The sequence below is a fragment of the Apium graveolens genome, chromosome 9 (genome assembly GCF_009905375.1).
Source record: "Apium graveolens cultivar Ventura chromosome 9, ASM990537v1, whole genome shotgun sequence".
Taxonomy (NCBI): Eukaryota; Viridiplantae; Streptophyta; class Magnoliopsida; order Apiales; family Apiaceae; genus Apium; species Apium graveolens.
The window spans coordinates 230,013,875-230,085,963 of NC_133655.1; the positions used below are offsets into that span (position 1 = coordinate 230,013,875).

At 39.0% G+C, this 72,089-nt stretch overlaps 3 protein-coding genes and 1 pseudogene across 3 annotated transcripts; 2 read left to right on the forward strand and 2 right to left on the reverse strand.

The window, feature by feature from the left end:
• Positions 1-16,987: 16,987 nt before the first annotated feature.
• Positions 16,988-22,302, forward strand: LOC141684347 (uncharacterized). Its single transcript, XM_074489270.1, has 6 exons — positions 16,988-17,301; positions 18,244-18,480; positions 19,011-19,122; positions 19,207-19,381; positions 20,011-20,248; positions 21,838-22,302. The coding sequence occupies exons 1-6, from the start codon at positions 17,127-17,129 to the stop codon at positions 22,131-22,133; spliced, it is 1,233 nt and encodes a 410-aa protein (XP_074345371.1). The 5' UTR covers positions 16,988-17,126; the 3' UTR covers positions 22,134-22,302.
• Positions 22,303-22,890: 588 nt separating this feature from the next.
• LOC141684563 (uncharacterized protein At5g19025-like) lies at positions 22,891-24,044 on the forward strand (annotated as a pseudogene).
• Positions 24,045-36,348: 12,304 nt separating this feature from the next.
• On the reverse strand, positions 36,349-36,981 carry LOC141686014 (uncharacterized). The gene has a single exon (XM_074491080.1). The coding sequence runs from the start codon at positions 36,979-36,981 to the stop codon at positions 36,349-36,351; it is 633 nt and encodes a 210-aa protein (XP_074347181.1).
• Positions 36,982-37,283: 302 nt separating this feature from the next.
• LOC141686015 (uncharacterized) lies at positions 37,284-39,536 on the reverse strand. The gene has a single exon (XM_074491081.1). It carries the CDS (start codon positions 39,534-39,536, stop codon positions 37,284-37,286), a length of 2,253 nt encoding a protein of 750 aa, XP_074347182.1.
• Between the last annotated feature and the right edge of the window lie 32,553 nt (positions 39,537-72,089).

Below are 72,089 nucleotides of genomic sequence, written 5' to 3' on the forward strand. Positions count from 1 at the left end.
TTTATTATATCGCACCAAATCCCAACTAGTTCAGCTTACAATTGATCATGATATCGTTCTTACAATCTTGCATAACTCATCTACAATATAAAGCTCCAGTTAGCTCGATCCAACTTAACTTGGAATCCTAGCTCGCACATTGGACTGGGAATCCTCGTTATCAACAAATTTCCTTTTCAACTGTTGAAAACATAAAAGGTTTTGCAAGAGTGAGCTAACTAGCTCAGCAAGTCATAATATCAACAATTGAGGTTAAACAATATTCGATTGAAATGATTCAGAAGAATCAAGTTTCTGAATAAGCAATGATTAGAATTGGATATTCACTTTTCATTTTAAAATCAAGGTTAGGCTGCTGATCAGTCACGCACTAACCCCGAGTAAGGCTCCCAGCTTTGCTCTATATACTGGATCCAAGGCACGCATTGGCCTATTATGACCATGAATCTGGTCCACATTTATAAAACCATCCAATTCTAAAACAATTCAATATGATAACTAATGTAATTCAATAAGCTGAAATATAAATAACATTTATCTTGAAGCATAGGGTGATTCACAATACCATGAAGGTATAACAAGGAATTCAAAAGGATTGGCTTTCAATCAAGGAAAGAATCAGAAAGTAGAAGACCAAGGGTTCAAGGCTTACAAGAATTGGTCTTTTGTTAAACAAGGAATAAGGGTTGGTATGTCAAGCACTTCAATATCAGAAATCAATATGTGGTAAATATGTATTTGTGGAGTAGTATCGTATGTGTTTGGCTCGTATCTGAGAATTATACAATCAATGGTTTATGAAGAATAAGGCTTATGTTTCAAGACCAATAAGAGTCAGGGTTCAAGGTTGAATAGTTTAAAGTGCTTGCAATATAAAACAAGAGTTATTTTGAATAATAGCAACATGTTATGAGAAAGTTTGAAAATATTTGCAATATATCTTGAAGAAAGGCTCAGAAGTACTTGCATTATCACCGACGATTTCCAACTTTACTTGCACCTATCTAATAGTTTTACTTTTCCACATCACTTTCCTTCTTTTTCTATGCCTTGCTTTTATTCATCGATCACTTGTTTTCTTTTTCTACACTTTAGTTCTATTTATTGATCACTGGCTTTCTCTTCTATTCCTCACTTACTCTGCCAGGCACCACAAGTATCTATCAATAATCAATCTCATATCATTCTAATCATCACGTAGATGTCATAAGCTTTTATCTACCCTTCGTTTTACCCAAATCTGACGCATTGATTAAAAGTTATAGCAAAAACAGTCAAACAATGCACGTACAGTCACATTATGCATCAATCAAATCACATCTAACACGTAGCATGTAAGATATTCAATTAAAATAATTATTCAAAGAAGATTTGGGATTCAAATAATTTTTCAGGTATTTAATATGAATTTTTGAACATTTTTTAGAATTAAAACGGGTCTCCGAATCATTTTATAATTAAATAACAGAGTTCGAACACTTGAATCTGTCTTTAAAATAATTTTATAATGATTATCGAGCTTTGAAAATAATTTTAAATAATATTTTAAAGCTCGAAACTATTTTTTAGGATTTTTAAATCAATTTTAAATAATTAAATCTAATTATTAAATCAATTAAAATTAATTAATAATTAATTAAATTAATTAATCATTTAATTAAAAATTAATCAATTAATTAAAATAATTAACAACTAATTAAAATTATTTAATAAAATACCTTTGATTTATTTTTGAATAAATAAATAATTAAAACAATTTTCTGAATTTAAAATAATTAAATAAATGTTTTTCTGATTTTTAAAATAATAAAAATATCATTTTAAAATAAAATTAAACAGAAATCCAAAATCTGCCGGTTTTTAAAATCCCAGGGACTAAAATGAAAATATGCTGAAAACCCGGTGGCCTAATTGCATTTTGGCGACGGCAACGTGCCCAGAACTCGACGAAAATGTGCAGATTTCTTCTACAGGACGAGATAATCACGATGCTGCAAACCAAACTATCAAAAACCTTATCGTTTGGCCGGAATATCAACGGGAAAAACCGTCACCAGCGAAACGTTCCAAACTCCGATCATCCCTTTACAGTAATCGTTTGTTCTTCATATATATATATATATCAGTAGATTCGTCTTTTCACGATCTACTTATTGATACAATCAATTACATCTAATAACCTCAGGCAAAGAATTACCCAAATTTCAATTAAGAACATTCATATCAAGAACCCTAATTTTTATTTTCAAGAATCAAACCACCTTTTCTACATGTTATTGAACTCAGTTTTTGACATATAATATACCAAATTGATCAGAAAAATATTATCTACACGATGGAATCATCAAATCATATCAACAAAATCAAAAACAAATTTTCATAATTTAATCTATGATTAATTCGAAATAAAATAATTAAATAAGGAAACTACCTTGTTTCCTACATAAAAACGGATGATTGATTATGAAAGGATTTTTCGAGAGTTTCGATTTGATATATGGCACGCCCGAATCGGAGTTCGATAACGCCCTCTTTCGCAGGTTTGATTATCAAGAACGCGACATGAATTCGACGTTTTCTCTGTATTTTACGGAATTTCTACTGACTGAATATGATTATACGAATAAAATAAAATAAGGAAAGGGCTATTTATATTTATGGAATATTAGATCGTGTTGGATCCATAAATTAGTTACTTAGCCATTAAGTAACTGCAAAAACGAGTATTTGATAGATAAATTAGTTACTTAGTCGCTAAGTAACTGCAAAAATGATCCGATTTGATTCCCATATGGGATAATTATCCAAACCGGACTCTTTATGAAATACTTTATACGAAAATAATGTAATAATATCCTGTCCTTCGAGAATACGGGTTTTGCTGATTCACCGAAATGATTATCGTATCAAAAATCTTGTGCCGGGCCGCGCACGGGTCAAACCGTAACCCGGATTGAAAAAGTCAAAACACAGAAAATGTCCAGAATTACCCGATTAGGTTAGGAAGGAGTTTTCGGAAGAGTTTCGGATTGTAAAAACGTAAAAACGGTTGAAGTCGGACGATTCCCGGCTTTATAAAATAGTTTTGTAATTATTCAGAAAATAAATAATAAATTCATAAATTAATATAATATCATATAACAATCCAAAAATTACCAGAAAAATACCTTAATTATCTATATTTTATTCTGGACATATTAAAATTAACATACCCATATCTTATTACATATAAACATCCACATATCAGCACCAATCATCAGATAATTCACCAAAAATCACATAATAATTATTTATTGATAAAAATAATTACACGCGATATCCCCGCGATATCCCGGATATTACAGATTTTCATATCAGAGGCGAATCGGGGTACATTCCCACGCATTATCTTTCTTTTCAGGTCAATCCAAAGAGTGTTCTCAGTCAGCCAAGGTCGTTCTTCCTGTACGCGGAATTCTCGGCGTAACACCCTCATTATATAAAACTTTGCTTTCAGTAATTTAGTTGTCTCCCAAATTCTTCCACCTTGTAACTTTTTCTGCCAACCTTGTTCCCATTTCCTCCTTATCATGCAAGCCAATAACTTCTTAGTTACTCTTCAGTCTTCACAACAACTTAAGCGAAGCCCATCATACATTATACTTGTTACCTGTAGCAACCCTGTTATTTTTTATACTTATTTCTATATTCACAAATGGCGACAACCAGCCATATCAAATCACAAGTAGCTTATGTGCCCTCGCTAAGCAATAAGCGCCTAATCGCCTACTTTCTAAACATCAAACTTATTCAATTTATCTATGGTCACCACTTGAATGGTGACCGAACAAGGAAGGAAATAATACAGTAAAGAAATGGAAATAAAAAAAAAGTTTTAAATCATAATGTCTGTCTTCTCATTACTCAGTTATGGGATATATAGCTAGATAGTTAGTTAGTGGCACTATAGTACCTGACACCTGTCTAGAGATGCACAAAAGGCTCACCGAGCCGGGCTTTGACCGGGCCTTAAAAAGCCCGGGCCTTAAAAAGCCCGGGTTTTGACCGGGTCGGACTTTTCGGGCTTTGACTTTGACTAGGACGGGCCGGGCTTTCCGGAAATGTCAAAGCCCGTTTGGGCCCTCGAGGCGGGTCTAACCGGACTTTTTTTCGGCCGGATCGGATCGGACCGAGTTTTTTTCTAATTTAAATCGGATCGAGTATTATTAGAGATTCCAAAGAATACATATTTAGCAACTAGATCATCGTAAAAATGTATTAGTTTACATGAAATATTTTATGAAAACATTACTTCGTTGAAAACATTTAAGTTCAGCAAAAAATAAACATGTTTATATAATATATTTTATCATTGTTATGATAACAATGATATCCAAATATTCATAACAATGATATCCATATATATATAGTGTACTTATTATATCTTTTTTCATTATTTATGCAACGAAGTATATAAATAATATTATTAATCAGAAATATGTAAATATATATGTGTTTAAAGTATTATTTATATTTATAATAAATGTGAATTTATAAATATATAAGAAAATATATTAGAATAATCAGAATATAACCAGGCTTTTTCGGGCTTTTAACCGGGTCGTGCCGGGCCGGGCCGAAGCCCGGGCTTTTAACCGGGCCGGGCTTTGCCTAAAAATATAGGGCCCGTCGAGGCCCGGAGCCCGGGCCACGACCGGGCCGGGCTTCACCGGGCTTTGACCGGATCGGGCCGGGTCAGATTTTCGGATTCGGGCTTTTTGTGCATCTCTACATCTGTCCGGTGGTCCTAACATAACAAATATTATTTAATTTAATAGATAATACTGCCAACCAGATAATTCTAATAAGCAGATAATTCATGACACTAACCTTACCGACCATACTTTTATGTGCTTCTAGTTCGTTTTTTCAAAAGACCGAGGAAGGGAACCCTCAAACTCGTAAAGAGAACATGAGTATCACCAGATTATAATGTTGTGATCGTATAGGCAACCAGCAAGCAAGTTTTTGATAATAATAATTGTGAAAATCTCATTTTGGGTCTATTGATGATATGAATAGTGCAGTTTGAGAACCAAGTCACCAACGAAATCGTATACATAACATGTCATAAATTATCTTGGCTTTAGGGTCCGCATGACAAGACCTTGACATCGTACAATGATAGGACTAGCCCAACTTGGATGAGCAGGCCCAAGAGTTGAGGAACATTGAAAATTTCACACTTATAATACATGACTTGATAAAAGGTTCCGTATCCAGTTGCTAAGCGCCTAAGCCCAATGCATGAACTACATTTCGTAAGCCCATTAGATCCCAAAGAGACGTCCTTACAAGATAAAGTCTATAAGATGCGAATCACTATTTTAAATTAATGCAAGTATTTTAAATTAGTTTTGGGCTTCGAGATTTCGGAAGTATTTAACTTCATGCTACTAGTATTTTATTTAGATACAAAATGTGAAGATGTTGATGGGTTGACTAAAAAAACTAGGCATTAGTGTCTTTTTCCCAGCGTTTGCTGCAGCTGGCTTTAGGGACGAATCAATGATTTACGCATATTCTCTTAAAGATACTGCCATACTGGTAACTGGGTACATTGAACTGGGACTAATGATTTTTTAACATTATTAACTTATATGTTCAATTCACACGCGATTGATTTTTTTTAGGAAATACGGATGTTTATATCATTAAGTCATTCAGAATATAATTTTTAACATTGATCGGAACAGACCTCCAATTAAACGTACGATCAAGATACATATATGACACTCGAGCAAGTTTGTAAGCCGACATATTCACAGACCGCTTAATAAAATACAACTTAAAGTTGTTATGTTGATAAACTATTCCTCTGCAAGCTTCAAATTTTTAATACAGGAATGTTAGGGCTCATTTGTTAAATCTGAACAATATATTTTGAACGATTACAATTTCTGAATGAATTGATAATCTGAACTAAATCAGTAATACCTGTTTGATATATTGTATTAAATTTTCTGAATGAAAAAAATTCCAATTTTTTTACATTAAATTTTATCATTTGTTTTTGTAGTGTTTCACCAAATTTAATTTAATTAATTACCCGAGTATAAATTATTATTATATTTTATAATTATTTAAAGTATATACACATTACACGGTTATAATAAAATAAACGGAATTTACCAAAAATACTACTTTTTGTAAAATTATTTGCAATTTTACAAATTTCTGAAAAAATTTGTAAAAATATTTTTTTACTCTAAAAATATTTGGAAAAATATGATGTTTTAAGGATAGCTTATACAATATTTATTTGATTCTCAATCATAAAAGAGTGGAAGTTGTGAAATTATAGAAGGTAAATTCATCTAGGGCTGGCATACTACTGATCATGGATGGTTCAGCTAAATGTTTTATACTCACTCGTCCAGAAGAATTTGGACTCGTCCAGGTGAATAAATATCCCAACAAACAATCTGAATAGCAAAGTAAGGAATCGTTCAGTCCAGCCAGCTTCGTTCACTTGTAAACAAATGGGCCCTTAGTTGGAACTTACAACAAAATTACAAGTTTTAGCAGGTATTCCGTAAAATCTCGATAAATTAATATTTTTGTAAAGCTAAAATTTTCTCGCTTTCAGAATTAGAAAAATATATATTATTAGTGTTGATAAATGAACAACCAACAAAAGTATAATTTCTTGATCGTAAAGTTTATTCCTGAAATTTAAATGTAGCAAGTATTTACTTATGTAAAATGAAATCTAAGGAGGTATTTGGATGAGGTAACTAATAAATATAAAGGGAAACAATTCGATTCATCCCCTTTATTGTTATTTGTTTTAAAAAATGAAAAATGTTAGAGACTTCAAATTTTTATCCCACAATTTTTTTCAAATATGATGTGTCACATAAATAGTTGGCAACCTTCCTAATAATAATATGGGACCCCGCGTGAATTCATGAGCGTCCACGAACCAAAATCAACCATGTCATTTGGTAAAATTTTTGGGAAAGATATCTGAGATACTTAGCACTACCCTAAAAATATGATCATTCCCATTACCCCTTTTCATTTTCAGGTTTAACCACTTATCCTCAATCCTTATTCCCCACCTTCTACTATGTATTTTCATTCCCTTCCCATATTTTATTCATTTCAACTATAACTTATATCTAAAATCATAAACAAAATTAAATTAACATGTAAATAAATGCAGATATTTTTGTTTTTTTTAAAGAAAAAATTATAATTCTATAAACGTAAGATAAAAGATAATCACATAATTTTTTTTCAATTCATTTCCGGATTTGAACCAAACAAGTAAAAGTATTCGGGAACATTCCTTTCCTTTCTAGGCGTTTCTCTTTCTAAATTTCATTTTGTTTCTCTGTTACGAACCAAACGCCCCTAATTTTCTTATTTTTAATATAAAAGTCAAAAAAGTCTAAGTAAATTGGTTTTAACTATCAAATAATAAATTTACTTTTAATAACACTGTATAAATTATTTCAAAAATATTTAAATGAATGAGTCAATAAATTTTTAATCACCTTCCGGGGACTTCATGCCCTATTTTATCACTGTAGGTTCAACTATACATGACTATCAAACTGCCGGTAATAATAATTTACCCCCACAGTGATATTTAGTTAGCCTATTGGCCATAGTGATGACATAGTTATGTTATTTTTAGTGGAGTAGTGTTATATTATATTATATTATATTATATTATATTAATACACACAAGGTGTTTGGTTTTTTTTCACATTAAAAAAACACTCATTTTTTGGGTTTTTTGTTTTCACTTGTTCGTCCGATGACTATTGGTGAGTGTATATTCATTATCCTTTCAAGAGGTTTGATAATTGTTTCGATGGTGATGTTAAAGGTTGGGGAATTACGCATACTTATTTTATCACTCACCTCTGTAAACATCTCCTTCAGTCTGATTTACAAAATGCTTCTATTAAAACACTGATTAGTAAATATCTTGGCATCTTTAGAGCGGTTGATGTTGCTTTTCGTCAAGTTGAGCAATGAATTTGTGGTGAGTGCATGACTATACATTTACCGCAAGCATTTTAAACATGCTAATGGACAATCCTTTTCACCTCTTGCGTATGTCTTGGACGATTCAATCTTTTATTATATTCGAGATATTTTTCCGCCTAGATACATTGTCAGTAGTGTTTTGGATCTTTCAAAATTAAAATTTGTTGCATATCCTCGTGTTTTAGATGTCACCATACTTGACAAATATTTTCAGTGCTCATTTTGTATAGTGAAGAGTATTTCCTCCACTTGTAGGTTTATTTTTTCAAGAGCTCTAAAGAATGTTTTGGCTACATTGTAAACGACCCTTCTCTTGTGATTCTTGGATAAGTCTTCTAATTCTACTGGCATGTACCCTTAAAGTCTACATTCCAGGTGAACGTCAAGAAAAAAGATCTGAAATTAGAAGGGCCTTGTAGCAGAAGTGCATCTTTACCGTGCTGGCAACTTGGAGTGAGCTTGGAGGTCCTGCAAAGTTACTTGACACTTTATTTGAAGATACATCATGTCCTCCTAGCTTCAGACTAAATGAGTCTCCTAAAAAAGAAAATGTAAAACAGTTTTTGAGAAATATTTATGATTGTCATTATTCGGCAGCGGTTAAGGTTTTGACATCATCTGGAGTGGCACATGATACCCCTCAAACTAGACTTTTACTTCAAGAGAAACATCAATATGCATCTGCTCTGACATTGCCTACCTTTCAAGTTACCGAAGTTCCTCTTTTTGTTAACAATGAAATTGTTCTTCGTGGTATTCAATCTTTTCCAAAGGGACTTCTTGCGGACGAGATGGTTTGAGGGCTCAACATCTACTTGATTATTTTTCTTTGGTTTCGAGTTTTTCATGGTTAAAGAGTTTATTGCAATGTTAACTGTTGACGGAGGAATTTGGTATCAACATAGTTTGAGGTTCGTCGCCGGAATCAAGATCTACGATGGTGGTTCTTCGCCTGAAAAGTGAGCGGAGTGTGGTGGTTGTGATAAATTGGGGGCTGAGATTGCTTAGGGTTGGTGGTGGCTCCTTATGGCTCTCGCTTCCGACCCCTCACAATTTGCCTACGTATCCCTATTTATAGGGAATCAAGCCCACGTAGTTCTTGGGGAATAAGAAATCTAATGGGCTTAGACTTCTTATTCCCAGGCCCGGTCCAGAATCCATCTTCCGCTAGCTTTAGGAATGTCCAACTATGAGGCCCAACCGCGAAGGCCCAAGGCTCGTTTGTAATCGCAGGACTTCACGGATAATGCATCTCCCTGCGCAAGGATAACATTCCGCTACAGCTATCTCCCTTGAATTACGAACGCAGGTATAGCCACGGTTCACCCCAAATGCCAGACGCGTCCCTGTCCCCCGAATGAGGATAACCCACCAGATAGCAGGACAGGTGATCCCAAGCTCTTGGGTGCAAAGTGCAGGATGACTCCAAAGTTCTCCAATGAGGACACCCATTGAATACAAGAACAGAGTTCCCAAAGCACACACCAAAGTTAACCCCGCATCCCCAACGAGGACACCCGTTGAATACAGGAGGAGGCCTTCAATCATCAGGCATACCCCTGGAGGCCTTCAAGCTTTTCACGGACATCCCCCTCCTTGACCGTCTCAAGGAGGGAATTATTCAAAGAGTACCTGCAACAAATATATTAGTGAAAATAATTCTCCATTGCTCCTTCCACGCTTGTCTTGCTTTAAACTTACTCATGATCATGCATTCTTCACACATAGGACGCGTCCTGAACGATTGGGCGCGTCCTGACGCTACGAACTCCACATATTGCTATATCTTCCAAGTATCTCTATTTGCTTTGTCTTGAATGAGAACAAGCTCAACCATCCCAAAGTGTGCATCTCCAGGAGGCAGGACGCGTCCTCCCCTTGTAAAATACACATATTTTCCTTGCTTGGCAACCTTATTACCTGTACAGCTCATCCCATTATTTTTACTTATCAGGGCGCGTCCTGCACCTTGGGCGCGTACTGCGCCTTGGGCGCGTCCACCTCCTTTCAATATCTTCCTGCTCATCTCTTTACATGACAACCCAAAATACAGCCTACACAATCATGGACGCATCCTACATATACAGGGCGCGTCTTCGCTTCATACAATGTAGACCAAAACCTAATTATTCATCTTCTTGCCCCAATTCAATTCCAATTGACCCGTATTTGACCCGAGATGATCCAATACCAAATTTTGGCTATAACAACTACCCCCCGAATTCCATATAAAGTTGGAAACAAAATTGGAATTCTAATATCTACATCCAAGCAAAAATTTGTATCATCCTCCACTCGTATGAGTATGCGTCTTCTACATCTTCCTCTATGAGGGCGCATTCTCAATTAAGGCCGCGTCTTCGGAATCTTATCCTCCTTATTGACCATGACGGCGCGCTCTCACTCTTTGCCGCGTTCACAATTGTCATTCACATTTCTTCCCGCCTTCACCTATGAATACCCCTTCTCTTCCTGATAACTTTAACCTTGGTTTGTCTAGAGAGGTTTACCACTTATGTACCATATCTCTAAGCTTACATGAGCTAACTCGGTATAAGAAACAAGAGAATTTGTACAAAAGTGTGCATCTCACATACCTTGGAAAAGCACAATCCATTAACAAAGGTTTGAGGGTTCTCTAACTTTTTCATCCCAATATTGGTCTCCCATGAGCGCGCCTTAAACTGAAAGGGTCATCATATGAGGGCGCACTCTAAGGAAAGCGCGACCAGAATAAAACACTAGCTCTCTGATCTTCAAGTAATAAATAATCTTTGACGCAAGGAGGACATGCCTTGTTGGTGATAGTGATCCTTCCACCGATGACACAATACCATTCTATATTTAATTTCCTGCTTCTTTCCAAATCATGACTCCAAACCGCTGATCTCATCTTTTCCACAAATAGCGTGATTCATTTATTCAAATCAAAGTCAAAACTTTTACAATCTTCTTCAATCATCTATTTTTAGAGGGCGCGCCCTTTAAAGAGGCGACGTCTTCCTCAAATAATTAACATCATTAGAGGGTGCGTCCTCTTTACGAGGAGCGTCTTGCTCGATGAGAGGAGCGTCCACGTCGACAAGAGTATCATTCTTGGAGGGCGCGTCCTCTATGAGAGGAGCGTCCACCTCCACAAGGGGAATCACCCTTGGAAGGCGCGTCTTCTCTAAGAGGAGCGTCTACTTCGACAAGCTAACATCCTTGGAGGGCGCGTCCTCTCTAAGAGGAGCGACTTATCTCGACAAGGTCTTCATCCTTGGAGGGCGCGTCCTCTGTCAGAGACGCATCCTCCTCGACAAGGGTATTCATCCTTGGAGGGCGCGTCCTCTGTCAGAGACGCATCCACCTCGACAAGGGAAATCATCCTTGGAGGGCGCGTCCTCTGTCGGAGACGCATCCACCTCGACAAGGGAAATCATCCTTGGAGGGCGCGTCCTCTGTCGGAGACGCATCCACCTCGACAAGGGAAATCATTCTTTAAGGGAGCTACCTCTGTAAGAGGTGCGTCTATCTCGACAAGCTAACATCCTTGGAGGGCGCGTCCTCTCTAAGAGGAGCGGCTTATCTCGACAAGGTCTTCATCCTTGGAGGGTGTGTCCTCTCTAAGAGGAGTGGCTTATCTCGACAAGGTCTTCATCCTTGGAGGGCGCGTCCTCTCTAAGAGGAGCGTCTTATCTCGACAAGGGTATTCATCCTTGGAGGGCGCGTCTTCTGTCAGAGACGCATCCACCTCGACAAGGGAAATCATCCTTGGAGGGCGCGTCCTCTGTCGGAGACGCATCCACCTCGACAAGGGAAATCATTCTTTAAGGGAGCTACCTCTGTAAGAGGCGCGTCTACCTCGACAAGCTAACGTCCTTGGAGGGTGCGTCCTCTGTAAGAGGAGCATCTACCTCGACAAGGGTCTTCTACAAAATCTTCATGTAACAAAACTAAATCAAAGATCAATATTTTTAGAAGGCTTTTATCTTCAACAAAGCTCAAGCGATGCAGAAACTATCTCTTGTTGAAACATCTCCCAACGAGCATCTCACGAAGTGGCATCTGATAAAGGGTATCTCACTCTCAGAGACATTTTCTTAAAGTTGAGCGTTTCCTTAAACATGAGTATTTTTCCGACCTTAAGCATCTCTCTTATTTTTAGGAAAAGCCATGTACCTTACTCATGTGGCAATATGTAACACCACAGAACTAATGAGAGGTAACCTACCCCCCGAGCGTGCACCTTGTCAAAAGTACTTTGTAGCCTCATCTTCCTCATCTGAACTAATGCAACTCCCACATTCCCTTTTTGCTAAAGACAACCAGATGACCTTGGTAGTCATATCGAAAGAAGAAGCCTTAACATATGAGCCAAATATGCTTAGGGTGCGTCCTGAAAACTCACTCAGATTATTGAGGATGTGAGGGCGCGTCGCTGAAACTAAACTCTCGACATACTAGGAAGATCATTGTACTTCATTTGCTTCTGTATAAATCATGTATGTAATATCGAGGAAGATCACATGGGTATTTCAATAAAGGCGCGCCTTGAGAGAGATAGCCTTGGAGAGTTTACTTATAACTGTTGAGGATATAACATTATATCCTTAGATGAAGGAGCTCATTCATGTCCTGGGGCCTCACCTTGACAATTAAGGGGCGCGTCCTAGGATTCATGGTACCTCTACTCAGATAGATTCTTTTCTCTTGAAGTTCCAATATTAAGATTCTCCTTGTGGTCAATAAAGTTCACCTCACCATCAATATTTTTTTTTGAGGGCGCGCCTTAAGGAAAGGGCGCGTCTTGAAAGATGAGGAATTAGTTCCAGTCGAGCCATTCTTCAAGTAGTGACTATAACTCATCTGATTATCATGACATCTTCATTGAAAACTTCCATAGACTTTTTCTTCTGAGGGCGCGCCCTGGGAGGGCAATTCTCCACTGAATATTTCACATGCAGAGGGCGCGCCTTAATATATTGTGACGCAGCACTTGGTAACTCATGAGATTTTTTCCTGATAAGATTTCTTACCTACAATAAACACAATTAATATGGAACTTGGAATGTTACCTGGAGGACGCGTCCTAGAGGGACGGACGTGTCCAGTCGGTGAATTTTCCTGGAATTTGCTGAAAATCATATGGGCCCCAAATATTTTAATCAAGGCGCGTCCTAAGAGTTTGTGGGGGATTTTCTCCATGCCAAATCTCTTTCCCAATCCTCTTCCTGCACAAGTCCCAAAAATAAGTAATGGAAAATACAACGAAACTAGTTGAGTGTTACCTTGATGGATCTTGTTAAAGGCGATGACTAGCTCATGATAGTAATGCCTTCTTCTTGGAGTGTTCTCCTCCCGATCGTCCTCAGATTTGCGCCTGATTAAGTCTTCTGAACTGAATAGTGTTCTCAAATCTTCTAAATCAAATAGAATTATTCAGTCTTCTCGTTGGAGTAGGATTCTCCAATCTTCTAAATGGAATAGGATTCTCCAATCTTCTAATTAGAACATGATTCTCCCATCTTCTAGATAGAATAGAATTCTTCAATCTTCTAAATAGAATAGGATTCTTCAATCTTCTATACCAAATAGGTTTCTCCCAATCTTCTTAATGGAATGGGTTTCTTGCAATCTTCTAAGACAAATAGGATTTTTTGGTAAAAATTCGTAGCTGCTGTTTTCCTCTGTTTCCGGGCTGCTCAACTTGGATTGTCCTATCCATATCATCTCTGAATTAAAGAGAATTCAATAAGCTTCGCGTAGGCTGTAAGATCGTTCAAATCTGACTTACGGAACTCGAGATACGGCCCAAACAATGTAAGCAAATCGCTTAACCCACCAAATCCGAATTTTTCATCCAACTTTGCTCCTTTGTGGCCATGGTTATAAACTTCAACCCTCATGGCTGGAAATCATCATCCATGGATCTCCCTCGTGGCCGTGGATATTACATTCAAATCTCCTTCGACCCCCCTGGCCAAAAATATTTATTTTATGGATCTCCTTCGTGGCCGTTGTACGCAACTCCTCCGTGGCTATCCTTCAATTCTTGCGTCAAAGAACCTTCATCGTGACGAGACATCTCTTCCTCCTGAGATTATGATCTTGATGAGCACCCCTCCTTCTAGCGCCAATTTGTTGACGGAGGAATTTGGTATCAACATAGTTTGAGGTTCGTCGCCGGAATCAAGATCTACGATGGTGGTTCTTCGCCTGAAAAGTGAGCGGAGTGTGGTGGTTGTGATAAATTGGGGGCTGAGATTGCTTAGGGTTGGTGGTGGCTCCTTATGGCTCTCGCTTCCGACCCCTCACAATTTGCCTACGTATCCCTATTTATAGGGAATCAAGCCCACGTAGTTCTTGGGGAATAAGAAATCTAATGGGCTTAGACTTCTTATTCCCAGGCCCGGTCCAGAATCCATCTTCCGCTAGCTTTAGGAATGTCCAACTATGAGGCCCAACCGCGAAGGCCCAAGGCTCGTTTGTAATCGCAGGACTTCACGGATAATGCATCTCCCTGCGCAAGGATAACATTCCGCTACAGCTATCTCCCTTGAATTACGAACGCAGGTATAGCCACGGTTCACCCCAAATGCCAGACGCGTCCCTGTCCCCCGAATGAGGATAACCCACCAGATAGCAGGACAGGTGATCCCAAGCTCTTGGGTGCAAAGTGCAGGATGACTCCAAAGTTCTCCAATGAGGACACCCATTGAATACAAGAACAGAGTTCCCAAAGCACACACCAAAGTTAACCCCGCATCCCCAATGAGGACACCCGTTGAATACAGGAGGAGGCCTTCAATCATCAGGCATACCCCTGGAGGCCTTCAAGCTTTTCACGGACATCCCCCTCCTTGACCGTCTCAAGGAGGGAATTATTCAAAGAGTACCTGCAACAAATATATTAGTGAAAATAATTCTCCATTGCTCCTTCCACGCTTGTCTTGCTTTAAACTTACTCATGATCATGCATTCTTCACACATAGGACGCGTCCTGAACGATTGGGCGCGTCCTGACGCTACGAACTCCACATATTGCTATATCTTCCAAGTATCTCTATTTGCTTTGTCTTGAATGAGAACAAGCTCAACCATCCCAAAGTGTGCATCTCCAGGAGGCAGGACGCGTCCTCCCCTTGTAAAATACACATATTTTCCTTGCTTGGCAACCTTATTACCTGTACAGCTCATCCCATTATTTTTACTTATCAGGGCGCGTCCTGCACCTTGGGCGCGTACTGCGCCTTGGGCGCGTCCACCTCCTTTCAATATCTTCCTGCTCATCTCTTTACATGACAACCCAAAATACAGCCTACACAATCATGGACGCATCCTACATATACAGGGCGCGTCTTCGCTTCATACAATGTAGACCAAAACCTAATTATTCATCTTCTTGCCCCAATTCAATTCCAATTGACCCGTATTTGACCCGAGATGATCCAATACCAAATTTTGGCTATAACATTAACGTCGGTTGTAAACTTGTGATTAAATGATAAAGTGTCTTATATCTTTAACGGAGTTTGTTACGAGCGCACCTTTGACGCCGCTTCTTAAGCCTAATGGTGGAGTCAGACCATTTTCAGTAGGTACCATTTTGAGACGTTTAGTTTTCAAAGTGGTTATGAAGAAGGTGGGTAAGGAGATGATTGTTTATTTGGGGGATTTTCAATTTAGGGTAGGATTTTCTGGAGAAGACGAGATTATCTTACACGAAGTTAGCCGATTTATTAAGGTACATGGTTCAAATCATAATCTATCTATAATTTTGATAAACTTCATGAATGCTTTTAATATGATCGATTGAGAAAAAACTGCTTGAAATAGTCAGACCTACGTGTCCGTCTATATCTTTTTGGGTGAGATTTTTTTATTGGCAACCAGTTAGTTTATTTATGGGATCCGAATTTATATGGCCAGCTCGTGGTATAGAGTAATGGTATTTATTGAGACTTCTATTCTTTGAACTGACGTTACATCCGTTAATTCTTAGAATACGTGAGGTATGCACTTTTTCTTTTCAAGTGTGGTATTTGGATGATAGTACTATGATTTGGGATTCAGTTGTGGTCTTTGAGGCCTTGACTATTATTCAATTAGAGGGGCCATGATTGAGTTTGAAGCTTAATATATGGAGCCATAAGTTTTTTGGTCTGTTTCTAACTCATGTATCTCTCGAAATGGACTTTTTCCTCCTACAAGCATGGACAAAGAGAGTTGTGGAGGAATTTGCTAAAAGGGAAAGTGGTAAAATGTGTAGAGTTTATGTGTACTTTGGAGAAACTTAATTTTTCTTATAGACAAACAACAATTTTTCGGTGCTTGGGAGCCGCACATACTGAGAATTACCTATTAGCCCCTCCCATAGAGGGATTAACACATCATATGACGTCAATGGAGTATCAAATGATATTGTGATACAGGCTCATGATCCCTTTATTTTTTAGTGGAGTTCAATGTCCCTTGTGCAAGTGTCGGATGGACATATTTGAAGAGCACGTTGTTCAATGTAAAAAATAATCAGGGTTCAAATATTAACATGACTTGATAAGAGATGTGCCGAAAAGCTGAGATTCCAGCTAAAGAAAGCACATGTTAACTTTCTTACTCCTCCCGATAAAATCATGTCATCTCTTAGACCAACTGATATATTAGTTAACAATTGAAATGGAATGTTGATCTAACATGAATTTCTCTTTTGACTAATTGATTAGACAATTACAAAAGTAGTTAGGCAAAGGGTGCAAAAACATAATTAAAAAATATAAATAAATTAATAAGAACAATGCTCCCCAAATATTTTTCTTAATTTTTTTTCAAATAACATGACATAACACGACAAATTTTAATTTAGGGCAAATATTTAGATGTATGATCCCATATTATTATTAATTAAATAAAATTTGGGATCTCAATTAATAATAGCATTTGAATAATAGCATTTGCAGACGTAGTCATGTGTGTCTCTGTCGTAGGAAACAGAACCACGTAATTTGGATCAAACGGCGCCACAACAAAACCAACCCTGCACCAGAGCTCATTTCATTACACTCATATCAATTCAGCTATTCATACAGGGCTAACAAGGAAAGATGTCGTGCTTGGCTGGGTGTTGCGCATCCCTGACTTGCGGACTCTGCACATCCGTAGCTTCTGGGATCACAAAACGTTCTGCTAGACTTGGCTATTGTGGTCTCTTTGGCGCCTCGCTTGTTCTTTCTTGGGTTCTTAGAGAAATCGGTGCTCCTCTTTTGAAGCAATTCCCATGTTAGTTTCTTCTTTTCTTCACACCCCTTTTCATTTTTTCTTCTATTTGTTGTTTAGTTCATCTGTTTTTAAATAAAATCATAATAATTAAATTTTTTCCTGATTTGGGCTTTTTTTTAAGTGATTTGAATACTGGGGAATTGGGGGAGGGGGTTTCTTTCTTGTTTGGTGTTATATAAGTGTGTGTGTTTTGGAAATTTCTCAATTCTCATTATATTTTGATGTTTAGGTATTTTTATATGCTGTTGTGTTAGTTTGTTGCTAGTGATACCAAATTGATATATGTTTGTCTGCAAGAGTGCAAGGACTATACGATTCCATGGTCACTTATATTAATATTTTAGGAGGATCATTTTTAAGCTCATGTTTTTCCATTAAATTTTCACTACTATTACTAGATAATGGGTATTACAATACAGTGAATATTATGTTTTTAAAGTAAATAAGTTGACAGTTCCGGGTTTATGTTCTTGTGAAAGTTGAAATCAACACGGTATTCATTCATAACATGTTTTTATTTTTCTGTTTATGCTACTTGCTTGCCCTTTAATTTAAAGTCATTAAGTTAATTTAATCATACATCTGTCAACTCAACTCAGCTCAAATGCTTGGAAGAAATTTTTAGTTAAATTGAGCTGGAATAGACTTTTCTGCTATAGGTCAAAAAGAAAAGAGAAAGATGACATGCTTAAGCTGTACGTATAAAATAGTAAAGGAAAAAAAAACCTCTTTAATTATTTTAATAGTATAGTAAATGATGTTTCCAATCGATCTCAGGATGAAAACAGAGAAGTTGATATAGCATGAGGTCTCTGTAGAGATAAACTTTCAGTTGCCTGATTTACGATAGTCATTTGCTTGTTCAAATTGAGGACGGATATATTTGGGTGGACCTTATCATTTATCATTATTTGGTGACTGGACCTTTTCATGCATAAACAGGGATAAACGATTCTGATAGTTACTCAGACGAATGGTTTCGTACAGAAGCAGTTCTTCGTGTTAGCTTGGGGAACTTTTTGTTTTTTGCAATACTTTCTCTAATAATGATCGGAGTTAAAGATCAAAATGATAAGCGTGATGCCTTACAGCATGGTGGATGGATGGCCAAAATTATCATTTGGGCACTGTTCATTATCCTGATGTTTTTCTTTCCCAACGCTGTGACATTTTCCTACGGTTAGTTTTTGTAATCATACATCGACATTGTTGCGTGTGAGAACTGCGAACTATAAGCACTTTGTATCGCTATTCATTGTTTAAGCCCAAATGCATAACTACAGAATTAAAAAAAACTAAATGTGTATTAAAATTCAAAAAAATTTGGTGTTTAGTTTCATGAAAAGAAGTTATATGTGCATCTAAGTCTTCCAAGATGTCTCCAAGGCAAAAGGTATTTTACAATGAGAATAAAGTTGCATGTTGCTCTTATCAAACGTGGCACCTTCAAAGTCATTCATGGGGATCCAATTAGGGAATATTACTAAATGAGTGTCAATTTCACATATATTCTTAGTTTCATTTGGTTACATGGACTTTTGAAATGAGGCAAAAAGTCAGTTTGAGTTTGGCTGTTGGATTCTTAAAAACCCAAGTGATGAAAATTTTCTAAAGATTGGACTCAAGTAGATTGCCTTATTTTGAGAGGCATTTCTAATAGATTAGTTATATACTCACCTATTAACTGTCAAGTACTTCTCAATTTGCAGGAATTCTATCAAAATTTGGGGCAGGTTTTTTTTTATTAGTTCAAGTGATTATATTGTTAGACGCCACTCACACATGGAACGATTCATGGGTTGCCAAAGATGAACAGAAGTGGTTGGTTCAAGATGCTATCTCTCATACTTTTCCTGACCCAAGTCTTTTTCAAGATATAATAATTTTCATAATGTAACATTGCAGGTATATTGCTTTACTTGTCATATCAGTGGTTTGCTATCTTGCTGCATTTGTCTTCCCAGGACTTTTATTCATTTGGTTCAATCCTTCTGGTCAAGACTGTGGGCTTAATGTCTTTTTTCTAGTTATGACCATAATTCTCGCGTTTTCATTTTCTGTTATTGCCTTGCATCCAAAGGTAAATGAGCACTTTTTTTAAGACTGCTTCGTTTTATCCCAGAAAGTTTTGTTTATTATTGGTTTGACAGATTTATTGAATGTAGGTTTATTTATTAAATCTTGTCATAGTTTAGGAATTTAATGCATGTTCATGCAAAATCTTGCTGATAATTGAAGTTTTCATTTGATACCCCTTGAATGTTTTAGGCATAAGTTATAGTTAATAAAAGAATCCTAAAAAAATGTGAGTTAACATAGTCAAAGCAAGAGGACACCCTATGTATAGAAAATCAGAGCTTTGTATATTATCCACAAGAGCTATAGTTTTTCTAGACTCACAGGTGTGGAATGTGCACTTCGAAGTCAGTTCTACCATTGTTGACTCGGAGAATTTTGTTGGTCTATAAGAACAAGTACCTTAAATCTTACAAGTAAACTAAACACCATTGTCCTGTTTTTTTGGTTAAAAGGCAAATAATTTCATATGCTGAACTATTTTTCTTGGGATGATGAATAAAGTTAAACGTGACATTAGTATTTAAGTTTTGGTATCTGGTTAGCAGAAGAACCTTTGCTCTCTCCCTAGCTTTTCAACTGGACGAATTTTACCTCTTAATTTGTTTTTATATGTTCTGTGATTGTTAACAGGTAAATGGAAGTCTCTTGCCTGCTTCTGTGATATCTGTTTATTGTGCTTTTGTGTGTTACACTGGTTTATCTTCTGAACCTCGAGACTATGAATGCAATGGCCTTAACAAATCAAAAGCGGTTACAACTGGAACCCTTGTTGTCGGCATGCTCACAACTGTTCTTTCAGTTCTATATTCTGCTCTTCGTGCCGGATCTTCGACAACTTTCTTATCCCCACCATCTTCTCCAAAGTCAGGTACGTGCAATCTGCAACAGAGTAAATTATTTAGTAACTTAACTTGGGATATATTAATAGGCTAAATGACCTTTTGGACCTTGAAGTAATGACCCGTGTACCTATAAACCCCAAATGAACCTGGTCGTACCTTATAACCCCCAAGGTACGGGGATTGTACCTCTTGACCCTAAGTTCGCTACAGAGTATATTTCGGTACAAATCGGGAGGGGTAAATAAGACATTTCACTTTGGTTTTTAAATAATATCTTGTCATTTTCTGAGACGAAAAGGTATGATTTTGATACGTCAAGGATTTAAGGGTTTAAGGGTATGTCGTTGCATATGTCAAGGGTTTAAGGGTCCATCGTTGCATACTTTCAGGGCGATAAGGTCATTAAAAAAAGCAAAATGTCACATTTGCCCATCCCGATTTGTACTGGTATGTACGTTGGGTACACGGGTCATTACTTTAAGGGTCAAAAGGTCATATAACCTATATATTAAGTTAAGAAGAATTTACCAAGTCACATTCTTATTTCAATGACAATATTTGCGGGTCAGGTCAAATTAAGACTAAGGGTTTTTCTAATGTGCGCCCATGGGTACAATATAACAACTACTTCTATTCAAGTCCAATAAGAATTTAGTCATATACTGCTAGTTTTCTTTTGAATTGTGTGACATGCAATAAATACTATTTCATGACCTGTTAACGAGCGTTGACATGAATGCGTGTACAGTGCAAGAAAAAGGTTAAATATCACTACCTTAGTTAACCATTAATTTAAAATAAGAGGCAGGTAGATGATTGCATTAATTACCTTGCACAGAAAATCTTAGGTGTTTCAGGTCCCATTAAAGGCTAAAGCCCTTGGTGCATCTATTGGCGCTCAAGCTCTTTTGGAACTTATTAGATGTTATTGCCTCTAGGCTTTCACTTTAGATGCAACTGTTATAGTAATGTTAGGTTTTAGGCAGTTTGCAGACATCCTGCTGATTGCGTTCTCCTTCATTGATAGATGATTAAAAACTTTTCATTTAACTGGAAGACTGCAGTTTAATAATGTCTCATTCTGTTGAAAAGTAGAATGAATTATTATATACATTAACAAAGTATATCCATTTTTAAGTTCATAGCATTCGACATATGTTGCTATAATTTTTACATGGATAAAACTGATTCAGCTCTCTCACAGTAATTCACAGATTTCATCATCTTCTTACAATTGTCCCTCGCTTTTCCGCTATCTGCTCTTTCTCTCAGCCTCCATTTTCACTTTACCTCTTAAGTGTCCTTTTAGAATCTCAATTCTGTATTATCATACTCCACTACTTCCAAATTCTAACTAGAGACAACCTAAATGTGTTTCAGCACAAAACAACAGGATTGTATTTTCTTTCCAAAAGAGTGCAGCAACTAGGTCTTTATTCTGTCATTGGTATTGGTAAAGGTTCTCTTTCAGCTTTGCATGTTTACCAAGAACGAATTTATAACACTGGCTTTGTAGAATGTCACAGCTCATGGTCACGAAATTCATTTGGCGAAGTTGGAGTCAGTAAATGATAAAGGTCATTGACATGTTCTAATGTTTCATTGCATTTTTCAGGTGAAAGAAAACCGTTTCTAGAAGCAGATGAGTTGGAATCAGGAAACAAAAAGAACGAAATAGAAGCGCGACCAGTCACTTATTCATACATGTTCTTCCATATGATATTTGCTCTGGCTAGTATGTACTCTGCCATGCTACTCTCTGGATGGACTGACAATGCCGAGAATTCAGACCTGATAGATGTTGGATGGACATCCGTTTGGGTTCGTATCTGCACCGAGTGGGTTACAGCTGGTTTATACATATGGTCCCTTGTAGCTCCTTTACTCTTCCCGGACCGTGAATTCTACTAGTATGTTTGTACGTAATATAAAAGAAAGTAATGTTGCTTAAAGATTAAACTTCTGCAGTAACTAGTAACTTATCTATTACTATGGAGGTGTATATAATGTATGTGTAAATTATATATGAATCTTTTGTAGTATTTTCTGGACTGGATTGGAAGGACTTATCTTTTGTTAGAAGTGAAATAGTAGCTGCTGGGTGTAATATAGTTAAATAAATGTGTGCCCTCACTGAAACTGGTGATTAATGGAAGGATAAGGATCACTCAATCTCAGACTAACTAACATAATGATGGATTAATTAGGCAACAAATAAGGTATCAGCATGATTCTTTCTCCAATTTCACAAGCACAGCATAATGTATAATGCGATTCTTATCTTTATAACTCAGTTTCCTAATTACTTGAATATTGAGTAAAAAGCAGTTCTAGAGCATCAAACTAAAGAATTTACATTAAAAACCAACATATACACTTGAACTGCACTTAAAATTAAATTAGTTGATATGTTTTGTATAAAAATTATAAATTATAACGGAGTTATATGTTCTTAAAGTTAATTATAGGAAATTTAGTTAAAATTCACATGCGTGATATATATTATTTGAAATTTTGATTTATCTATTAGTATTCTTAAATTTTGACTTTTGAGACATTAAATACTCAAATTACATACTTTGATGAGTGCTTAATGTTTTTCATGTTTATTATAGTAAACTTTACTTTCTTATCGAGCTTATAAACCTGCTAAATAAAAATATAAAATCTGGATATCTAAATGATCTTTCGTATTAACGAAAAAACCTATATTGAAACGAAAGTTTAACGGCAACAATAATAACATTTACAAGAAAAAAACAATTGCTAACATACGCCTCACCGACCACAAAAGCTCAGCTAACATACGCACACCCTTCCCTCCTCAACTCAACAAAACCACCTGGAAAATCACAAAACCCCCGGAAATCAAACTCCCTCTAACATGCGCCATCACCTCACAAGTCACAACAATGTCTTCAAAAACCCCCAATCCAAAAAAAACCCGGTCCAATCCAAACCCAAACCCTAACCCTAATTGCCAACACTCAACTTCCACCACACTCGACCTCTTAATCCTCCTCCTCGTCCTCTTCTCCGGCACTTTCTTAATCTCTTCTTACTTCTCCTACACTCTCCACTCTCTCTCTCTACTCCTCCCTTCTCTCTCTCTCCCATCTCTCTCCCTCTCTCCCTCTCTCTCCTCTTCCTCTTTCTCTCTACTACCTGCTTCTTCGTGTTTCGTAAACGTCGAAAATGTGGGAATGTGGGGTGTAAGGGGTTGAGGAATGCGTTGGAGATTGATTTGAGATTACAGAGTGAGGAGTGTTTGAGAGAAGGCGGGAAGGGTGTCAAGGAAGTTGATGATTTGCCGTGGAAAGGAGGGGGTGAAGGTAAGGAGTTTGAGTGTTTGAGGAATGAGTTGAGGAAAATGGCTCCGGTTAATGGACGGGCTGTGTTGGTGTTTCAGAACAAGTGTGGGTGCGCCGTTGCTAAGATGGAGGGGTGGACGCAAGAATCAGAAGTGAGCTGGTTTTACAAATTTTAGGTTTTTTTGATTTCTCCGTGATTTGTTAGTATTCAGCAGTTCTCTTGAGTTATGTGATTCGTAGTTAGTAATTTATTTCTTAGCGAGTTGGTTTGACGAATTTGTGGTTTTTTTGAATTGTTTGTGATTTTCTAGTAACGAGAATTTTATTAGAGTTATGCGATTCGTAGTTGTTAGTAATTGGTTAGTAAGTGAGTTGGTTTTATGAAATTTTTCGGTTGAATGAAGATTTAGTTATTTTTGGATTGCGTTGAATTGAATTGAGAGTTTTAGTGGATTTTTGATTAGATTGAATTTGTTTGTTGTTGTTATATATTGAATTTTGAGGTGCTTAATTTATTGCTAATGTACATTTCTTATAATCTTGTTTTTTTGTAAGATATGCGGTGCACTTTGTGGTTTGTTTTATCATCATGTTCGCGAAACACTGATGCAAATTCGATTTCAGATCAAATTAAACTTTCTGTTCTGGTTTGTGGCCTGTGGGTTTATGTTTTGAGGTTTAGGGGTCGATACTAAGCTTCCTAGGCATGCCAATGTTTGTGCACATAATACATTGCTAAACACTAAAATTTATAAGTTTGGAATGTTTTGATTGGTGTCATTATTGTAATTACTGGGGTCCACCATTATTAAGAAGTGTTGGTCAATCAAAACAAGTCAAAATTATAGAAATTTGTGCTTATGCTCATGGGCACACAGAAAAACCGCTATAATTTTAAGGTCTGGGATTGTGTAAAACTTAAAAGCATGTTACAGTGAAGTATTTGTGTTTGACATGGTTAACATGGGTGTGGGTCGTAGTTGGACACACCATATAGGCATTCAGTGTTAAAATTCAAGTGATTATATCAAAGATGTCAAAGCCAAGACTTGTCATTCACAATATTAGAAAAGCATGAAAGAGACTCATTTTGGATTTTCAATGGAAACATGTTAGTTGATGTCATCTTGACTCTTACAACAAGAAGGTCAATTTTGTCTCTTATCTCACAAAAATCATCTTTAAAAATCACATGACGTCCCTTTCTTAAAAGTTACCCAACACTTAAAAGATTATGCTTAAGATCGGGAACATAATAAACACTAGAAATATTGTTTGTTCCTTACTTTGTTTGGATTGGAACATCTCCACACCCTTTGACGACGAGCCTATTGTTGTTACCCGTCTTGACTTCTGGTTGGACACTTTCATCAAAATTCACAAAATAATTTTTATTTTCGTTCATGTGGTTGCTACAACCACTATCGATATACCAAACATCATCAAGTGCCTCTTCTTGAACATTGCTAACAAGAAGCATATTTTCATCTTTCTCCTCAACATCCTCATGTAGAAAATTGGAATATTTTTCATCATTAATTATTTTATAACAATCTTGTTTAATATGCCCAATTTTATGACAATAATGACATTGAAAATTAAAAGAATTATCTCTTCCTCTTCCATTGAAACCTCCACGAGCCCTTCCTCTTCCTCTTTAATATGAGTTATAATTTTCACTTTGCACCTTTCCTCTTCCTTGTCCTCGACCACGAAATGATTCTCTTCCACCTCTTCCTCTGAACCACCACGACTAGTGTCTTGAACTTGAAAAACTTGCTCGGAAGGAGATGAGTCAAATTGCCTGATGCGGAGTTCGTGAGATTATAGTGAGCCCAACAATTCTTCAAGAGAGAAAATATTCAAATCTTTTGACTCTTCTATGACCACAACAACATGCTCATATTTTCAAGTCATATTACGAAGAATTTTTTCCAAGCCTCTTTTATCCGAAATATCTTCTCTATTAACACGAAGTTGATTAACAATTAAAATTGTTCAATTATAAAATTCCTCCACCGTTTCATTTTCTTTCATCTTTAGTAAATCAAACTCAACTCTTAGAGCTTGAAGTCTCACCATTTTTACTTTTTCCTCACCTTTGTAAGCCTTACCGATGATGCCCCATACCTCATTTGATGTTAATGCCGTTGAAATTCTGTCAAAAATTACTTCATCCACCGCTTGATAAATAAAGTAGAGGGCATTCTTGTCCTTTCGGTTCTCCTTTAAAGTGTTCAATTGGTGCGGGGAGAGATTGGCTTCATTCTCTGATTCTTCATAACCATTTTAAACTATCTCCCAAAGATCTTAAGATCCATATAACACCTTCATTTTGATGCTCCATTAATTGTAATTCTTTCCTGTCAAACGTGGAAGTTGAGGTTGCTACATAGTGTTGTTGGAAGACATCACTTAACCTTACTCTTGATACCACTTTGCAGGAACTTAAGTATAAAAGAGTTGGAGATTAAATATAAGAAACTTGTTCTCAATAATCCACAAAACTAACTCACACAAAAGAGATATAAACTCACACTTGTATTTCATTCAAAATGATTATATGAAACTTGATAATTACAAAGTTTGAAAGAGTGTCCTATTTATAGGCCTCTATAGAACGTAAGTGTCCTATTTATAGGCCTCCATAGAACGTACTAGAATATTATTTAATATCCAACTCCCTAGGTACATGAAAAGTTAAAGGTCATGAAGTCAATAGACCATGAACTCAAAAATCTTGAACCTCAAAGGTCTATTCTAGGTGCTTCCAAGAACATTCTATATTATTAAAATAATAATCAAAATTTAGCTTATAATTATTTTAACAGTACGGAACTCCGATTTTATTCGACCCAAACCGGACCGGTTCCAACCCACACATCTCGTTAAAATTGGAGTTCCAGTTACGAATTAGGTAGTCGAAAACCAGACACGGGCATGAACCGCACTAAGTGGAACCGCACGAACCGGCCCGCACAACCCGCATGACTTGCGAATTTCATACCAATTACTATTTTCCTGTTTTTTTCTATTCTTTTATATTGTTAAGTTAAGATACATAAATGCGAAAATTAATTATAAGTTCCAATACATAGTTTTATTTTTGAAGTCAACAACGACTAGATGATAGGATAGACATACTTATATTATATTGTAATAATTAAATTAGAAATTAAGTAATTTATTAATAAATTAATAAAAGTTACTAAGAATTAAAATTTAGTTAAAAATAAACGTAATTTGGTAAAAAAATTAAAAGAATATTTGTAATGAATAATTGAAATTGTAGTCGAAAATCAAAAATAATCAGCCAACCGGTTCAACCCGCTCGACTCGGCCCGCACGGCTCGCACAAGCCCGTGAGCTCACGAGTCACAGTGCCGAATACGGTTTCCCTCTTTCATATTCAAACCTGGCTCGACCCGACTCGTTTCTTCAGCGTGTTGGTTCAGTATGTCCAAAATTGACGTGCTCGACCCGTAGTCAACCCGCCCCGGACTGCACGGACCGCGCTAATGGCCACCACAGTGACAACTATAATAATGTTAATAAAGTACGTTTATAGCATGTTTCCAATCTCTTATAGTATAAATCTCTGTCTAGTAATTTTCTTTCTCCTTGATCTAGTATGTCACCTGTTAATGTTAGTCATAAGTTTTTCTTTTCGAAGTAACATAACTTAACTATGAACTTGGTAGGACAATTACACTCATGTGTATTATTTAATTGGAGACACTTTCATGCACTTAGTTTTTTTTATAATATTTGTTCCTCCGTTCATTTATTATTATTATTATTATTATTATTATACTCTCTCATGTGTATCTTTCTTGGCCTATTAATTATTTTAAGAAAATAGCACAATGACTAGGATTTTCTTGACCTACCAATACCCTCCCCCCACAAGTGAAACCGTGTCCTCAATGTTCATTTTTCAGATCAAGTGAAACACGCAACGAAGGCATGGTTCTGTAGTCTTGTGGTTTATCCTCGTAGGGGAACGTTCATAAACATCTAATGTGTGTTTTGGGAGCCCTGTCTCCGTATTTGGAGGGTTGTCCTCGACGGGAGACTCTGGAGTTATCTCGCACTTTGCACTTCTATACTTGAGATCACTTGTCCTGTAGTCTGGTGGGTTATCCTCATCAAGGGGCAATGATGCGCTTTGACATTTGCGGTAAGTCGGGGTTATACCTGCGGTTACGATCGACGGAAGTAGCGGTAGCGGATGGGGATATCCACCGGCCGAGAAGTTTCCTTGTCCGTGAAGTCCCGAAGTTGTAACCGAGCCTTGGGCCTTTGTGACTAGGCCACATCGTCGGGCACTCCTAAAGCAAATCAATTCGGGTTATAATGGGAAGTTGGTTCGATAATTTCTATTGGGTCACAGAATGAGAAGCCAACTCCATATAGGTTTCTTATTATCCAAGAACTACGTAGGGCTTAATTCTTTATACAAGAAGATACGTAGGCACATTGTAAGTGATTGTAAGCGAGAGCTCTATGCGCCACCACCAAACACCCTTGCGATCTTAGCCCTCGATTCATCAGAATCATCACACTCCGACGACTTATACGACGAAGGACCACCGCTATAGATCTTGATTCCGGCCGCGAACCTTAAATCTTTATTAACCAAATTCCTCCGTTAACAGTCTTCAACTCCAAAAGTTCATTCATTCTAAACTCCAAGTTGCAACACCTCGTCCTGCAACAATCATATGCCCTCTTCTAATTTTTCGATACACGTTCTTTTTTTAGCTGTCATCATAGCTGCAATACGTATCAATAATATTACAGTAATATAAATTATCCGAATAAACTGCCTTTGTGGAAAGATATTTGGTTTATAAAATAATTATACAATTCGTTTAAAAAATACTAATATGTTAGATTTCTATAAACAAGTAAAATAAGTCAAACAATGCAGAATTAGAATTAGAACTAGGGGAAAATTTCACCTTTTAACTACATAATTATTCTTTGTAAATATCATTTTAATATTTAATATTAATATATTAATTTCGATCCGTATTTCACCCGGATTATGAGTTCGTATCTCTACACTAATTCAATATTTTTATTCTCGAACCCGTGCGAAGTATGTGTTATCAACTATCAATACTAATAAATAAATCCATGTTCTATTAGAATACAAAATATCAAATCTTGGCACTCATTAGATAATTATATACTTAAATCTCAACTAACACTATTTTTTCACTTTATTTCTATTTGTTAGTTTTAATTCAAGTGTCAATTTACTTTTAAATAATAATATTAGTAAAAGTTAAAATATTAAATTTATTTAACAGTTAAGTAATTAATTAGGTGCATAACTAAAATAATGTGGTGAAATTTCATAAATACCTTAACGTCGATTTCTTTTAATTATATAATATAATAGTATTTATTTATTATATTTTGATACGTGTTTCACACGTATTATAAAAATCAATGTTATGCAAATAATAACTTAATATTATTTTTAATACCAAATCCTTACTTCGCACGGGTTACCGATTAATAAAGATAATAGTTACAGTGTTAAATTAGTAATTGCTGATTTTGTACTCAATAATGATATAAGAACTGCTTTATTATCTAATCTTGTGAAATATATAAAATATAATTTATATATTTATTTATAAATATAAATAAAATTATTTATTATAAATATTATTGTGATTCTATTCAGTTTTATTTCGATTCGTAATTTTTTAAAAACCAAACCGCAACCTTATCGTCGGTGTGGTTTTTATTTGATTCGGTTTTAATTTGATGCGGTTTTCATTGACTTGATTTTTTACGATTTTTTGCGGTTTCAGTTTTCGATTCAGTTTTGCTATCTTCATTGTGAATTATTGAATAATGTAAGATTTATTAATAAGCTAATGTGTGGCTACCTAAGTTAAAGATTCCCTATAATAAGAATTTAATGTTTATATTGTAGTAGATGCGGAGGGGACTGGATTAATGTATCCCCAAAACGCAAGTAAGAAAAGAATAATTTGATAAAATGAAAAATAATAGAAAAAATTTGGATATTCGGCACAGAATAAATAGTGATTTCGTTTTGTGCTGGAACAGAACAGGAAAGCATCGAAAAATTATGGAGGGGAAAAAAGGGAATGCTAGACTTTCAGGTACATTCGATTGTTCATATTGTTGTCCATATTAATTGACATTTTCGAAACCCAAATAGATAGTGTTGACGGAGGAATCTGGTAACAACAAAGTTTGAGGTTTCTCGCTGGAATTAAGATCTATGACGGTGGTTCTTCGCCGGAAAATCAAGCGGTGCGTGGTGGTTTGTGGTTGTTTTAGGCTGAGATTGATCAGAGTAAATGGTGGCTCCCTTATCAGCTCTCAACTTCTTACCCCTCTCAATGTACCTACGTACCCTTTATATAGGGATCAAGCCTGATGTAGTTCTTGGGGAACAAGAAATCTAATGGGCTTAGACTTCTTATTCCAAGGCCCAGTAGAAGCCCATCCAGAATCCATCTTCCGCTAGCTTTATGAATGTCCAACTATGAGGCCCAACCGCAAAGGCCCAAGGCTCGTCCGTAATCGTAGGACTTCACGGATAATGCATCTCCCTGCGCAAGGATAACACTCCGCTACAACTATCTCCCTTGATTTACGGACGCAGGTATAGCCACGGTTCACCCCAAATGTCAGACGCGTCCCTGTCCCCCGAATGAGGATAACCCACCAGATAGCAGGACAAGTGATCCCAAGCTCTTGGGTGCAAAGTGCAGGACGACTCCAAAGTTCTCCAACGAGGACACCCGTTGAATACAAGAACAGAGCTCCCAAAGCACACACCAAAGTTAACCTCACATCCCCAACGAGGACACCCGTTGAATACAGGAGGAGGCCTTCAATCATCAGGTATACCCCTGGAGGCCTTCAAGCTTTTCACGGACATCCCCCTCCTTCACCGTCTCAAGGAGGGAATTCTTCAAAGAGTACCTGCAACAAATACATTAGTAAAAATAACCTCCACTGCTCCTCTCCATGCAATCTTTGTCCTGAAATCACCATTAAATGTGTATTGACCAAACACAAGACGCGTCCTAAGAACCTGGGCGCGTCCTCACCTTTATAAAGCCAACATTGTTTCTTCAACAATTGTTTCTTACAGCATGCCACAGTAACAAGACGCGTCCTAATAGGGACGGGCGCGTCTTCCAGCTTCCACTATCAAAAGACCATATTGGCCAAGTACTTTCACCATGGTTGACGCGTCCACAACGCTTGGGCGCGTCCTTCCCTAATCATGCACTCCCAAGCTTCGCCATCACCAGACCATAAAATATCTTCTCAAATGTAGGCACGTCCTCTGTGTCCGGACGCGTCCTTACCTTTTACAATGCAATACCGGTTTTGACTGTACTTAATCCGCATTTGACCCGAGTCAATCCAATGCCAAATTTTGAGTATAACAACTACCCCGCAAATTCCATTTGCAGTTGAAAACAAAATTGGAATTTTACTCACAACCATAAGCAAAATTTGGATTACCCCATTGCAATACGCTAGGACGCGTCCTAACACCTAGACGCGCCCAAGGTTTCTATTTACAACCTAACCGTTGCGTGACAGCTGGTGCACACGTCATCCACCTACTTTTCTATAAATATCTCAGTTACATCACATCATTGTCACTTTTCTCTTTTTTTTTTCTCTCCAAAAACCGCCATTACCGCCATTGCAAGAAGTTAAGTCCAAGAATCCGACGATTCCACCGGCCATTACTCGATTTCTTTAGCTTAATCCAACCCCCAACTTACGAGGTATGTGAATCTTCTTCTATTTCTTTATTTGGTCGAGTAAATCGGCTTTAATGAGCAAAAAAAAACCGTTCATATTCCTCATGCTCTCATGAACTGTCCTTCACTTTTGTCATGTATGTATGTATGTGTGTATATATAATAAATCTCCATATTTTGCTCTTTTGATTCTTTAGTTACATGTTTTTAGGGTTTAAATGAACTTTCCCCAAATTGATTATAACCGATTAGAATTCCACTACATTGTAACCATTTTGGACGCGTCCTCCACCGGGGGCGCGTCCTGTTGGTCATTTTTAACACAAATAGAATAGACGCATTATCATATTTATGACGCGTCACCTTAGTTCAGTTCCTTCGATAGAATTTTTTGGGCGCGCCCTCACGACATCTTCTCTTTTTCCTCGCCTTTACTCATTTTCAGTCTCTGTTATTTTATAAACATGGACGCGTCCTCAAAGTTTTCTTCCTTCTTATTTCAGCTGGAGGACGTGTCTTCATCTTCCCCTTTCCATCCGTTCAAGCTTCTCAACAAGCGCCTTGAGATTTATTCCCCACCTTCTATTTTCTTCCTGCCCGAGCTCCCTAAACTTCACAGGACAAATTCTTTCCTTGAAGCAGAAAGACGCGTCTTCGATTCCTTCAAATCAAAGATCTCCATAATGCCCGATTCCAGTTCCGATTCTATGGATCATGTCCCCATAAGCTCTAGAATTAAAAAGAAAGGATTTAAAAGGAAAAGAACTCCAGTCCTCAACGCTAGAGCTGCTATCGAAGACTGGACGGATGATGAGATTGTAGCCACAACCAGCCAACAACCCCGACGCATGATTGTTTCAGATGAGGACGCGTTTTCTACTCAGGACGCGTCAGCTTCTCAGGATGCGGATCCTTCTCAGGACGCGTCGCCTCTTAGCATAAGTGAATTTGAAAAGAGGGTTCCGGACCCTGAGGAATATCCTGTGTCCCCTCAGAAATCTGATCCTCCCCTAAAACACTGGGAACCCTCAGATGTAAAAGTAGATTGTGACTGGACAAAGCTTGGTGCTCTAACTGAGACAGATAAAAATGCCAGGAGGAAAAAAGAGGGCAAGCTAGCTTGTGTAGCCCTTGACTCCACTGCAACTGACTGGGAAATCCAATGGCATATGAAATACTACGACATGGAGGGTATCTGGGCACGCCCTCTTCGCACAATGAGGCCACACATTTTCAACATTGGGAATCATAGGATCCCAAGAATGGTGCTCACACCAAAACTGATTTCTTTAGGCGTGGGCGCGCCCTTACATCCGTACATCAAGAAAATTCTGAAGTGGTACGATGTGGCTCCAGTCCAACTATCCCCAAACTCATACAAGCTAGCTTGGGCCTTGTACATTATGTACCATAACCTGGGATTGGACGCGCCCTCCATGAAAGAGCTCAGCTATTTTTTCAGCATCAGGAAGTCCATTCCAGGGTACCACTTCTTGGTTGTCAACAAATGGTTGAACAACAAAGGGTTTAATGAAGGTAAAATCAGTCATGAACGAGATTGGAAAGAACCATTCTTCTATATTTACGACGTGAAAAGAACTCGTGTGCGCTTCAACCTTGAACCAAGTAAGAAACATTGTCAAGGCGCGTCCTCTTTTTAAGGGCGCGTCCTATCTTTTTCTGCCTTTTATTTTTCTTTCTTATAACTCTTAACTCTCTTCCTTAGATAAAAGAACTCAGAGAGAACTGTCAGGAAGGAAGAAAAAGAGAGCAGAGAAGGTGTTGAAATATGCTGAGAAGCATTTCAACCTCAAGGATATGATCACTGAGGAGAACTTGAAGAAGATAGGAGCTTTGTCCCCACGAGCGGGTTCCCTTTGCAACTTTCGAGATTTTCACAATGGGAAGCCCATTGTCACTGCTTCTGAGAAAGTCAAAGGGCTCAATGCCACAGAAATTGTTCAGCCGGACACTAGTAAAAAAGTGGACTTAGAGCAAGGTAAAGAATTATTAGGATTAGGACGCGTCATGTCTTTATGACACGCCATTTATGTGCTCATCTTTTCCCTTACAACCAATGTGCTCTTAAATGGGACGCGTCTTATATTTAAGACGCGTCATAGCCACACAAATATATGCATCTTTCATATCTTTGCATTAATTTTTTCTTGACATATCTTCATGCATTCTATTTGACATTTATGCATTGTCAATTTTTAATTTATATTCTTGAAGCGTCTTACTACCAGAACGCGCCTTCATTATTTGACTAACGCTTTCCCGTGTTTATATTCCAGACATGGCTTCTCTCCCAAAAGGTTTCGCTATCGGAGCTTCCAGAAAGTTACGAGCAAAGAAGCAAACTCCCGTAAAGTCTGATCCAAAGGTGAAAAATCCTACTCCTATCGTGACTCCTCCACTTTCACCCAAGACCATGGCCACCACAGCTCCTGACATCCCTGTGAATGAGGACGCGCCCTCGAAGCGCCAGAAGATTGTTCCTGATGACCAATCCTTCGTCCTCAGATATCTGGGCGCGTCTTCATCCGGTGCTTGCACTGAAGATGAGGTTAGGGGTTGGACTTTCAGAACCGAGCAGCAGACAGAGGAGGCAATGGTAAGGGCTGCAGCTGAGCTCCACCTGCATGCTAGGCAAAGTGCCAATATGGCTGCTAGGCTCAGGGCGCGCCTTGCCGTTATTGATAATGCCAAAAGCCAAGCTGAAGACAAGATTAAATCTTTAGAAAGGCACATCAATTTGCTCACCCAAGAAAAAGATGCCGAGATCAAACGCCTGCAAGAGGACAGGACGCGTCTTGAGGGTGAGAAATCAGTACTGGAAGGCAATGTCACCTCAATGGAGAAGGCTATAGAGGATGTAATCTCTCTGAACTCCACAATGCAGCTGGAGCTTGACACTCTGAATGATGACAGGCTGCATGGATGGAAAGAGGAGAAGAAGTTAGTGTACCAAGCTGGTTTTGCAGCTGGTTTTGAAGAGTGGTGTTCTGGGTTCATAGCAAATGACCCAGCATACACTTTTTCTAAGTTTGATGCAGACACCCAGAAATGGGTAAATGAGTTCAGAATCAGAGTTGCAGATTCCATTAAAAGCAAAAGGATTTTCCTGGGCTTGGAGGAAGAGGACGCGTCCCCTGCTCCTTCTCCACTTCAGACTCAACCTCCTGCAGACCACCAAAACAAGACTCAGGACGCGCCTCCTGCTTAGGACACGCCCTATGTTTATTCACGAAGTTTTTCCCCGAACTATTTTAAGGGTGCGGGCCCCTTGAAGCCTTGCAAATTGTACTGACTATTTTTGAACTTCATTTGCTTGCACTTTTTATAAAGCTTTTCTGCCTTATCATGCAGACTTTTACTTAAGTATTTTGTTATGTCGTTTATTTGGGCGCGTCTTGTGTTGAGGACGCGTAACCTTTGAAATATTATTCTTTCTGCTACCACAAGTCAAGTATGTGTCCTTAGTGGACGCGTCCTTTTCAGTTGAACGCGTCTTTGTTTGTTTTGGATATGATACCATGCTGCACTTGTGTATTTTAGGCAAGGTACAAAGCACAATGGGGCGCGTCCTAATATTTTGACGCGCCTACCTTTTATCTCAAAAATATTTCGTCCCTCAGGCAGGACGCGTCCTTAGTAAGTACTTGTCTTCCTTTTTAGTTATGTTTTGTTAAAATTAAAGAAACATAAAACTGAAAGAGCATCAACCAAGATATCTTGGGCGCGTCTTTGGAAATAGTACGCGTCTTAGTTCCCTTTTTACATGAGTTTTGTTGTTCCTTTTGACAGCCACTACTGTAATTAACATATGTATAGAACTATTACTCAGGGCGCGCCCTATGACTAGGACGCGTCATGCAACCAAGCAAATCAACAAGCAAATAACTTTTGGAAAATTTCAAAGTTTTCATTAATAATACACTCTGGTGTCAAAAGTGCACCAGTCCCACGGCTAATATGCTCTGCGGGGAATTTATTCGAAAAAATGACCCTTCAACTAGTTCTAAGGTAAGTAGTACATGCACTAGCCCCCTAGGTTAGGAGATATTTATTTAATTCTAGTCTATAATCTGGGCATAGCCCTAAGGTGATAAGTCCCTTTCCACAAGATTGCTTTTATCTTGTATGGTCCTTCCCAATTAGCTCCAAACACTTCATGCTGGGGATTCTTCGTATTTGGCATCACCTTCCTGAGCACCAAATCCCCTACCCTCAACAGCTGTCCCTTTACCTTCTTGTTATAGTACCTTGCAGCACGTTGCTGATTCGCCGCAAGCCTCAGCTGAGAATTCTCCCTTATTTCTTCCAAAAGATCCAAATGAAGCCTCTGATTAACTTCTGCATCCCCCTCCACGTATCGATCTCTGTGAAGCGACCCCAAACCAACCTCCACGGGGACCATAGCTTCGTAACCATAGGTCAACATAAATGGTGTTTGTCCCGTTGTAGATCGTGGAGTAGTGTTGTAGGACCACATCACCTTTGGGAGTTCTTCAGGCCAATTCCCTTTGCGCTCTTCCAACTTGGCTTTGAGGGTATGCTTTATTATTTTATTCACAGCTTCTGTCTGCCCATTGCTTTGAGGATGATAAACCGCTGCAAATTCCTTCTTTATTTTCAAATCCTCACACAGTTGCCGCAACTCTTTGCTGTCAAATTGCTTTCCGTTATCAGATACAAGCTTGTAAGGGATTCCAAACCTGCACACAATTGAGTTGAAAACAAAATCTTTGATCTTCTTTGCGGTGATAGTTGCCAGTGGCATAGCTTCTGCCCATTTAGTAAAGTAATCAACCGCGACTACTGCGTATTTGACGTCCCCTTTAGCCTTAGGTAGTTCTCCAATAAGATCAATTCTCCACATGGCGAACGACCACGGGCTTACAATAGGCGTTAAGAGCGTCGCTAGCATAGATGAATAGTTTGTAAAGCGTTGGCAGCGATCGCATGCTCTGACGAAGTTCGCAACATCCTCTTTCATTGTAGGCCAATAGTACCCTTGGCGCAAAACTTTCATTGCCAATGAACTACCCCCGAGTGATTACCACAAATTCCTTCGTGCACTTCCCTCAGGATGTAATTTCCTTCTTCTTCGTCAACATATCTAAGCAGCGGTTGATTGAAGCCTCTCTTATACAGAACTTCGTCGTACACCACATACCTTGCAGCCTGGTAGCGGAGTCGACGAGCCTTGAATTTATCCTCGGGGAGTGTTCCCTTGTGAATGTATGCAAGAATGGGCGTCATCCATGTTTCTCTGGGAGCCTCATCCACTTGCATAATTTCTATCTCCGGGATACTAGGAACCTCCTGGATTTCAAGAGGTATGAATCCTAACAACACGACCTCCTGTTGCGACCCCATTTTTGCTAGAGCATCCGCGTTGCTGTTCTTCTCCCGCGGCACACATTCTAACCTAACTTCTTTGAACATTCCAATTAGGCGCCGCGTACATCTCAAGTACAATTCTGTTCGCGGGCCTCGCGCTTGAAATTCCCCATTCACCTGATTCACCACCAGCTCCGAGTCACTTCTCATAATTAAGTTTCGCACTCCCATTTCCAAAGCGATCTTTAGGCCATTAATCAATGCCTCATACTCTGCATCATTATTCGTTGCATAAAATTTGAAATAAATTGCGCTCATCAGATGATGGCCTTCCGGAGACACGAGTACTATAACCACACCTGCTCCTCCATTGTTAACTGCCCCATCCACATGCAAGATCCACCAGGGATGCGGAAATTCCTCCAAAGACTCCTCAACATGAGGGGGATGCAGCAACACCAAAGCTCTATCATCCACTGCGGAGTCAAATTCCAACAAGAAATCAGCTAAGGCTTGTCCTTTAATTGCTGTCCGGGGCATGTATTCCAAATCAAACTGTCCCAACTCCACAACCCATTTCAGCATTCTACCCGATGACTCTGGTTTGTGAAGGACTTGCCTTAGCGGGTATGCATTCGGATTTCAACTCTATGGGCCTGGAAATATGGCCGTAAATTTCTTGATGCAAGGATCAGAGCATAAACCAGCTTCTCCATGCTTGTGTAACGAGTTTCAGCATCATGCAACCGCTTGCTCACATAGTACACCGGTGACTGCTGCCCATCTTCCTCTCTTACCAGAACTGCGCTGATTGAATACTCAGACACTGCGAGGTAGAGTATTAGAGATTCCCCATCTAATGGTTTTGCCAACATGGGAGGGTTCCCCAGTTGTTCCTTGATTTTTCTAAAAGCCTCTTCACATTCTGGTGTCCATACGAAGTTTTTCCCTGCCAACTTAATGGCTTTGAAGAATTCCTTGCATCTGTCGGACGATTTGGAAACGAATCGATTCAGAGCGGCGATCCTCCCAGTTAAACTCTGCACCTGTTTCACAGTGGTGGGTGATTTCATGTCCAACAAAGCCTTGATCTTTGCAGGGTTGACTTCAATCCCCCTATGGTTAACGATGAACCCGAGAAACTTGCCTGACTCCATGCCGAATACACACTTTTGTGGGTTCAGCTTCATGCAAAACCTCCTTAGGATATTAAACATTTCCATCAAGTGTTTGATATGGTCATTTGCCACCTTGGACTTTACCAACATATCATCCACATACACCTCCATGGTTCTCCCAATCTGGTTCTTGAACATCATATTTACCAGCCGCTGATAGGTTGCGCCAGCGTTAATCAAACCAAATGGCATTCCTATGTAGCAGTACAACCCCCTATCAGTGATGAAGGACGTATGCTCTTGATCGGGACCATACATGGGAATCTGATTGTAACCAGAGTATGCATCTATAAAACTTAGCAAGGCATGTCCTGCCGTCGCATCAACCAGCTGATCAATTCGTGGGAGCGGGAAGCTATCCTTTGGGCAGGCCTTGTTGAGATCCGTGAAGTCTACACACGTCCTCCACTTCCCATTCAGCTTTTTCACAAGCACCGGATTTGCGAGCCATTCAGGGTAGAAGGATTCTCTAATCAGCCCCACTTCCAACAACTGGTCTACTTCTTCTTTTAATGCTATCGCCCTTTCCCCACTCACCGGGCGACGCTTCTGACGTATGCCTGTAGAATTTGGGAAGATGTTCAACCAATGACACATCACCCCTGGTTCAATTCCTACCATGTCTGAATGACTCCATGCGAAGACATCGAGATTTACAATCAAGAAACGGGTAAGACTTTCCCTCATTTCATCGCTTAGCTGAGATCCCACTTTCAAAACCTTGCTTGGGTCATCTTTGTCGACCGGGACATGTATTGTATCTTCGGCCGGCCCCATTTTCTCGGCGGGCACAGGGATCCTGGGATCCAAATCGAAATCAAAGTCTCGGGGGTCCTTGACCTCCACTCTTGCATCTGAGGGCGCATCCTCATGCAGGGGAGCATCCACCTCAGTGCAAGGTATGGTTTTGTACAACAAAGGAGCGGAGGGCGCGTCCTCACTTGGAGGAACATCAACCTCAATACTATTTTTACTCATTAAGGGCGCGTCCTCTTTTTGAGGAGCATCAACCTCGAAGCTACTTTTAAGACTTTGTAAAATCTCATTTCGTCCTTCTAACTTTTCTCCGTTAACCTCATTTTGCATGATCCCTTCTACATGGTTCTCCTCAACTTCTTCCACACTACGGATCCTCGAAACAGTTCCTAGCATCAAAACGGGGGTTTCAGTAACAGGAGTTTCTTCTTCCTTCAGACCTTCCATAAAATAATGGGCATGAACCTCCCCACTTGGTTTTGTCTGAATGTCCTCCGCATCCTCAAGTGGAGGATCTTTTCCCTCATATCTTCTCCTGCGGAATTCTTTAATCGCCTTGTGATAGCAATCGCGCGATTCATACTGCGACCCTCTCAGACTGCCCACCCTGTTAGGCATTGGAAACTTGATCATTAAATGATGCATCGAAGTTATTACCCTGAATGCTCGCAACCACGGTCTGCCCACCAACACATTGTGAGCGGATTCCTGATCCAGCACTTTAAAGTCTATCATTTGAGTGACAGATAGAGCTCCCTCCCTAAGTGTGACAGGGAGCCTAACCGAACCCATAACTCTCACTGCCTCTCCAGTAAAGCCATAGACGTGTGCATCCTCAAAGTACATGTCACTATCTGGGAAACCCAATTTTTTGTATATGCTGTAATACAGGATGTTTGCAGAGCTCCCATTATCCAAGAAGACCCGATGCACGTTCATCGCCCCAATAAGCATAGTTATCACCAGCGCATCATTATGGGGATGATGCACCCATCTTGACTCTCTCTCCCTGAACGTAATATCAGCAGATTCACCTTTGAATATTTTGGAGGTCTATCATCCAAGCTATGGACGTTGGTGAGTGGGGGATGTCATGCCTCTCTTGCATTCCTCTCCAACGCCCGGTTACTATCACCAACAAACGGATGTCCTCCAAAGATTGCCCGAATACTTCCAGCCCTTTGGAACTTAACCTCCGCCGTCTTTTCGACATCCTCTGTCTGTGTGGGATACCTTTCATCTTTCCCCTTGTCATTGTTTCCTCTGCGTCGCTTCACCTTATCAATCCACTCTCCCAGGTATCCAACCTTGATCAATTCTTCAATTTCATCTTTTAGGTGACGACATTCGCGGGTGTCGTGGCCAGTAGACTCATGGTAATCGCAATATTTTTTCTTGTCTCTACTCTGCCATGAAGTCAGACGATCTGGTTTCTTCAAAATTCCTTTGTCCTTATTCACCTCGAAGATATGATCAATGGATGCTGCCAGTGGAGTGTAATTGCTTACTCTCCTTTCATAGTTCGATGGTGGGCTCCATTCTCTCCGTGTGTTCACGGTGTTCACCCTATTAGGACTTCTGGCATTCCGCCGATAATCCGGGCTCACGGATCTATCTCTTCTCTTGGCTCGCCCCTTGGAGTTGTGGGTATTATCATTCTTTTTTGTTTCTGCAAGCGACTGCTCAATCGCTTTGAATGATTCCGCCTACGCGAGTACATCAGCTAACGACACAGGGTCCTTCCCTTGCAGATGCTTCCAAAAATATGTTCCCACACGTAGACCAGCTATAAGAAGTATTTTCAGTGTTTCATCAGTTGCACCCCTCATCAAAGTAGACTCTGCATTGAACCTTTTAAAGTATGAGGTCAGGCTTTCCCCCTCTTTCTGTTTTACATTGGCCAGCGTGGTAACTGGTGGTGTATACTTCACCGTTGCTTGAAACTGAGTTAGAAATAAGGTTTTCATCTGTTCTCAAGATGTGATCACCCCTGGACCAAGTTTCTGAAACCATTGCTGGGCGCCCTCTCTAAAAGTGGCCTCCAGGAGATGACATCGAGCCAAGTCAGGTACTTGGTATACATCCATCTCAATGTTGAAATGCCCCAAAAATTCCACAGGGTCAGAGTTCCCATGAAAACGCAAGTCATTGGTTGTGTTCCGGTATCCTACAGGCAATTGCGCCTCCCTCACAATAGCAGCAAAAGGAGAAGGAGCTTGCGCAGTCGCCGTTACTCTCCCTCCTTCAAGATGGTTGAGCAACCTCTTGAGGTCATTCACATTAAACGTCCCTACTCTAGGAACGGTTTGAACATTATGTTGTTGGGGTTGCTCCGCAACTTGCTGCCGTTCCACTTGATTACCCCCCGGGTGACCCGGTGGATCTTGCCGCCCCTCGCCCTGAGGCTGCGGCTGCGGTATGTTACCATCTTGATTCTGAACATTATCTCGCACGCGAGGTTCCTCCTGACCGCGTCGCAGTATTTCATCATTATTTTGCACTCTCACTTGAATTCGCCTGCCGTCTTGATCATGAGGACGCGTCCTAGATCCATTGCCCGTAGCACTGTGGGAAACTACAGGAATAAAGACAGGGGCTTCTTCAGTGGAAGGTGCGATATCTCTCCTACCATTGTAGGGTGCCCTTCCATGTTGGTATCCCATCCTTCCTCGTCCTATTCTTTGATAACCTCGGTAATAGTTCTCAAGCTTTCCTCAAGGAGGGGCACGCTCGTGCTCGCGGTGCCGCGCCCTATCATCCCTTTGGTATGTAGGGGGCATACGTGTTGTATCACGGGGCCTCACTTCCCCAGCATTCCCTTCCTTTTGCCATTCTACCAACAGCATTCTCAAATCGTCATCCTCCAACCTTATGCCAAGCCTTCTTTTTAAGGTTGAAAAATCTCTTCCTTCCTCATCTTGATTCTGAGTGTTTTCCGCACGATGACGCTCGTCCATCGTACGCCCAGACCTATGTGGGTGTGACACCACCTGGTTACCAAGGCGGGGCCTCTCCCTACCATCCGTATCCTCATCGACAAGCTCCACAATAGGTTCTACATCATCGGAATACTCCAAGCGCCACAGAGTGATTCGTGGGTTTTCTCCGCCGGCCCGGGCATCTCCTTCAACTACAGGTGCCTTCCCCACGGCGTGGCCGCGACGGGGAAAGCGACGACCTCTCCTCGTCTTGCGACGCTCCACCGTACTCAGCCTTGAGTGAAAACTGTTAAGAGTATCCCCCATGCGGTACAACTACTCCAAGATATCAGCGTTGCTGATGAGAACTGGAGGTGTTCCTCCCACATCCGGAGCTCTCGGTGGGTCTGCCATGTTTCTGGGCACATAGGGTTCATGACGAGTGTAGCCTCCCTCGCCTTCTCCTTCAGATTTGCTTTCACTTCCATCATAAGAACTTCCATCATGATTGTAAGACATCATTTCCTCCCAAGATTATGATCTTAACCAGCACCCCTCCTTCTAGCGCCAATTTGTTGACGGAGGAATCTGGTAACAACAAAGTTTGAGGTTTCTCGCCGGAATTAAGATCTATGACGGTGGTTCTTCGCCGGAAAATCAAGCGGTGCGTGGTGGTTTGTGATTGTTTTAGGCTGAGATTGATCAGAGTAAGTGGTGGCTCCCTTAGCAGCTCTCAACTTCTTACCCCTCTCAATGTGCCTACGTACCCTTTATATAGGGATCAAGCCTGATGTAGTTCTTGGGGAACAAGAAATCTAATGGGCTTAAACTTCTTATTCCTAGGCCCGGTAGAAGCCCATCCCGAATCCATCTTTCGCTAGCTTTAGGAATGTCCAACTATGAGGCCCAACCGCAAAGGCCCAAGGCTCGTCCGTAATCGTAGGACTTCACGGATAATACATCTCCCTGCGCAAGGATAACACTCCGCTACAGCTATCTCCCTTGATTTACGGACGCAGGTATAGCCACGGTTCACCCCAAATGTCAGACGCGTCCCTGTCCCCCGAATGAGGATAACCCACCAGATAGCAGGACAGGTGATCCCAAGCTCTTGGGTGCAAAGTGCAGGACGACTCCAAAATTTTCCAACGAGGACACCCGTTGAATACAAGAACAAAGTTCCCAAAGCACACACCAAAGTTAACCCCACATCCCCAACGAGGACACCCGTTGAATACAGGAGGAGACCTTCAATCATCAGGCATACCCCTGGAGGCCTTCAAGCTTTTCACGGACATCCCCCTCCTTCACCGTCTCAAGGAGGGAATTCTTCAAAGAGTACCTGCAACAAATACATTAGTAGAAATACCTCCACTGCTCCTCTCCATGCAAGCTTTGTCCTGAAATCACCATTAAATGTGTATTGACCAAACACAGGACGCGTCCTAAGACCCTGGGCGCACCCTCACCTTTATAAAGCCAACATTGTTTCTTCAACAATTGTTTCTTACAACATGCCACAGTAACAAGACGCGTCCTAATAGGGACGGGCGCGTCTTCCAGCTTCCACTGTCAAAAGACCACATTGGCCAAGTATTTTCACCATGGTTGACGCGTCCACAACGCTTGGGCGCGTCCTTCCCTAATCATGCACTACCAAGCTTCGCCATCACCAGACCATAAAACATCTCCTCAAATGTAGGCGCGTCCTCTCTGTCCGGACGCGTCCTTACCTTTTACAATGCAATACCGGTTTTGACTGTACTTAATCCACATTTGACCCGAGTCAAACCAATGCCAAATTTTGACTATAACATACATTTCCACTGCTTGGTTTGAGTTTCGAATTTAGATAAACCGAAAGTTTAACCCCCTTAATTTGTACATAAACTTAAAAATAATTACTACTTGGAAGAAGAAATGATCGATGAGCTTATTCTATTGAACCCAAGTACATTCAGTTACTATTATATGATCAGTTACTTATACTTGTACTGATATTTTGTTTGCTTCCGAGGAATATGTTACATACACATGTATTTTAGATTAATTTTGGTATTATTTAGATGTTTGTGAGATAAGATTTAGTTGAAAGATTCTTTATTTTGTTTTGTTTCAGAAAAGAGATATACATTAGATATATTTGAGATTTGATTAGATATATTTGAGATTTGATGTTGCTTTTTCTCAATTTTAGCCCTGAAGGATTCTTCTGTTTTGGGATCCATATGGTTCATTGAGACACAGCCTGTGAATGAGAGTGATAACCGTTCAGTTACAGGTGGTGGTTTGTGTATTGATAACAAGAGGGGATTAATTATAACGGTGGCTCACATAGTGACACTTGAAGATCTTCGTGGAGATGAATGTCAGATTTTGGCTAGGTCATATAACCATTCGAAGATGAGGATAGTTACTCTGATAGGTATGGCGCGCCAATTTGATTTAGCTTTACTCCAAGTACCGATAGAAGACAATGAAGAACTTGAGTTTGTGGGGCTTGAAAATAATGTCCAAGTGGATGTTTTTGAAGATGTGTTTGGATATACTCACCAGAACAATCTCTTCTTCACCAAGAATATTGGTTACGCTTCTTATTCCCTGCCTGAATCCATTAATTTTCCTGCAATGACTGATAAGTCTACTGTCAAATCTTCTCGTTGTTTAAAGGGAAATCGTAATACTCTAGCTGATCCGCCGTATCGCACGGTTTTATCGATTACGGAACAGGTAGATAAACAATTTCATGACTTGAATGTTGGAATAATCTTAAATTTAGTTATTAATTATTTGTTTATTTAATTATTTGATATTTAGCAATAGATTAATTATTAGAGAAAAATATTATTTTAGAATTGTTTAGTAGTGGGCTAGTGGAGTTATGGAGTAAATTATGGACATGTAATTTACCCATTAATTAGTAGTGGTTAGTTTTAGTAGTAGTTAGTTTTAATATGTTTGTAAAGCCTATATAATGGCTAGTTTACCTTGAGTTTTACAAGAGAAAAAGAAAAACAAGAAATATAGCAGTACAAGTTCTCTGCAAAAAAAATGTAGGTGTCTTCTTTTTTCTCTGAAGTTTTTTTCCAACATTGGCATCAGAGCCATATGATCCAGGGCTTATAAAACTCTTCTAAAAATACACATATACATATATATACATATATATATATTATCCTTAATATTTTCCATGGCATCAAACAATTTCTCCGTCTCTATTCCATTATCCAAAGGAGATTAATGAGGGAGGAAGAAATTGGAGGAAAAAATGAGGGACTGCTATTAGCTAAAGCTTCATCCTCAAAAGGTACATGTAACAAAGTTCAATGCAACCATTGTCATAAGATGGGACATGAAGGAAAAGACTGCTGGTACAAAGGAAAGCCACAATGTTACAAATGCAAAAAATATGGGCATCTGACAAAGAATTGTAGATTTCAGAATGATGAAGAAAGGATGGCACAATTGATCGAGGGAGAACCACTCCTTTAGAGTTGTGGAGAGAAAGTGCTTCAAAGTGTTTTTGGAGAGAAAGTGCTCCAAAGTGTTTTTGATGAGATAGTGCATCAAAATTGATGGTGGTGAGAAGTGCATCACAGGCGAAGAGAAAGTGCTTCGTAAATTTAAGATTATGGGGGTGAATGTTGGAATAATCTTAAATTTAGTTATTAATTATTTGTTTATTTAATTATTTGATATTTAGCAATAGATTAATTATTAGAGAAAAATATTATTTTAGAATTGTTTAGTAGTGGGCTAGTGGAGTTATGGAGTAAATTATGAACATGTAATTTACCCATTAATTAGTAGTGGTTAGTTTTAGTAGTAGTTAGTTTTAATATGTTTGTAAAGCCTATATAATGGCTAGTTTACCTTGAGTTTTACAAGAGAAAAAGAAAAACAAGAAATATAGCAGTACAAGTTCTCTGCCAAAAAAATGTAGGTGTCTTCTTTTTTCTCTAGGTTTTTCCAACATTGAACCCCAATCTCCCATTAGTGCAAGTAGATGGATTTGGTAACTGTGCAGGTTCTTCAGGATGCCCTCTGTTCAAAAAAAAGAGTAAAGAGCTGGTTGGCATATTTTGTCTCGCCAAGTATATGTCTCGGTATATCATCCCGGTTAACTTTTTAAGGGAACTAGCTCTGTATATTATTATAAAATTTGTATATGTGTTTATGAAATAAAATATATTTACTCTTACGAGAAGTTATTTTTATTTGTGTATAGTCGTTGTTATAAGGATGAATTTTTTTCGGCCTTTGTATTTTATAGCCCATATGAGATTACAGCCATTTTAAAACCTCATATGTTAGTGAAATGTATAAATGTTATAGAATTGAAAAATATGGTATAATGTGAGATACACTTATTTTCAATTTTGTATTTTCGTAAAAGATGTACTTGAAAATGTTTGAAATTTTTAAATTTCATAATTATTACCGTATAACATGGAAATTCATTATTTGGCAAGATCATGCTAATCGATTACAAAAACATTGAGTTCATTTGTGTTGGTTACCTTAATTTCTTATATCTTATGCGTGTGTATGTTTATATGTATGTATGTATTTGAATGTTAATTGTGTGAAAATAAGTTTTTAGGATAATTAATTTGATATAAGAGTGCATATTTGTTTTGAACTTATAATTCAAGTATTATACATATCTAAATAAAAATACGATATTTTTTTTCGTTTGAAATAGAATTTCTTGTACTGTAATCGGAATAATTAAAATATTATACACTATATATTTAATGTGATAAAAATAAATATATAAAATTATATTAATATTATAATTTTAGTCTATACTTATAAAAATACATATGTAATTATAAGTTTTTAATATACACAATAATGTAGTAGTAATAAATATATAATTATTAGTAATTAATGAGCTGGGTGTAATTACTATATATGTTCTTAAATTTGATATTTATTAATACATATTCATGATGAGTACTTAAGTATTTTCAAATTATTAAATTGTATCAATGAACCCCTAGTTGTTCTATTATATAAATATATTAAATTGAGTTCATTTGTGTTAGTTACCTTAATTTCTTATATCTTGTATGTATGTGTAAATGCATGCGTATGCATGCAGACTTGTATGTATATATGTATGGATGGATCACGCATGCATGCATACATGTATGTACGTATTTAAATTTTAAATGTGTGAAAATAAGTTATACGGTAATTAATTTGACACAAGTACATGTGTATTGTAAATTTATAATACAAGTGTTATACTTATTAAATAAGAATACGATATTTGTTTTTCCGTTCGAATTTATGTTTTTTCTACTGTAAATGGAATAATTAAATGTGACATGCAACATTAAATGTGATAATTATAGATTTATAAAAACATAATAATATTAGAATTTTAGTCTATACTTATAAAATACATATGTAATTACAAGTATAAGTATAAGTTTTTATTATACAATAATGGAGTAGTAATAAATATATAATTATTAGTAATTAATGAGCTAGATTTAATTAATATATGTTATTAAATTTGATATTTATTAGTACATATTTACGAGGGGTAATTAAGTAATTTCAAATGAATAAATTGTTTTAATAAAATCCCTAGTTGCTCTATTATATATATAATAGATTTGTTGACCACACTGTGCGACAGATTGAAGAGGGAATAGAAAAGAAAAAGAAGAACAAGAAGAAGAAGCAGCAGCAGCAGAAGAGGAATATGTAATTGTCAGATGTTTATTTTCACTATCTTCCTGTAATTTTTATAATTTTATAAGTCTTGAGATGTCTTCAATGTTTCGTTAGACCTTGCGGGCCAAATTTGTAGACCGATTGATTATGTTTTAGTGTGCTTGATTTAGATTTTATTGCACATATCATATAATATATCTATTTAATCCCATAATCTGGTGGTTTGTGAATTATTTTACAATTACATAGATGCTCTGAATATATCAACTTTAGGGCCTATGCCAGACATTATATTCACCAAGGAGGTATGGGTGGTTACAAAACTTCCTGAGCTGCATTGACAAGTTTTGCAGAGTCTTAGACTTCCCATTTCCTGTAGAATTATCTTATCAGTAACCTGTAGACCATTTTCTATCTTTCAGAAATAGTGCATCATGGAACTTAGAGGTGAATAATCGTATCATGGGTTGTGCAGGTTAAGTCCTACAATATACTAATAAACTCCCATTGAACCATCCACATTTCAACACAAAAAAAGAAGAAGCAGCCCTTTAGTACCAAAAAGATTTTCATACACTTGTGATTCATGAAAAATCCCTGATGCCCAACAACAAGGTTACTTTGAAAGACTGTGTGTTCAGTTTGAGATATAAACCAAAATATCAGGTTGGCTGCATTTGGACCGAATAAAACAACACAACTGGTTGCAGAACATAGGTAAAAGACAAGTTTAGAGACATACGTACTTGTACGTACCAGTAGTACAACTCTTCCCACGTCAGTGACTTGATGACATACTCTCTGCCATGCAGACATATCGCATTTCAGTATGACTTGGGACTTCTTATCTAGACACTTCTCAACTTCATCTTTTTTCCTTTTAATATACAAGTGCACACAAAATAATAAATCTAGGAGAAAATTGAAAATAGACTAGCTACCTAAATCTACATGGTGCAAGCACCAAATAACCAGTAACTGTTCTTCATCTGTCAAAGCAACAATATTACTTCGATCTGCCAAGAGAGCATTAAAAAACTCTTCAAAATTCTCAAATGAATCAAAACTGTTTGGGAGAGATAAATTCAGCAGGAACCACAATTCCTGCAAACTATTATGTAACGGAGCACCAGTCAGCGAAAGCCCCCATTGTATTTTGTATCTGCAAAAAAGCTTAGCATCTTTGGAAATTGAAAAGCAGCACCAAAACTATTCTGTATTGAGGTACCAGTCAGCTTTGTGTGATGTACTTAGGTAGGGGGGTTCCAATCACGAGTCACCGAGGAGGGAGAAACTAAATAAGCAAACAAAACGTGCTAATATCGTACTTGAACACCATCATTTCTTTGCTTCCTGCACTTTTCTGAAGCCTGTATTTTTAGTTTGCAGCTCGCGAGCTGCATCAAGTATCTCAGAGAAGAATTTTCATTTCGCCTCTTCTTATAATCTTGAAAGCCCCTGCACGAATATGGTTTAATGTATCAGAGCTATATTGCATATGTGTACAAAACCATTGAGAATATTACAGTAATATAAATTGATAACTAATATCCTATCAAGGAAGACCGAAGGTGGAAAAAAATTAATTCCTAAATGATTCGACAGACTCATTGTGACAATGCAATTTTATCATTTTATGTTCTTCACAAAACATTATTAATGATAAGATGATGGACTAAACCTACGTAAGATCTTAAACGCCTGACTTCAATATCCTAATTCTACCAAGCCCAACTAAAGACCTAATACATGAAATCACAGTAGTGGTAAAGAAAAATATTACCTCGGCATGACGTTTCTTTTTCATATTATTATTGGCCTTCATAGCAAAAGCATTGACTTAGAGAGGAGGACGCACATGCATCATTCTCCGGTCAAACAACTGCTTTTCTGGACTTCCAAAATTCTTTTGATAATAGTGATAACTCCTGGTGGCGGGGCCGCTCCTTCGACGCCGTGCCTGGATCCTTCGCCGCTGTAGAGGTGTAGCTGTGGTGGGGTTCCTACAAAACAACACCGGAAGGGGGGTTTGGGTCCCGCGGTGCCTCCGGCGTGAGAGTAAGAACTCGCTTTTGAGGAAGATGAAGATAGATATGAAGGCAAGGTTGCTGTGTGTGTATATGAGTGTGAGAGAGTGATTAACCCCAAAACTTCACCTTCTTGGGCTATTTATAGCCCAAGGGTAGGGTTTTGGGGTTGGTACCTTTGAATCGTAGCCATTGGTTCTGGGAGCGGAAGACACCTGGCTGGAGTGGATGCTTTACACGTGTCAGTGCGGGACTGGCTGAGGAATGTTCTGAGGATCCTCTGACACGTGTCCTGATTATTCCCGTGACTGATGTGTGACAGTTGTCCCTATCACGTGCCTGGGTTAGCGTCTCACGTGCTGGGATTCATCAAGGTTGTGCTTGCGGGACTGGGCCAGTCAGGACTGGTAGTGTGCAGGACTAGTCCTTCCAGGAGCTGCATAGAGTTAGGAGTGTAGGACTAGTCTTTCCAGGAGCTGTATAGAGTCAGGAGTATAGGACTAGTCCTTCCAGGAGCTGTATAGAGTTAGGAGTCCGGGTCAAGGCCCTGCAGGAGCTGTATGTACTATCATGTGCCCCCCACTCCCTTATGCAGATTTTCTGGATGAGGGAGTAAGTTTGGGTTGTTTGTAGAACATGAGCTTTTGGTTGTTTTGTTTAGAAGAATTTGAGCTTTTCTTGCCCCCCAGTCTGGATTGCGCTGAGTTCGGCGAATCAGGACTAAAGTGATTGTCTTTAGAAGGAGTTGAGTTTTTCTTGCCCCCCAGTCCGGATTGCGCTGAGTTCGGCGAATCAGGACTAAAGTGGCTGTTTTTAGAAGAAGTTGAGCTTTTCTTGCCCCCAGTCCGGATTGCGCTGAGTTCGGCGAATCAGGACTGAAGTGGTTGGCTTTAGAAGAAGTTGAGCTTTTCTTGCCCCCCGGTCCGGATTGCGCTGAGTTCGGCGGATCAGGACTAAAGTGGTTGTCTTTAGAAGAAGTTGGGCTTTTCTTGGCCCCAGTCCGGATTGCGCTGAGTTCGGCGTATCAGGACTAAAGTGGTTGGCTTTAGAAGAAGTTGAGCTTTTCTTGCACCCAGTCCGGATTGCGCTGAGTTCGGCGAATCAGGACTAAAGTGGTTGTCTTAGAAGAAGTTGAGCTTTTCTTGCCCCCAGTCCGGATTGCACTGATTGGTGTAGTCCGGACTTGGAAGTTGAAATGGTTTTGGGGATTTTCCCCCCAATAATTTGAATTATTACAGTTGTCTTTTTTCAAAAGACGTGCTGTAATAATGACTCTTCAATAACGACCGCTCATGATGGACGGTCAGGATCGTTTCACGTGACGCGGCTGTTCGGTTTTTTACTGCCTCTATAAAAGGAGGCCCTGCCTTCTTCTTTTATTTTTTTACCCTTCTTCACTTTCTCTCTTCGCTTTCTCTGTTTTCTCTGAGTCATTTTCTTCGTTGCTCTTGCCGTCGCCGCCGTATATTACGGGAGTGCTCTTGGAGGTTCGCTGTTGCTTCTTGGTCGTCCCCAATCGCTCCATTATATCAATCTTGTAAGTGTTGTTTTTGTTTGTTCCTGTATTTACTCTGGTTCTTTCCTGGCATATATGGTTTTGTTGTAGGGGTTTTGTGTTCTCATATTTTGTTTCAGTTATTTTTCTGTATGTATGTGTATATGTATATGTTTGTGGTCATGTTTTGGTCTCTGATTTAGGCTGATTGTGTTTGTGGAAATTAGGGTTTTCTGTTGGGTCTGGACTTGGTTGTTTAGTCCGGACTGATGTATTGTAGTGTTTCACTGTATTTGTTTTTGTGGGTTTTGTGTCTGGAGTTGGACGTTAATTTCAGGGGTTTGGGGCTCCGGGCTGTTTGCTTTTGACTTGTAATAAAATTGAATATAGAGTAGTCCGTGAAAGGAATATGTCCTAAGTCCAATCATGTATTAGGATTTAGGAATTACTTCTTATGTAATCTGTTTTGATTTTATTGATATTAATAAAAGACTTGTTTTATTTTTATTACGGGCTCTATCTATTTAAGTGTTTAAATAAGATATACCATAGTTTAGAGTAAAGCTTTTTATGGATTATGATGAGATCATAATAGTGAGACCTAAAAAGATGATAACTCTAAACTTAAATAGTTCCTGGTCATAGGATTACTAACTGGTAATTAATAATCCGCAAAGATCGGTACATACTATGCTTGCTTCATTATGAAGGATGTCTGTTCTCATAGACATTTGTGTGGTGACACTATAGCTAGTATGTAGGTGCTTATTATAGAATAAGTTCACTGAACATGACTCGCCCAGCTGAACAACTGATGGAGTTCACTCACGTGTCAGCAGTTGTTCACATAGTGATAGTTGTACAAGTATCCTTAGACTTGAGGTTATCATAGTCATCTTGTGTACACTGAACTATGCTTTGGTTTAGTTCTTAGTCTCCAGGGATAATTATTAGGGCTCTACTGGGTATAGGAATTTGTACACGAAGATAGTGTATGATCAATAAAGGATCTACCCCTTCCAGTGAAGGAAGCGAATGTTCAAGGCTGATCCACTTATGCTAGTTCAGGAATCTCTGGCCAGAGTGAATGAAATTAGAAAGGAGTTTCTAATTTGCATAGAACTAAGCATAGTAAATGGTAAGCAAGTGATTAAATTAGATAGGCTTGACACGAGATCCATGCCTTGTATTTAATCGGGACATTGTAGGGTAGAAGGAGTTTATTGTACGGTTACTATTCACTGAATAGGTTCTTGGTATTCTAAGCAGTGAATTCGTATTATCCGGATAGTCGCGATATGCTGAGAAGTATCCCTCACGATGTAGAATAAATGTGATTAATTAATCATATTTAATAAATTAGAGAATTTATATAAATAATGATAAAATAGTTTTATTATTATTTATTTCTACTACCGGCTTAATAATGAACCTACAGGGTCACACCATAAAAAGAGAATGATTTAATGGTGGAGGAATTAATTAATAATGGCTAATAATTATTTATTTATGAAATAAATAATTAATTGGCAAATTTAATAATTGATTAAATGAGATTTAATTGATTATAAATTAATTAAGAAAAGTTCTTAATATTATTAATTAAGGATTTAATTTTTGGAAATTAAATCAAGAGAGAGAATTATTTCTAAAGTGTTTAGAAAAAGGATTAATAATTAAAAGGTGTTTTAATTATTAATGAGAATAATAAATGGGAAAATAATAATAATATTTATGGGAAAATTTCAGCTGAAAATTTTGCCTATAAATATACTATTATAAACCCTATTTTTATTCTAACCCCAAATTTTATAAAACCTAATTCTCTCCACCTCCTCCTCCACCTCCTCCTCCTCCTTAACGTCGTTTTCTTGGTGGATACCGGTGGAGTGCTTCACGTTTGAGGAGCAACTGCTAAGGATCTCTGATCGTTGTCTCCGAATTAATCTTAAAGGTTAGAATCAATCCCTCGAATTTTTATTCACGATTTATATGCTTTTATTTGGATTTTATATGTGTAAAAGTGCTTTTACATACTTCCGCTGCGATTAAAATCCTTCAGTCCGGACCATGTAGAATTTTATAAATAAACTGTAGGGTTTTTAGGCTAACCTTTATCACTTGTTTTAGGTTTATGGTCCGGACTAAAGAGCGTGCCAAGGCTTACATAACCTGCTATCCGGGGCCATCTGGTTCGGATCTTGAGTCTTCTGTTGATTCTGAACGAGCTGGGATGGGGAAGAAGGCTTCCACTTCGGACTCTGAAGCTATTACGAAGCTTTCAGTTGCTAAGATTTCTTCCAGGAAGGTACCTTGCAGTCCGGAGGGTCTGTGGGTTGAGGATTTGGGGTACTTTGTTAGTAAGAGCGAGGAGATAGAAGATAGCTTTTATTATAGGAGTATCAGGTCCGGGTACGTTAGACAGCAAAATGCGGGTCCGGGACCTTACGATAGGGAAGCGTTTGATAGGAAGTTTGCTGATAGCATAGTGGCTAAGGAGCACTATGAGCTCAAGAATGAGTATGCTGCTCTAGATCACGCGGCTCAGGATTCTGCGGTCCGGGCTGTGTTTCAGTTAGAACCCCGGATCGAGTGGAGGTGGCCGACTCCGGACGAGAGGGTTCATCATAGGCCGGCTGATGGGTTTGTTCCGGTATGGCTGGAGCATCTCCGGTCCGGATGGAATCCTCATTGGCATTTTTTTTTGAAGCATCTGTGCAAGTACGTGTACAAGATATCTCCGATGCAGATAACCCCTAATGGTATAAAGTGGATGACTTGGTTTATTGCTACTTGCAATCAGTTCAAGGTGCAGCCCACGTTCAAGCTATGACATCATATCTTTCACCTGGTCCGGTCTAGTCAGTTTCCTCTCTATGAACTTCGGTTCCGGGCTCCGGAGTGCGGGTATGGTGGCTCCTACAGGCCTGTTATCCAGCAATCTTCGTTGAAGTATTGGAATGGAGAGTTGATCATGCTCCGGGGCTTAGACTTATTTTATCTTCCCCATATTGCTTCAGATGGGGTCCGGACTCGCTTCCGCAGGGATGTACTTCGGGGTGAAGCTATCCGGTTAATGTTTGCGTTTTGTGAATCTCTGGGTTTCCAGATGACCCGAGACACTTTTATGAATCATAAAACTATGCATAGAGTATGATGTAAGTAGTTTTCCTTTTTGTCCGGACTTCTTATATATTATCTGTCTTCATCTGCCTTGATTCTTTATTGGCTTTGACTTGTGTTTTTGCTTTGTTCCTTATTAGGTTTGCCGCACTACAATCCGGATATGTCATCCTCGGCATACAGTGATGCATTGAAAGGTCTTGGCAAAGCCTTTAAGTTGCCAAAGAAAACTGTTGGTGCTGGGTCCGGATCCAATGCCTCTGTTGAGGAGGGATCCCAGAGTAATGTGGTTCCGAGGCCGGAACCCGAAGTTGATATGAATCAACCTGCCCCAGAGCAGGATGCTGAGGTTGGCCTGAGAGATGAGTTTGCTGATCTTGAGGACCTTGGTCCTATAGGTGAAGCTCCGGGTGGTGATTCTGGGAGGAGGAAGAAGAGGCTTCGGGCTGTTGGAAGTAAACCTCCCCGGGCCGAAAATTTTGAAGCTGGTTCCGGGTCCGGGGCTGGTAAAGGAAAGGCTGTTGATGATGAGAGTCCGAATGCAAATGATCCGGGGTTGGAGGAAAAAGTTGCTCGTTTCATGGCTGTGATTCCTACTCAAGCTGACTGGAGGAGGATGAACCAGTCCGGATTTGATGCAACAATAAAGGAGTGTTCACGGCTCTGGGGTCAAGTATTCCTTCTTCTTGTTCTCTCTTCTTGTGTTGATTTGCCTTAGACTATTTTTATAAGTTTCTCTGTTTTTTGCAGCTTGGTGGGTATATGGCCGGATCAGCTTCCCTGGCCTATAATGAGCTCAAAAATTTTCGGACCGTTGTTGTTGAAAAGGACTCTGAGCTTAGTCGGCTCCGGGATCAGATCATTGTTAAGGATACTTCTCTCTCCGGATTGAACTAGCAGGTTGATAATGTTAGGATCCGGGCTGAGAATGCTGAAAAGGAAGCTTCAGATCTGAAGTCCGAGCTTGCTGAGCTCCGGAGGCAGATGTCTGCTATGCGTCCGGAAGCTGAGGTTATTGAGGAGTTCAAGAGGTCTGAGGAGTATGATCAAGCTATTGCCAATGCTGGTGCTCCGGAGATAGCCCGTTGCTGGTTGGTTGCGGAACGACTTATCAAAACCAATCCGGAGGCCGATTGGGATAGTTTCATTTCTGAGTTTATTAAGGCCAAGGAAGATATTGAGCTCGGACTAGGAGAGCCGGAGCCGTACAATGGTCCTTGCCCCAGTTTCTTGCCTCCTAATGCTCCGTAGTCTTGAGTTTTGTTTGAGTTGTTTGCTTTAAGACTTTTGATAAATTTGAATTTTGTAATGTTGGTATTTTGCTCCAGGGTTGTTGTAATCCGGATACTTTTCAATATTTGCTTTTATTGCTGTTATTTTGCTTTTTCTTAGAAAATTAATTCCAAGTAAAATGGTTGCACTAGTCCTGACTACTGGCTTGTCCGGACTAGTAGTTAGCTTTTTAACTTAGAAAATAAATTCTAAGTAAAATGGTTGCACTAGTCCTGACTACTGGCTTGTCCGGACTAGTGTTTAGCTTTTTTCTTAGAAAATTAATTTCAAGTAAAATGGTTGCACTAGTCCTGACTGGTGGCTTGTCCGGACTAGTAGTTAGCTTTTTAACTTAGAAAATAAATTCTAAGTAAAATGGTTGCACCAGTCCTGACTAATATCTTGTCCGGACTAGTGTTCAGCTTTTTTCTTAGAAAATTAATTCCATGTAAAATGGTTGCACTAGTCCTGACTTCTGGCTTGTCCGGACTAGTAGTTAGCTTTTTAACTTAGAAAATAAATTCTAAGTAAAATGGTTGCACTAGTCCTGACTACTTGCTTGTCCGGACTAGTGTTTAGCTTTTTTCTTAGAAAATTAATTCCAAGTAAAATGGTTGCACTAGTCCTGGCTAGTGGCTTGTCCGGACTAGTAGTTAGCTTTTTAACTTAGAAAATAAATTCTAAGTAAAATGGTTGCACTAGTCCTGACTACTTGCTTGTCCGGACTAGTGTTTAGCTTTTTTCTTGGAAAATTAATTCCAAGTAAAATGGTTGCACTAGTCCTGACTAATGGCTTGTCCAGACTAGTAGTTAGCTTTGATAAAAGTAAAGAGGAATTGCTTTTCATTAATCATTCATACAAAATGTAAGGAGAAGGAAATTGGTTGCTTGCCATATTGGCTACAAGATTTTTGTTTGCTTTGTTTATTTTCCTACTGGTAGAATTTTCTTAACCTGAGTCCATGCCAAGTATTTGGGACTTCTGAGCCATCCATGTTCAGGAGCTTGTAGGTTCCTGGCCTCAGGACTTCTTTGACCTTGTATGGTCTTTCCCATTTGGGCATTAGCTTTCCGGTGTTAGTGGGATCTGATGCTGCTGTATCTCAAAGGACTAAGTCTCCAACTTGAAAGTTTTTGACTCTAGACTTCTTACTGAAGTGCTCTCTTATTTTTTCCATGTATTTTTCCATCCTTTTAACAGCTTGGTCCCGGACTTCATCAATTAGCTCCATATTTGTTCTGAGTCCTTCTTCATTTGCTTCTTCTTCAAAGTTTATTGTCCTGTGGGATGGGGACCCCACTTCTATTGGAAGCATTGCTTCCGTTCCATAAGCTAGTTTGAATGGAGTTTTTCCGGTACTTGTTCTTGGGCTTGTCCTGTAGGACCAAAGTACACTTGGCAGCTCTTCTGGCCACTTGCTTTTGGTCTCTTTGAGTCTCTTTTCGATACCTCAGAACATGATTCTGTTGGTGACTTCTACTTGGCCGTTTCCTTGCGGGTATGCCACTGATGACTTTTTGTGCTTGATCCCGCGCTCCTGGAGGTAGGACTCAAATTCTGATCCGATGAATTGGGGCCCATTGTCTGATACTAGGACTCGCGGTATCCCGAACCTCATCAGAATGTTGTCCACAAACTTGATGCAGTCTTGTTGATTGATTGTCCTCATTGCTTTTGCTTCAACCCATTTTGTCATGTAATCAATAGAGACCAGGAGGTACCTGAGGTCTCCTTTGGCCCGGGGGAAAGGTCCCATTATATCGATGCCCCATACAGCAAAGGGGATAGGTGACAGAACTGAGGATGGTAGGACTGGGTTGATCCGGGACACATTGCTGAATAACTGGCATTCCTTGCACTTCTTCACGAACTCTACTGCATCCTGATGAATAGTTGGCCAGTAGTAGCCTTGTCTTATTATCTTATGAGCTAGGGCCTTTGCAGACATGTGGTCTCCGCAAATCCCTTCATGAACTTCCGTCAAACAATATTTTGCTTCTTCTGGGCCAATACACTTTAGGATAGGAGATGAGAAAGTCCTGCGGTAAAGTAGTCCTTCTTCGAGGAAGAACTTGGCTGCTTTTGCTTTCAATCTTTGAGCTTTTCCTTTATCTTCTGGGAGTTCTCCTTTCTCCAAGTAGTTAACGAAGGGAGTCATCTAGTTTTGGTTGCTTTCAATTTCCAAGACCTCTCCGTATTCAATAGATGGTTTATAGAGTTCTTCGAAGTAAACTGAGCAGTCCAGATCTGATGAGTTTCGGACTAATTTGGATAGGATATCCGCTTCTTCATTCTCTTGTCGACATATCTGAAGGATTTGATGGCTTGGTATTGAAGCTAAGTAGCTCTGAACCAGTGCTTGGTACTTCGCCAGAGTAGGGTCCTTTGCTGTGTATTCTTCATTTATTTACTTGACCACTATCTGGGAGTCGCTGTAGATTTTCAGGTCCTGGACTCTTAAAGTCCTGGAGAGCTTTAGTCCTGCGATCAATGCCTCATATTCTGCTTGATTGTTTGTTGCGGGGAATCCGAAAGATATGGCTGTCTGAATCTTGAATCCTTCTGGACTTTTGAGTATGAGTCCGACTCCCGATCTCTCACTTGTTGAAGAACCATCTACCTTTAAGGTCCAGGCTCCCGGACTTGTTTCCTTTCTTGGCTCCTGATCCGTGTCCATTGGTTCCGGATCTTCTTCTTCTGGGAAGTTGCATTCGATTATGAAGTCTGCAAGTGCTTGAACTTTGATTACAGTTCTGGTTATGAAGGTTAAATTAAATTGACTCAGCTCCACAGCCCAATTGACAAGCCTTCCTGAGATATCTGGCTTGTGAATTATTTTTCTTAGTGGTTGATCTGTCACTACTCTGATTTCTCTCCCTTGGAAGTAGTGCCTGAGTTTTCTTGAAGTTATGACTAAGGCAAAGGCGAACTTTTCCAATCTTGGGTATCTTGTTTCTGCATCTTTTAGGACTTGGCTTATATAGTAAACTGGTTGCTGCTTTGCATTCTCTTCCCTGATTAGGGCAGCTCCTATGGCTTGTGCTCTTGCTGACAAATATAAGTAAAGGGGGTTCTCCTGGCTGAGCTTTGGTTAGGACTGGTGGCTGAGAGAGATAGGACTTAATTTCCTCAAATGCCTTTTGGCAATCCGGGCTCCAGTTTACCTCTTTCTTGTTGCTTGCTCCTTTGAGTAAATCAAAGAATGGTAGGCATCTTTCTGCTAGTTTTGAGACAAATCTCCTAAGTTCTGCTAGGGATCCCGCTAGCTTTTGCACATCTTTTTGGGTCCTGGGAGCTCTCATCTCCTGTATAGCTTTTATTTTCTCCGGATTGGCTTCTATACCTCTATTGCTGGTCATGAATCCTAGGAACTTGCCTGCTCCTACTCCGAAGGTGCATTTCTCCGGATTCAGCTTGAGTTGGTTCTTCCTTAGATTGTCAAAGCACTCCTTCAAGTCTTCCACGTGTCCTGGTATAGTTGTTGACTTGGAAATCATATCGTCGACATAGCATTCCAAGTTCCTCCCAATCTGGGACTTGAATATCTTGTTCATGGCTCTTTGGTAAGTGGATCCTGCGCTTGTAAGTCCGAAGGGTAGCATCACATAAGCATAGACTGCTCTGTGAGTTATGAATGCTGTCTTTGGTATGTCCCTCAGGTTCATCTTGATTTGGTTATATCCGGAGAAAGCATCCATGAAGCTTAGCATGATGTGTCCGGAGGTGGCATCTATCAGTTGATCAATATTTGGAAGAGGGTATGGGTCCTTCGGGCATGCATCATTCAGATCAGTGTAGTCCACACACATTCTCCATTTCCCGTTGGACTTCTTAACCATTACGACATTAGCTAGCCACTCCGGATATTTGATCTCTTTGATGATTCCTGCTTTGAGTAGCTTTTCCACTTCTTCGTCAATTGCTTTCTGCCTCTCCGGGGCAAAGTTCCTTCTCTTCTGCTTTACGGGTTTTCTGTTTGGGTTGATATCCAGGCTGTGCATTGCTATGGACTCACGTAGTCCGGGCATGTCTGTTGGGCCCCAGGCAAAAACATCCTTGTAGTCCCGGAGTAGAGACACTAATCTTTTCTGGAAGGACTCCTCGAGTCCTGACCCAACTTTCACTTTCTTGCTAGAATTGCTTTCATCTACTTGGACTTCTTCTGTTTCTACTGCAGCTTCAATTTTTGCTTGTTCTTTGTTTGAAACAATCTGATGAATTCGGGCTTTAGAGTTCTTCTCCAGATAGAAGTTTGCTTGTTCAGATTCTTGGGTTGCTTGCATGGTAGGACTAGCTTGGTCTGGGACCTGACTTGCTTTATCGACTACCATGACTTGGTTGCTTGCCGGTTCCTCCGGACTTGTTATATTTGCTTCTGGTTCCGGACTTGATTCAATGAGTTGTACTTCTTTTGTAGTTTCTTCCCTCGTCCGGGGTCGATGCTTCTTTATGCTTTGTTGCTTGCGAAGGACTGTTGCCTTCCTTTTATCGTCCTGGTGTGTTTCTGCCATGACTAACCCTTGGGTGTAGCATGTTTCAGCAACTCCGTAATCTCCTTTTATTTCCCCGACTCCTGTTGGGGTTGGGAACTTGATTTTGAGATGGGAGATTGAAGTTATTGCTTGCATCATTGTTAAAGCTGATCTGCCAATGATTCCGTTGTATGATGAAGGAGCGTTGATCACATAGAACTTAATGACATGAGTTACTTGGTTAGGAGCAGTTCCAAAAATTACTGACAGATATAGAGTTCCTTGGATCGGGACTAAGTTGTGGCCGAACCCGTAGAGTGGGTCCTCCCGGCACTCATTCGAACGGACGCTCCCTAACTGCATTCTATCTATTGTGTGCTTGAAGAGAATATTTACTGAGGAACCATTGTCTATGAGCATTCTTCTTACTTCATTATCAAAGATGTCCAGAGTGACAACTAAAGCTGAATTATGATGAGGGTTGACTCCTTCATAGTCCTTGCTGCTGAAGGATATCACCAATTCTGGGAATGACTGGATTGAGAGCACTTCTTCGCCGAAGTCCGGGCTCCGAGGTGGGGAGTGTGAGCCTCCTAGGACTACATTGACTACATTCTTCCCTCTCTTCTGCGCTTCTCCCCTATTGTTGTTATCCCGGACTAAGTACTTGTTCATGTTTCCCTTCTTCACTTGGTCCTCAATGAAGTATTTGAGTGATAAGCAGTTTTCAGTCTTGTGGCCATGAGTCTCATGATAATCATATTGCCTATTGTAAGGCCTGCTTTCCGGAGGGGTTTGCATTGGCTTCGGAGGATAATAGAAAGGTTTGTCTTTTACCTCTTTCAAGATTTCCTCCCGGGTCATGTTGAGAGGAGTCCAGTCCGGCTCCTGCTTTGGCTCTCGGGGTTGCTTCATGGGTCCTGAATCGCTGTTTGACTCCTGCTTAGGACCAAGTCTCTGGAAAATTGGATTAGCTTGCCTTTCTTGGCTTTGGTTGCTTTGCTTGAACTTCTTATCCTGATGGTAACCCCCTTTCGGTCAGTCATCAGTGTTTTTGCTCCTAGACCCCCCATTCCGGGTCATCCTCATTGCTTGGAGCACATCTGTCTCCTTTATGAATCTGGCGGCCATTGAGTAAGCTGCTGCCAGACTTTGCGGCTCCTTATTTATTAGCTCCACTATATATCTCTCATTGTTTTCCGGGTCCAAGTTTCTCCGGAAAATGCTCAAAGCTTCTCTCTCATCCAGACTTGAGACTTTGTTGATTGCTTCCTGGAACCGGCGCATATATGCAGAGAGGGACTCATTGTCATTCTGCCGGATTGTCTCCAGGTGACACATGTGCATTTCATGGGTTTTGTTTGCCCGAAATCTCCAAAGGAAAGAAGCGCGAAACTCCTTCCAACTATGGATGCTGCGGGAGGGGATCCTGCTGAACCATCTCTGGGCCCCTCCCTTAAGAGTTGAAGCGAAGAACCTCGATTTCGTCAAGTCATTATAGTAGTATATCTGTGCTATTTGCTCAAAGTAGTTCAGGTGCTCCTCCGGGTCTCCTAGACCATCAAATGAGTCGAAATTGTAATGTTTCAAGTCCCGCTACCGGGGCATAGCTTCCAAGGAGTGGCTGAAAGGAGTGAGTGTTTCTCCGATCTCCACTCCTGAGTCTCTGTCCATATTTCTTTGCAATTCATAGATCATATCTTTCAGGTCCTTCTGCTTCTCTTCTTCTTCGTCATCAGAAATCAGCTCCGGAGTAGGGTCTCTCCGGGCTCTCTTGCTCCTAGACTTGGCCAATAACTTTTCTTCTTCTAGCTGCATTCTCTTTTGGATCTTTAGCTCAAGTTTTACCTCTTCCTCTTTCCTGATTTGTTCGCGCATCTCTTCCAACTTTCTCTGCTTAGCAACTTCTGATTCTTTCTTATTGCTTTGATCTTTTTTGCTTTTCTTTCCCTTAGCTCTAATTCGGTCAAAAACAGATCTTTTAGATTGCTGGGAGTCCCCGGACTCCTCCGGTTCCTCCTCTAGTTCAGCTTCTTCCTGGAGCCGGGTTTGCTCCTGCCTGTAGAGTCTGATTGCTTCTGCTAGTTCATCACTTGTAAGATTTTCCATGTGCTCTTCGGCCACCGGGACATTGGTGTACTTGTATTGGTTCAGCTCAATGAGTGTTCTTGCGTCCCTGGTGTTCACAACGGGAGTGTGTTGCAATGGTTGCTCCTGGAACGTTTCCCGGTCGGCTCCCGGATCAAGGGCCTGGGAGTGGTCCGGCTCCTGGACCTGAGTACTAGCAGATGGTCTCCCAGAAGTGTGCTTTCCTGGTCTTGCCATTTCTCAACAATATCAATAACAAATAACAATAATATGCTACAAAGAGTATCGATCTAAGGTTGCTTTTTGAAATTTGCAAAAAACTACCAAGAATAATAACAATCAGTAACAAACAGCTTTCAGGGACTAGTTTAAGCAATCTTCTGGGACTACTCAACAAGGTGGTAGTAAACACAAAGGTAATATGCAAACTAAAGTAAAATCGACAAAACCAACAATAGCACACACAAACGTGGCTTAAATCAACGAAACGATCTCGCACAAACGCGGCCTAGAATAACGAGCACACACAAACGTGGCTTAAAACGACAACATTCATGTTTATGAGAGAACTTTGTTGCTTGGGTTCTTACTAGTTAAATAAATGGACTATTTCAAGAGCTTGTTGATGAAGATGAATCCAGGGGCACCGAGACCCAAGGATGTTCGACCCCTCCTTCTAGCGCCAAATGATAACTCCTGGTGGCGGGGCCGCTCCTTCGACGCCGTGTCTGGATCCTTCGCCGCTGTAGAGGTGTAGCTGTGGTGGGGTTCCTACAAAACAACACCGGAAGGGGGGTTTGGGTCCCGCGGCGCCTCCGGCGTGAGAGTAAGAACTCGCTTTTGAGGAAGATGAAGATAGATATGAAGGCAAGGTTGCTGTGTGTGTATATGAGTGTGAGAGAGTGATTAACCCCAAAACTTCACCTTCTTGGGCTATTTATAGCCCAAGGGTAGGGTTTTGGGGTTGGTACCTTTGGATCGTAGCCATTGGTTCTGGGAGCGGAGGACACCTGGCTGGAGTGGATGTTTTACACGTGTCAGTGCGAGACTGGCTGAGGAATGTTCTGAGGATCCTCTGACACGTGTCCTGATTATTCCCGTGATTGATGTGTGACAGTTGTCCCTATCACGTGCCTGTGTTAGCGTTTCACGTGCTGGGATTCATCAAGGTTGTGCTTGCGGGACTGGGCCAGTCAGGACTGGTAGTGTGCAGGACTAGTCCTTCCAGGAGTTGCATAGAGTTAGGAGTGTAGGACTAGTCCTTCCAAGAGCTGTATAGAGTCAGGAGTATAGGACTAGTCCTTCCAGGAGTTATATAGAGTTAGGAGTCCGGGTCAAGGCCCTGCAGGAGCTGTATGTACTATCAAATAGTAATTTGTAACCGAAGATTACGGTTGTTGTGAACAAAAGATGAGAACAGAAGAACATGGAGTAATAATTGTAACATTAAGAAAATTTTAAAGAAGGTTATGACATTGAAATTTATCAAAATGATGAAGACAACTGCAAAATCAAAGTTCTGTACCTCTGTGAAGCAATATCATATAGAAACAATCTCTAACTTAAATGAAACATATAAACTCATGAGTTGCCAATTGCCATTGCTATGGAGTTGACCTGGAACAACAATGATGAAACTAAGACAGCCAGGACTACCAGGACCGAACCTTTTGCCTGAATTGGGCTACTCTCATCCTTTTATTTTCTCACAGTAACTACTAGTATGTCAGTTTGCACACCACAATGAAATGATTGAAACAATTGGAGTGCTTACTACTATCAACAGTATATTTATGGTAAGTTGGACTTAGCGAGAAGATGGGTAAGTAACATGTTTTGTTTTGATCTCAATCTTCAAATTTTTATATTTACAGTTCAAATTTTTAGTTATCGAGTTATAAAGACTATGTTTAAGAAGTGTAACTCACGTCCAGTAGGCCGGGTAGTGTTGTGGAGAAGTTGCGCCCTTCCCTTGTTTCTGATCGGGCTGTACAAACTCCAATGTGCGTGCTGTATGGGATCGAGGTGATTTTTTATAGAAGAGGCTAGCAGATGTAGGGTTTCTACACTGTTGTTAAGATATAATATTTGAAGTCCTTGTTGTGTAGTACATTTTAGTAAAACTGATATAATGTGTAGTTCATTAGAGTGTTTTATGTTTTTCCCGTGATGAATATGTCATATATTCGTACAGATATAGTGTTAGTATAATGATTTGTGTATATAAAAGTTCATTAAAAACAGATATTTTGTAGTCTGGGGTGAAATTCAGATGAAAACCTTAGCCATTCTACATTTTCCTAATCGACTTGAGGCAGCTCAAATTAAATTTCCCCCTATCCCTATTCTCTTGTGGTACAATTGTGTCTAGATGGTTTCTTCTAGTGTTCAGATATTCTAGATGGTTACCCGGATTTTTACTGTTTTATTTTTGGATGCTTAAATTTTGTTTTACAATATTTGACTGAGCAAGTGAGATTGTCTAACCTCAGACCTGATATTTATTCTATAATGAAATATTAATGGCAGGCATTACTCTACTTTATATACTGGGATGCTCTTCCTGAAATGGAAGATCTTGGGGGTTTAACTACCAAATGGGCTTTTCTTTAATGGCTCAGCATCTGCTAGCTGCAGCAGACAGATATGGACTTGTCAGGCTCAGGTTGTGCGTGCGAGGCTAAGATTTGTGAGGATGTTGCTATTAATACTGTAGCCACAACTTTAGCTTTAGCAGATCAGCATCATTGTTTTCAGCTGAAATCTGTGTGTCTGAAATTCGTTGCGCTTCCTGAAAATTTGAAAGGTTTTTTTTCACTAGTCTTAATGGTTGCCAAAACTTGCATGATAGCTCCCGGCGGAAATAAGGTTGACTGGTATGTGTTATTGTAACATGTTTTTAGATTAAAGTTAGTAATGTAGAGATATAGTCTTTTTTTTTTAAAAAAGACCTACGGTTTAGTTATGGTTTAACATAATGAAAGATATCATTAATGCATTAGCTTTCTGGTAGTTCCAATATATTCTGTAGTTAAATCTTCAATGTTTGGTACCATGGAGCTTTTGATATTGTATCAGATATTCAGATAAACTTTGATATTGTATCAGTTCTGCATAGTTTGGCTGGTTGCTCCTTCAATATCTATGACTTATAGGAACATTTCATCTTTTAAGTTGAAAAGCCGCCATTTTGTTTTATTGCAGCTGTAATGCAGACTGATGGATTTGATTACTTAAAGCAGAGGTGCCCTTCGGTAATATCCGAATTGTTGGAGTGTGTAGCAAGGATCAGTGAGCATTCTGTTATTTCGTATGGTTATATAGGAATGAAACTTCCCTTGACGGTGCTGACATAAATGGGAGACGGGTGAAACAAAGAATTTACTGAGCAAAGAAACAGCGCTCAAGATTGTTATATCCATTAATGATTGTGATCTCCAGAACTTAGTTACACATGGCTCCTATAAGGGCCGGATCCGGACTCCTAATTACTTCCGATTCCGCATATCACTAGTCCAGACTATCTAGTCCCGTCCGCCTAATCTTTGGAAGCCCCAACACGTGAGGCACATGACCAAACACACAATAAGGGCAACTGTCACTGATCAATCATGAGAACAATCAGAGCACGTGCCAGAAGATCTTTAGAACATTCCTCAACCATTCTCATCCTGACACGTGTAAGGCATCCACCCCAGTTAGGTGTCCTCCGCTCCTCGAACCAACGACTACGATTCAACGGTAACCCAGGAGTTATCATTTGGCGCTAAAACAAGAGGCTCCCCATCCATGGGTTTCGGTGCCCCTGAATTCACCTTCATCATCGAACTCTTGCAAAAGTCCATTCCTTTAACTTGTAAGAACCCAAGCAACCAAACTCTCCCATAAATATGAATGTTGTTTATTTAAGTCACGTTTGTGTGTGCTCGTTATTTTAGACCACGTTATGTGAGCCCTGTTTCTTGATTTAAGCCATGTTTGTGTTAGAAAATGGAACCAACCAGAGATTCATGGGCATGAATCAATATTCATGGCCATGAATTATTTCTGGGACACAGCAGGGATTCATGGGCATGAATATGAATTCATGGCCATGAATTATTTCTGGGTTTTTTTTGACAATGACTTATAGTTGGAAGTTTGTTCCTTTCTAAGAGGACTCAAACTTTCATATTTGGATCTAAGACATTTTCTTAGTGGAATCCATAAATAAATAGAGTTGTAATGGCTAGCTTGAAATGGGTTTGTGGTTGATTAAGTTGTAAAAACTTAAGTACCACATTGATATGGTAAAAGAGAGTTGGTGGCTTTATATTGTATAACATGCAAGTGTAGTGTACAACTACTAAAGCATGTGGGTATGCATGGGTGTTGTGTGGGCCTCGCGCGCCGCCGCCTCGCCATGACACGACACGACTCGGGTCGGGTCGAAGGGCGATTCGGGCGAATGTCTCGGTGTCTCGCGTACGCGAGGCGACCTGAGCGAGGGATTTTACTATTATTTTAATTAAATAAATAGTGACTTAATATAATATTTTAATATAAATATTATGTATTAGAATTTGTTAGTGGGCCTAGAATTTATGGGTTTGGGCTTGGTAAATTGGGCCTGTCTAACTGTTACAATTCTAAATAATATTCATATTGAAATATGTTTTAAGTAAAATATTTATGTTAATTAAAACTGATCAGTTACGTTTTAATTTTTGGGATTAAAAGAAGAAAAACGTTTTTGGTGTGAAAAGGGGGATAGATATACATATCTGAAAAACCCTAGCAGCCTCTTCATCTCCCTTCTCTCTTTGAAAAATATACATACATACATACATACATAGGTTTTCCGGGCGACTGAGGTCTGATCGCCATTGAACATCGCGCTGCTGTGAGCCCGGTGTTCTGTTGCTGTTTATCCTGGGAGGGTTATTGCGGACTCTGAACGCAGTAAGTGGGGGCAATAAACTCTTCAAGATTGTTGGGAAAAACAATAGTACGACGACTAAATAAATACAACGAGGCAGTTATATTACAAATAACAAGAACAAGGCAAATTATCAATAACGAAAACAAGCCACGAAGGTTGAAAACATAAAATAATCAGAAACTGTTGAATAATACAAGAAAAGAAAGAAAGCTTATCGTAATGAAGCTTTCACAACTGAGTACATGTGGGGAGAGACTCTGAATACGGCTTGCCATATTCTGAACAGAGTCCCTCTGAAACACATGGATAAGACTCCTTATGAATTATGGAGAAAGCGTAAAATTAGTTTGAGTTATCTTCGTGTGTGGGGGTGCCTTGCCAAGGTGCTTGTCCCTGAACACAAGAGAAAGAAACTAGGACCGAAAACTGTTGATTGTGTCTTTCTGGGCTATCTTGAAACCACAATTGCTATGAGATTTTTGGTTTTAAAATCTGACATAGATGGTATTGTGGCGAATACGATAGTTGAGTTTCGTGATACAACATTCTTTGAGGATGTGTTCCCTATGAAGACTGGTATACCACAAGGTACTTCTGGTGATGATCCCACTCACACATCGAGTTCCATTCCCGATCATGTGGAAATGATGTCGAATGTGGGGGCGGATCTTGGTAGTAGCTCTACTCCTAACGAGGTAGAGGAACCTAGAAGGGGTAAGCGTGCAAAGGTAGTCAAGAACTTTGGAAGTGATTATATCACTTACAATATCGAGGACGAACCTTTAACTTTCCGTCAGGCCATAGATTCTTCGGAGTCAATGTGGCGCCCTTCAAACCCGGGTCAGAAGTTTGGGATCCACATACACACACACCCTTTAATTAACCTGCTTATAACAATAATAAAGAGAATAATAAAATGCAGTGACCCTACTTACCAGCTACCATGGATCGCAACAGGTTAAAGTATGCACACAAGCCACACACACACACTTATATTACACACGTCCAAATCCCAACTATTCAAACTTACAACTACATAATTAATATTATTACAACTTCACAAACTTAAACTATTCCAAAAGCCTTTAGCTAGCTTAACTCGATCAACCTGGACCCCTAGCTCTCGCGCTGGATTGGGGATCCTCGCTACCAACATGTTCCTTTTTAACTGGAAAAGAAAAATAAACAACATCGCACAAATGAGCTAACTAGCTCAGCAAGTCACAAAGACAAGACTGAGAATAATGATCATCATCTGAAAAGAGTTAAGGTATCAAGTGAACAATGATTAATGATTTAGAATTGGATATTATATTTTCATTAAAAAACCAAGGTTGGGCTGCTGATCAGTCACGCACTAACCCCGAGCAAGGCACACAACTCTGCTCTAATTACTGGATCCAAGGCACACATTGGCCTAACTTGACCACCAATCTGGTCTGACCACGAATCTGGTCCACAATTTTATAAAATAATCCAATTCTATCATGATAACAGAATAAACAATGTAAAGCAATAAACTGAATCATAAGCAACATTGGATGTCCAATAATGAGATGGTTCCAATTTTCACAAAGGAAGTAGGGCTATCAATTGGTGAAAGAAATGGATAACAAAAGAATCAAAGTTTCAGGGTTACAAGGAATTGATCTTTCAATGTGTAAGGTACAATGGTTCGAGTATATAAGCAATCTTGGTTCAGTGTTTGGTATTTAGTTTGTATGTATATGTGGAGTGGTATCGTATCTCAATGGTTTGTATTTGGGTAATCAACAATCAATGGTTCAGAAAGAATAAGGTTTACGGCTCAAAGATTAATAGCTGGAATCAAGGTTTAGGGTTCAGTGCTTCAAAGCACTTGCAATATAAAACAGGATTATCAATTATCTACAAAATTTCTCGAGAAGATTCAGAACACTTGCCTGATATTAGCTTGCTATACTTCACTAACTTCCAATCACAATCTCTTATTCCTTGACTACCTGCTTCCTTTTCCTACGCCTTGCCTCTTCTGCTCACATATCATAAGTATCTATCAATACCTAACTCATACGATTCTATCCGGTATACACTTCTATATACCCTTCGTTTTACCCAAATCCGATTAACGGATTAAAAGTTATACTAAAAGCAAGTAAACACTGATCACATAGTCCGACAGTCAAACAAACAAGTCACATATAACACATAGCACGTCAAACAATCAATGAAATTTCATTTATAAGGAAGTCTCAGGTCATAAATAGTTTTTCGGGTATTTAATATGATTTTTAAAACATTTTTCAGAGTCAAAACGGGTTGTTGGATAAATTTTGGGTAATAAACAGAGTCTGATTACTCAAATCTGGCTCTAAAATAATTTTACAATAATTATCAAGCCTTGAAAATAATTTAAAATAATATTTTAAAGCTCAAAACTATTTTTTCGGATTTTTAAATCATTTTAAAATAATTAAATCCAATTAAATAATCAATTAAAATCAATTAATAAATAAATAAACTAATTAATCAATTAATATTTAAATTAATTGATTAATTAATCAATTAATTATTAATTAAAATTAATTAACTAAGTAATTTAGATTTATTTTTGAATTAAAAACGAATTTTGGAATTAAAATAAATGATTTTTAAAATTTTAAAATAATTAAAACTATTTTCAAAAATCATTTTATAAAAAGAAATCCTGTTTTTGAAAATATTTAAAACAGAAATCCTAATTCTAAAAGTTTTGTAAACAGAAATCTTATTTTTAAAAACTTATAAAAATACAGGGACTAAACTGTAAGGTTGATCAAACTATAGGGGTCAAACTGTAGTTTGACCACCTTCTTCACCACGACGCCGGCGTCGCCATTGCCGACGGCACCGAGCTCGCCGGAAATGAGGTAAAAACCTCGAATGGTCGTGAAACGCTCCGGAATTCAAGAATAAACAACATGCAACTCAATTATGTAATCACAATCTGCAACGACACCCGAAATTGATCAGAACAATCGAAACAAAAACTCGCCGCCAGCGAGTTCTAGAAAAATCCGGCGAAAACTTCAAATCACAACTCACTCCTCTACAGGCCTCGTCGATTTGCAAGACTTATACGAATCGATTGCAAATTTCATAAGGAACACAACCCACCCCTCTAGAACATCTATCAATCCCGAAATAAGAAACTCATAAATTCAATCAAGAACATTCAAACGAATATAAACCCTAATTATACAATTCGAGAATCAAACCCTAATTTGAACATGTTATTGAACTCCAAACCGATCATATGACATACCAAAATGATCAGGAATAAAAGATCTACAACATGCAAGCATCAAATCATACAAACAATAGCTCGAATTAAAAACCCTAATTTAATTATCAAGAATTTTGAATTAAAACAATTAAATAGAAAATCACCTGATGTTTCTGGATTGAAATTGATGAAAGATTCTGAAAGTACAGTTTACTAGCTTCGTTTTGAGTATAAGCATGCCAAAATCGGATATCGATAACGCCTCCGAATTTGAGTTTGATTACGAAGAACGAAATGTAAATATAGTATTTTCTCTGGATTTTACAGGATTTTTACTGTATATTATGATTATCTGTATCAAAAATAGATACTGTACTGGCTGTTAGGTCCCAATGTGTTTGTAGAGGGGGGGGGTTGAATACAAACAGTACCGAATAATCGATAAATGCGGAATAAAAAATGTGAAACAAAATTCAAGTTAAATAAGAATATTATTAAACTTGAAAGGTGTTACAACAACTGTATCGATTACAAGGAATTAATCTCAAATTAATTATCACAAATCTAGAATAAATTCGACATGAACTTTTTCTATTTTTGCAATAAAAAGATCAAATGCTAAAAGCGATTTGAGATTAAGTTCTAGGGATTTTGATCCGCTAGATTGTTACACAAGAACAAGATAAATAATTCTAGTGGTTTGGATTTAACTTTACAAACTAGAAATATGATCTTGAATTACTGCAGATGAAGGATGAAATATTTCGCTTTTCTTTTCTGCTGTGTTCTTGTTTGTTGACTTGTGTTTGTTTTATATTCTGTAATGAATTGTTGCTTCTACTTCTTTTATCAAACAGCCGAATAGAATGAACTAGAATGACAATCCAATTAGCTCAGCAAGACTTTCGGCAGGACTATCAAATTCTAGTAGAACTTTCGGTAGGACAATCAACTGAACTGGCATGACTTTCGGTATGACTATTGATTGTCATAACGATTGTCCTATTAATACAATCAGATTGTCTTGCTGAAATTAAATAGATTTAAATCCTATAATAATTCTGATAAGACAATTAAATGAATTAGCATGACTTTCGGTATGACTATTGATTGTCATACCGATTGTAATACTAATATAATCAGTTGTCTTGTTGAATTAAAACAGATTTTAAACCAATTTAAATTCTGAAAATTCGTAATATTAATTCAGAATTAATTAATCAATTAATTCAATTAATAAAATAAATTAATCTTTGCAGATATAATTTATTTTCTTTATTAAATTATATGACTTAATTAATTAATAAAGAATTAATACTAATCTTGAGCAGCATCCATTCTTCTGAATATCTTCTGAAAATCACTGAAAATTATGAATCAATTCCACCACTTCAATGTTGACACTCGATGTACTGTCTGGTTCATGAGTGACTAACTTCCATGACGTTTCTTCATGTCTTGACTTTGATACTTTGATTTTCTTCAGATTAAATCCTTGTAATTAATGATACTCTGACGAGATCTCTGTCACTTGATTAAATCCACAATCTTGATTTGTACCACTGAGGCTTGATCAATTTCTTGAACTTCTTCCAGTGAATTAACTCCTCAAGTCTGTAGATGAACCTTGTTTCTGAATCCTCTGACATATGTTACTTTGCGAGATATCTCTGACGGTAGATCCACTATTTACTTATTACATTCTTATTTGAGTTGAGTTAAATCCTCGAATATACAAATAGGCTATGACATATGCCTTACAATCTCCCCCTATTTGTTTGTTAGACAATAACACACAAATACCTAGAGGATAACTCAACTAACAAATAAGAAAAAGATATAAACATAAATGCACAGTAAATAGTAGAAAAGTTCTGGATTACATTTAACATTTTCCAGATTCCAAATAGATGTTCCTCTAGACTAAACATATCTTCAAGTAGTTTCATGTTCTTCTGTACAACCACATTTCCTGTTGAGAAGCACATATCTCTCTTGCTTCTCCCCCTATGATAATCAACTTCTTAAAGGAGATCACCTGGTGTAGTGTACATGTTCTTTACCTTTTTCTTACTCCCTGCAATTTCTCCCCCTTAGTTGAGGAATCCTCCAAACTATTACTTAAGCTTTTATCTCCCCCTTAGTGAAGGAATGTATGCCGTCGTCTGAAGGAGTTCTCATATTCCACTTGGTTGGAAAAGAAATAACAAGTAGTTTCTTTCTTCCTCACTGTGAGTATG

Excerpts from the sequence above, each read along its gene's own strand:
- LOC141684347 (XM_074489270.1), top strand. The coding sequence starts at position 17,127 with ATGTCGTGCTTGGCTGGGTGTTGCGCATCCCTGACTTGCGGACTCTGC. Across the intron at positions 17,302-18,243 it reads TCTTTTGAAGCAATTCCCAT|GGATAAACGATTCTGATAGT; the intron begins GTTAGTTTCTTC and ends ATGCATAAACAG. Across the intron at positions 19,123-19,206 it reads GCCAAAGATGAACAGAAGTG|GTATATTGCTTTACTTGTCA; the intron begins GTTGGTTCAAGA and ends GTAACATTGCAG.
- LOC141686014 (XM_074491080.1), bottom strand. The coding sequence starts at position 36,981 with ATGAGCGCAATTTATTTCAAATTTTATGCAACGAATAATGATGCAGAG.
- LOC141686015 (XM_074491081.1), bottom strand. The coding sequence starts at position 39,536 with ATGAACGTGCATCGGGTCTTCTTGGATAATGGGAGCTCTGCAAACATC.